This window comes from Andrographis paniculata, unplaced genomic scaffold (genome assembly GCF_009805555.1).
Source record: "Andrographis paniculata isolate CXL003 unplaced genomic scaffold, ASM980555v1 Contig82END, whole genome shotgun sequence".
NCBI lineage: Eukaryota > Viridiplantae > Streptophyta > Magnoliopsida > Lamiales > Acanthaceae > Andrographis > Andrographis paniculata.
Window position 1 is genome coordinate 4,197,372 of NW_026137620.1, and position 72,089 is coordinate 4,269,460.

The 72,089-nt window shown below is 35.5% G+C and overlaps 2 protein-coding genes across 2 annotated transcripts; both read right to left on the reverse strand.

Annotated features, from left to right (window-relative positions):
* Nucleotides 1–20,812: 20,812 nt before the first annotated feature.
* Nucleotides 20,813–24,188, reverse strand: LOC127241292 (protein SIEVE ELEMENT OCCLUSION B-like). The gene is made up of 7 exons (XM_051260259.1): nt 23,516–24,188; nt 23,230–23,382; nt 22,671–23,128; nt 22,486–22,595; nt 22,266–22,408; nt 21,710–22,183; nt 20,813–21,633 (listed from the first exon to the last, which is right to left on the reverse strand). The coding sequence occupies exons 1-7, from the start codon at nt 23,834–23,836 to the stop codon at nt 21,004–21,006; spliced, it is 2,289 nt and encodes a 762-aa protein (XP_051116216.1). The 5' UTR covers nt 23,837–24,188; the 3' UTR covers nt 20,813–21,003.
* Nucleotides 24,189–24,602: 414 nt separating this feature from the next.
* On the reverse strand, nt 24,603–31,553 carry LOC127241293 (protein PIN-LIKES 7-like). The gene is made up of 10 exons (XM_051260260.1): nt 31,356–31,553; nt 30,900–31,271; nt 30,707–30,786; nt 27,861–27,985; nt 26,826–26,947; nt 25,832–26,128; nt 25,606–25,706; nt 25,454–25,506; nt 25,205–25,390; nt 24,603–25,093 (listed from the first exon to the last, which is right to left on the reverse strand). The coding sequence occupies exons 2-10, from the start codon at nt 31,032–31,034 to the stop codon at nt 24,969–24,971; spliced, it is 1,224 nt and encodes a 407-aa protein (XP_051116217.1). The 5' UTR covers nt 31,035–31,271; nt 31,356–31,553; the 3' UTR covers nt 24,603–24,968.
* Between the last annotated feature and the right edge of the window lie 40,536 nt (nt 31,554–72,089).

A 72,089-nucleotide genomic window follows, 5' to 3' on the forward strand; every position in this document is an offset into this window, starting at 1 on the left:
ATGAAAGTCTTGCTCAAATAATAAATTGTCATTTCCTTTCTATCATCTCCATCTTGAGCTAGTAAGCAACTGACCACTTCATAGGTATTTGCCAAATAAAGTTTGAGGGGCCGACCTTCCATGGGAGGTATCAATACAGGTGGTTGAGCCAATGTTTGCTTTATAGCCTCTAAAGTTGTCTGTTGGTCTGGTCCCCACTCAAAGCGCTTCTTCCTGCCTTCAATAATTTAGTGATTGGTCTTACCTTGCCAGCAACATTGGAAATGAACCGCCTGAGATAATTTACCTTCCCCAACAGACTTTGAATTTCCTTAACCGTCTTGGGCGGTCGGCTGGCAAGAATTGCCTTGGCTTTATTAGCATCTATCTCAATGCCCCTTTCATGAACCAAGAATCCCAAGAAACTCCCGGCTGATATACCGAAAGCACACTTAGTCGGGTTCATTTTCAATTTGTACTTCTTCATCCGACTGAAAGCATCTTTAAGATCCCTCAAATGTTTCTCAAAACTAGAAGATTTGACAATAATATCATCAATATATACTTCTATAGACTTACCAATGAGATCATGAAAAATTGAGTTCATGGCTCTTTGATAAGTTGCCCCAGCATTCTTCAAACCAAAAGGCATAACTGTCCACTCATAAATACCTAATGCTCCTGGATATCTAAATGTTGTCTTGTAAATTTCTTCCTCTGCCAAAAAGATTTGGTTATATCCATTTTTCTTAACCACTGGTACAATATTGACCAACCAATCTGCATAACGGCAAGGTTGGATGAAACCTACTTTAAGAAGCTTCTGAATTTCTTCTTTGATCTGAGGCATCAAGTCAGGACTCATGCGTCTTGGAGATTGCTTACAAGGCTTGAAATCTTTTTTAATGGGTAATCGATGTTCTATCAGACTTCGCTCCAGACCAGGCATTTCTGAATAATCCCAAGCTAAACAATCAATGTTGTTTCTTATAACCTCGAGCATCAATGTTTGTTACTCTTCAGATAAATAACCACTCATCCTGATTATTTTTTGAACCAGGTCGGTTCCTAAGTTGAAATCCAGTAAAGGATCTTGTGCTGAGAAAGCTGGCTCTGTTTTCTCTAATAAATCAGGCCAACCAAATTGCTTCTCTTTTTGGAAATGAACATCATGTATCTTTTTATTTTTTTCTACTTTTTTCAAAAGCTGGTCTAAATAATACTGATTAATAAGTATTCTACAATCTTGTAAATTTGTTTCTTCCATTACAATATATTATAAAAATGAGGTTTGGCTTACTCAAGAGCCATATAGTACAACTGTTCTTTTAAAAGAACATTGAATTCTGGCCGATGAATTTAAAACCCTTCTTTGGGTATTCATTAGCCATAAAAAAACTGAGACATTGGAGGTACATGACCAAAATAAAAAACTGATTCTTCAACTTGTTCTGATGCTCCAAAAGGATTGTCGTTTGCTTTCATTTTGAAGACCTGATTGCCTTCCCAGAACATCAATTGTTGATGCAGTGTTGATGGCACACATTTAGATGCATGAATCCAATTCGTCCAAGCAGTATTGAATATGTGGTATCTGCACCCACTACGAAGAAAATAGAAAAAATCTTTTTTGGACCGACTTCAATTGAGGCGACCATCATGCCTTCTGGTCTGGTCGGCTGCCCTGTAAAACTAGTCATCTCAAAATCCACAGGAAATAGATCGTGAATTCCCTTTCCTAACTTCTTGAGAGTCTTTAATGGCATTACATTGAAGACGTCCCCGTTATCTATGAAAACCTTTGTGATTGGTTTCCCACAAATATGAGCATTAACATACAGAGGCTTTAAATGAGATGTTGCGCCTTCTGGAATAGGAGGGAAGACTATTGGAGGAACCTCTGACTGAAAATCAGGATCTGAAATCTTTGCCCATTCTGGCTCCTCTATATAATCATCCACCAGACTTGCCCACAAAGGCTCTTCCTCAACCCAATTAATTTCTGTCATTCGGCAGGGGATACGTGACCCTAGTCGAGATTTGACAGACTTTGAAACATTCTCTAGAATTTCATCTCTGACTTCAATTTCGGGTTAAACAGCCAAAGATTCCAAATGAAATTCCTCTAGAGATGGGTTAATGTTAATCTTCTCGCAATACTGACATCTGAAACCCTCAACTCTTTCATCAGAAAAGCCTTTACCCTTTTTTTGCAAGGACCGACCTCCCCCATTGTAATTAATTGTGTCTCGTATGCTGGTCGGCTGCTTTGACGAGGCAACCCCAATGAGCAGACCTTCCTCTGCCTCATTCAACTGCTCAAACGAAACGACCCTAATGGATCGACCTCTTTCAGTATACTTAGCAGCGCCTCAGCTGTCGTTCGGTTGCTTTGATGAGGCGCCCCATATGTACCGACCTCATTCCGAAGAATTGTTAGTGCCTTGCATACTTGGTTGCCTCGAGGAAGCGACCTTGTCTCTATATCTCGCAGCGTACCTGCGCTTGGCATTCCGAATCTGAGTACGATTCATGCCTGGGAAGCGAGGATCCACATCAATTGGTAAAGGTTTCTTATTTCGAGTCCATTTGCTTCCGACAAAACCTGTCCTCCTAGTTGGGTGGTCCTGGACCAACGCTTGCTCCTTTAATTCCACATCAATTGGTTATCCCATTTTTCAGCCACTGTTTTCTCACAGACCTTGAGTTTCTCCTCTGGTCGGCCACTGTTTGATAAATTCCCTTTTTCTGATCTGGAACTTGCTTGTATATTAACCATTGCTGTGGTTACTTTTGGAAATGGCTGTTGCTCTACCCCCAAAGTAATGTATTTGAGCCGACCTGCCTTAATAGCCTTTTGGATCTCATTTCGAAAATAAGTGCATTGACTTGTATTATGTGTGAAAGAGTTATGCCACTTACAGTACAGCCTCCCTTTGATTTCTTCCTTAGTAACCAACCTTTGCCCTTTTGGAATTCGGATCTGGCCATCAGTCAGTAAAATATCAAAGATTTCGTCAGCTTTCGAACCGTCGAACGTCGGTTGATCCCTTCCTTCAGTTCCTGGCATTGGCTTCAATTTGGAACACACATAAGGTTTTCAAGAGATGATTTCGGCTGCCATCTCTTCTGTCTGATCAAAATCAAAGTCGCATGCCTCTGTTCCCATACTAGCCATATGTTGACCTTTATTACGCCTGAAATTCTGATCCCTTTCCCTGAAAAGAGACTCTAAACGTCCAGCCTTGGATGCAAGACTTGGTAAATCCTCAACATCATGTGCAGTGAGCGCATCTCTTAGGCGACCATGCATATTTCGGACCACTAAATTGGTCATCTTTTTTCATTGATTATTGTAGGGCATCGTCCTTTCATCAATCGCACTCTTTCAATAAACTGTGAAGCTGATTCTTCTGGATATTGTTTCATTTCCAATAAATCAGTCAAAGCAACCGTTGGCAAGGGATTGAAAAATCTGGCATGAAATGCTATCTCTAAACCTTTCCAAGTTTGTATTTGCCCAGGTGGCAGACTTAAAACCATGAAAAAGCTGTCCTAGTTAGAGACAATCCAAACAGTTGTAATTTGTAAAAAGGATTGTTACCAATTTCCCCTAACTGTGCTGTGAAACGCCCCCCATGCTCTATAGTAGAGGATCCATCCTCTTCCAGAAAAAGCATGAAAATCTGGTGACCTGTAATTCCTTGGGAAAGGATATTCATTAATAATTCTTTTTGGAAAAGGTATTTGATAAGCAGGTCGGTTGGCCATCTGAGGATTTAGACCAAACTGAACCCTCAATACGTAAGCAATTTCATCACCCAAACGAAAATGTTGATGATCAGGAATATCAATGGGATTTTGCACAGGAATGAGAATAGGATCCTGCACATGTCCCCCTGGCTTTTCCTCCCTTGCAATGTTCGGCTGCATATTCTCAACCCTTGGCCCCAAAGGAATATTAGTTGGAAAAGTCAGAGGAGTCTTTCCCCTATCTGTTCGGTTGAACGTTGTGGCGCTTGGAAGTGTGTTGTGCACATATGATGGCCCTGCAAAATTTGCTTGCATTCTTGATGGTGACACCCCTGGCGGTGTCTGGGTGGGTTGAAGAGTGACCCTTGATAATGTTTGATCTAACATGTTCTGCATAAGATTTTGTTGCTCGCGCAACATGTTCTGCATAACCGAAGTTTGCTGATTGTTCAATTGTTGAACATAAGACAACCAATCGGTAGGTGGTTGGAGAATCTCCCCTGAATTTGGCATGACAGGTGGTGAAATATTTTCTCCCACCGGTGCTGATGATGATTGAGGTTGTGAGCCTGTCATATTGATCTTTCTGATGATTCGGCCGGACCTCAGTTGTATGAAATTTTCTGATGATGTAGGATCAGCAATCTTGCCTTTCTCCCACTATGGTCGCCAATTTGTTGATGTATTTTTTCAACAAACAAAAAGTAAAATCCGAAAATAGGAATTTATCTTCGAACTTGATTAATTGGTGCCTGATTAGGAATCTCTAAACACTGTACGGATACATAAATAAAAACTAGAAAATAAAAGACTGGAATTTAAAGTGGTGATCCCCGAATCTCTTGACTTTGCTGTCGTTTGAAGATGATTGAAGATGCCTTGTCAGTTGCAAATTTTAATCCTTAAATACTCTTAAAAAACGGTACTGGAAACCGTCGTCCGAACGGTTACAACGCCTTTTTTTCAACCGTCTGTTAACCCTTCTCCTGCTGACACGTGCCCTCAACCGACCAAATTATCATTCTCACTCACTCTCAACAGTATCCGACTCTTTGGACCGACCGCAGACCTTCCGCCTTTTTGGCCCGAACGCAGCTCTTCCGCCCTGTTGGTCTGACCGCAAACCTTCCGTCCTTTTTGGACCGACTGCAATCCTTACGCCTTGTTAGTCCGACTGCAAACCTTCCGCCCTTTTTGGTCCAGCCACAAAACCTCCCGACTTGCAGACCACCCGACTTGTTTGGCTTAGCCGCAGACCTCCCGACTTACAGACCATCCGACTTGTTGGTCCAGCCGCAAACCTCCCGACTTACAGACCATCCGACCTGCGGATCCTCCGACCTGCGGACTTTCCGATCTACAGACCTTCTGACCTGCGGACTTTCCGACCTGCGGACTTTCCGACCTGCGGACTTTTCGACCCGTGGACCTTCCAACCTGCGGACTTTCCGACCCGCGGACCTTCCGACCTACGGACTTTTTCCGACCTGCGGACCTTCCGACCCGCTATTTCCTTAAAAATACATCTACTTTACCTGAGTTCCCCGCAATGTCCCTCGACTAGTTCGATCACCTCAATTGTTAGGCCCATTTTTTCTTTTACCTTAGGCTTTTAACTTAATTCTAAATTTCATACGTAACAGACCCCTTTTAAAGGTCCTGCTACTGTTAACAGACCCATTAGACTCTACACCAATCCTTAACCCAATGTAATAGGCCCATTCTCGAAAAACCCTACACATTGATTTTTTTTTACTCGACAAACATATAAAATGAAAGGTCAAATGAAGAATATAAACTCAAAGTATTTTCAGTTTTGAACCCTATCCACACCCATCTTCTCAATGCATCTGTCAATAGAACGTAAATAGTTTATGTACCAAAATCAAATATGTTTCTTAGTTAAATGATAATCAAATAAAAAACATTCACGCAATCCTTCATCATAAATTTATAGCTTTCCCCAGTATCCAGATCGATACATACACCAATCTCCACCAATCCTATAGAACAAATTACACCTAACTAGTTCGAACAATTTGTCAAACACCTTAACTGCAAACCTTCAAAACCAAATATTTCCATCGGAAGAATAGGGCAAAATGACACAAATAAGTAGTCAATAACATCAATCGATGATCTAAAACAAATAAGTAGTAAAATTTTTGAACTGAAATAGTTGTGACGTGATATAAATAAATATTGATATGATATTTTGAATGTAAAACTAATTTTTATAGTATAATATAAAAAATAAAAAATAAGTGTTTAATTTGTTATTTTTATGAAAAAATTTTGATGTGAATAATATAAATCTAACCAAATCCTTCGAACAAACGCACCCTTAAAAAGATACGTAGGACAAACAAACATTTAATCAAAATATCGCACTCCATGAGTGAAGAGACGACTGGCGTAGGATGTGGGCAAGCGGCGCACGCAGTGAAGTGAATTCGTGCAGCAACGTCGGTCCTAGTGGCTCGGTACGCTATTGGAAAGGAAGTTTTATAGTAGATTTAGATATTAGATTTAGAAGTTAAATTGGAATTAAATAATAATGCTGTGATAGATTAATAAAATTATATTTAATTTAAATTATATTATTATCTAAAATACTAATATTTTTATAATTAATTTTTAATTTAAATTTAATTTAAGTATTTATTAGATTGTATTCAGTAAAAGTATTAGGGAAACACTATAAAAATATGAATAATGTATTTATAATTAAATTTTTTATAAATTATTGTTTTAATAAATATTTGTTGATATATTTTTAATTAAATTTTTTATATTTTTAATTTTTGCTTGTTTTTTTAATAAAAACAATAATTTTTATATTTTTGTTTAATCATACTTTTTTGTATTTAAATTTGTTATTTTAAAAATATTTTATATAGATCTTATATTTTTTATAGTTTATTTTATAATTAATAAAAAAATATTTTCACAAGAATATTTTTATTATTTTTATTTTTAATATTTTTAATTAAATTTTGTATTATAATTTTTATTAAAAAAAATAATTTTTAAAATTTTTGTAACGGTTGAATAGACATAACAAATATAAATAAGACGATATTTTTTAATAATTATAGTTACGGAAAAAATATTGCAACAAAAGTACAAAGAGTGAGTTGACCAATAAAAAAATCATTTGTTATATGAAAATATTTGATAAAAAAGTAGTTTTGTAATATAAATAGGCATTTGTTTTTTTATAGTGAAGATAGATTTATTTATTTGTTAATAATTAATATTAAAATGTTTTTGTTTATTAGTGCAATACCCCTTGAGTTAAAAAAAATTAGCTAAAATCATCTTATGTTTAAAAATAACTGCATTCAATATATTGAAATAAATTTTGTTTAGACCATTATGCCCTTAATATTTCATAAACCCTTTCAACCAAAATCTTCCCAATTTCTTTAAACCCCAAATTAAAAACCTCCCACCCATCGCACCAGCCTCGGTGCCCACCTGAGCCCAACATTGCATCTCAAGATCACATATTCTTCTCCATCGATTTGTCAGATTACATTTTCTTCTCCGTCGATTTGTCACTTCGCTTTCTTAACTGGAGTCTCATTTCACTAGTAAGAAATAATATGTGGACTTTGTTTTTAGTTGTTTGATTTTAGATTTTTTTTTTTTTTTTTTTTGAATAAGTGGTTTCTTATGCAATTTTCTTCTGAAAAATTGTTTTTTTCTTCTACAATTTTGGGTAGGATTTGGGTTTATTTTTTGCGATTTTGTGGGTTTGTGGCATTGATTGGATTTTATGTCGATTTATACAATTTTTGTGATTTTGTGGATTTGTGGGTATGAATTTGGTTTATTTTTGCCATTTTGTGGGTTTGTGATAAAAACCCAGGATCAATTATTTGTTTGGATTTTTTGCACTTTTGGCACCATATATGATTAAAATAAATAAATATTGGGTTTGTGCATATATAATTATTTGGATTGGTAGGTCGTTGTTCATTTAGTGGTTGTTTGTGTGTAAGTTCAAGAACAATTGGAAGAAATTATTTCATATGGGAGATTAATCTGCTATTAAAATAATATTCTTTAATCTGCATGCAAAAAGTGAACACAGCCAAATATGCATAAATATTTAGCATCTAAAATTTCATCTAATGAAAATTAGAACATAAAAAATTGGATAAGCGATAACCTCACGTTTGGTATAGAGAATGGAATTGCATAGAAATGAGAGTAGATAATAGAATTGGAGAAAAAGGGAATTGAGGATTAATTCTCTTGTTTGGTACAATAGAGAATTCAGTTGAGAAATATAAAAAAAAAATGAATTGATCGGACAAGAATAAATCTAAGAAAAGAGAGTTTTAGCAAGTGAGAATCATGAAAATATATTTATGGTGACTTTTTTTAAAATAAAAAATTATAAATTATATACCAAGTTTTGTAAGATCATATTTTAGTATAAATTTTTGTAAAAAATTAAATACTTGAATGATAAATTAAAAATAATTTTTGTAAAACTGAAATAATATAATATGAATAATTATAAAAATTAAATATTACAAAAAAGAATAAAAAAATAAAAATATATGTAGTGGAACGTCATTTCTCTCTGTTTCTCTAAATATAGGAGAGAAATGAAAATAGAGAAAGGAAAATGATTTATTTCTCAATTTTCATTTCTCTGATTCAAAAAACAGTAAAAATGAAAATATTTTTATTTCTCTGCTACCAATTCTCTGTACCAAACACACCCTAAAGTTAAGAACACAGAAGAAAATAACAATGGAGTAAAAACAAAACTAATAACCACAAGTCACTAGAAAATGACAATACCCGCCGGTTAGTTGGCCAATCGGGCCATGCAAGCCAAATCAAATTATCGAGCATCCATTGGATATCTATCCACACGGACATCCAACGGAAGATCAAACCATAACATCATTCTTTAAAGCACTCTCACTTTTTTCTTTGAAGTTACAAATCCTAGAAGCATGCTTGGTTCAGTATTCACAATTACAAGTATATGAGCAATCAATAGTGAAAAAGAAGATATAAGAACACGGTAAGGCCATCACTATTTTTAAAAAAATAAAAATAAAAATTGATAAATATTTTGCTTCCCAGCATCTCTGCAGATGTTATCCAATTGTCATGTAATTGGGACACATGACACTTATGTGTATATATATATATATGATATACTCTCACCGTCCAGTTAGAAAGTATATATATTTCTATTTTGGGACGTCCAATTACAAAATAAACATTTTATTAAATACCTCATTTTTTTTTCACAAATACCTTTTTTACTTTACACGTCGCATCATTACTTTTACTACTTTTAACTACCCACTATAATTAAAATACTATTATTTCTTAAACACCACACCAAAAGTATATGTTTACTTTTAACGACTAGTTTTACTCCATAGGATGTGCCAGGGGTTAAGCCCTGAAAATATTTTGCTTTTTTTTTTTTTTTTTTCATTTTATGGTTTGATTCAATACAAGAGTTTTTTAAGTTTAATCTTGTCGTTTCTTTTCGAAATCGAGTTTTACTAAACAAAAATACAACATTGGTATAAGAACTTTTGGTTATTTTGTAAAACTTGATCAATTTTACCTTCGACCTGTATTTTTTTTGCAAAAATGTAGTCCAAATTGTTTGATATTGTTATCGATCTTTAAACTCTCTAAAGGTTTTTAGGTGAAATCGAACAAATTTCATTTTAGTATGACAATGAACCAAAATTGATTTGTAAATTCTTAAAAGGATTTTTAATATGAAAGTTGGAGTATTTTTATTTTATTTTATTTTACCAAAGTTCATCCCCAAAATTTAAAATTTTTTAAAAAAATGTTTAGCCATTATAGTGGAAATTTTTTTTGTTTAGTAAAGATTTTTAACATTCCGAAGTGCTACGATCCTTTTCTTTATAGGACAGCCCTAGAATTATTTTCTTTTTAAAGGAAATATATTATTCTTTGAAAGCATTATTTGAAAATCGTTTGTTTGGTCTAAACATTTTTTTTAAGTTTGTTTGGTGAAAAAGAAAAGAAGCATTATTTACTTCTCGTTATTTAACTCTTTATTGAATGTTGTAGGAACTGAGAAATGTGGCTGCGGGCAAATACATATATTACATAAAGTTGTTTCCACAAAGGTTTGAAAATAGGTAGATGGTAAAAGGCTAGACCCTTACTTAAAAAAAAAAAAAAAAAACACTAAAAAATTGCTAGAAAGGTCAGTGATTGCGGTCTTTTGTGTTTTTCCTGTGATTAATATTATGCTGAAAGCAACTGATTGTATCTGTTTTGGATGTTGTTTTGTGTTTAATTACTAGTGAGATAGTCGCAGATTGTGGCTTATTATTTTTTTATGTGAAAATTATTTTAAAGTTGTTGATTGCATTAAAAAATAAATAAATCTAATTAGCTATAATATTTTTAACTACAAAATATTTTTGTAGTTAAAACATATGTCATTCAGCAATAAAAATTTATTTTATCGCTAAAATAGATTATGTACTACAAAATTAATTTTATTGCTAAAATTTTTTTGCTAGTAAATTCTATCTTCGTAGCAAAAAGGTTTTAGCTACAAAATTATTTTTCATAGTTAAAATCATTTGGCCAAAAAAATCATATATATTTTGTTACTAAAACTCTTTTGTTATGAATTTTAATTTTATAGAAAAAGAGCTTTAGCTACGAAATGAGTTTTTTCACAAAAATATTTTTGCTATGAATTATTATGTTTTGCTACGAAATTTAGCTACTGAAATTTAGTGTTGGTGCCAAATTTGTTCTTGTATGTAGTAGATTAAAAAACCTGTGTGTTTTATTCGCTCAATTTTATTTTTTGATGAAACGAGCGATAGTCATCTCCGCTCACAAGCGGTGACTCCATCGCCCATAAAAGCTAAGGCAAGAGAGGCAAGCGACAGCTTTCACCGCTCGCAAGCGGCAACCTCGACCGCTCGCAAGCAACAACCTCTAACGCTCAGGCCAGCGACCAGACACCCACCGCAGCAAAGTGACGGCAACTCAACTCAAAAATTACCTAAGTGTCCAAACTGCAGCGGTATAACCATTTCACCACCAGCCAGCACAAGCAAGCCCGCTTAACTGCGCTGATGCCCTTCAGTCATCAGGCAAGCGAAGAAGATCTGCGCCCTTACAAGCTCACGCAAGCGAAGCACCCTGGGAGTTATGGCCAGCAACTGCCTCAATAGAATAATCGTCACCAACTGCCTAACTGCCTAGCGGTTGAAACCACTTTGTAACTGCTTGTAACCGCTACTTCTACGTGCTATAAATAGGGCCAGATATCTGTATGTAAAATATACTTCGAGAGGAGTATACTAGCAATTACTTTCGTGCATTCTAGCTGTCTTCCTGTTTCCCGAGAGCTCCAACCCTGTAAGGGAGTTCTCTACAAGAATGGTCAAGGGAGTTGAGATTCCTCTTCTCTCTTGGCCACTACTTTACTGCTTACTTAGTTTAGTTTATCGCTTTGATTACAATTTTGTAGAACTAGAATTTTCAGCTTTGATAGTAAGTAATGAAATATCATTCATTCTTCATTATCACTTCTTCCACCCTTTTTTCACATTTATATAAACTCTAATTGTAAAAAATTCCACTTCGCTAGTTTAGAGCACAGAAAAATAGACTATCTAAGCCTTTTTTTTTTTTGTCACAAACACATTCAAGGTAGTTCAATGTAGTTAAGTACGTGGGAGCCTTGCCGACCTGCTTAACTACTGGTTTGAATTCAATTTTGATTAAAAAGAGGTAACAAAAGGGTAAAGCCACTAATAAGGCAGAATTCGGGATAATTAATGGGGCATAAACGGTGGTCTATTAGGTCACAGAAACTCCTAGTGACAATAGGGTTTCTTTCTTATAATGTTCTGATTTTGGGTGTCATTGAAGTCTTGTAAATCCCTTAAGGTCAAATACCAGTGATAAAAATTCTCTATAATCTGGTTTATATATTTACATTGTCTCATCTTCCCGCTTCCGTACTATACATATATGTCCGCTTCAACACCAACACCACTCGCTCATTTCACACAGGAAAACCTAGCCTTTAAGTAATGCATAATTCAGATACAACACCTCTCCTTCACCCCCTACCATTCAATCTATATACATATATGTTGTGCCATCTGCTCATGTCCCTCATCGCTCATCCATCACTGGCACCCTACCGCTTGCCTCCACTCCGCTCGCTACCGCTCACTCTTTACCGTTTTTCTTTACAACTTTTTGTAGATTAGGATTTTTACCCGCTGCAAAGCGGGTCCCTTTTACTGCATTTCTGCCACTTTCTTGAGGTCCGTACTCGATTTAAATTCGTGACTTAAAATCCCTCTCTTCGACCTGGAAACTCACCAGTCAAAGAATATAAATAATTATGATGACAATTTAGGGTTTACAACCACAAATTTTTACAATATCTAATTGCTTTCTATAATCCATTACATCTCAATCTTCGAATAAAATTCCCTGTATTTGATTATACACAAAAAAAAAAATGTTGTCAAAAGTCTAAAAATAATGAATTAGACTTAACCATTGATAAATTTCATAAGTCTTCAGATGAGGTTATACATATTAGGGGTAAATCACCCCATAGAAAGAGCAATGCAAATCAAAGTAACAATAGAAACTCTTATCAAATGATAAAAACAAGAAGGAAATTATAGGAAAGTCTAGACCTAAGTATAGAAACAAAGATAAGAGGTGTTTTGCATGCGGTGAAAATGGTCATTATGTAAAACAATGTAAAAAAAAAGGTCAATTGCAAGTGAAAGGATGAACCAAACTTCATTATAGAGTGGGAAGCGTGTTACCCTTATCGGAGTTATCCAAAGTTTGTTTTGGAGAAACTGTTACTATTACAAAACTTATATAAAAAATAGAACCCCTTTTGTGGCCTAGAATGTAATCTTCTTGAAACTGTGTGGTTATAAAAACTTGTTGATTTTTCAAACTTAAAGGTTTTCGGTTGTACTGCTTTCACCTATATAAAATATGATAAACTTGAACCTCGGACTGAAAATTATATATATTTTTTTGGTATATCCCAAAAGGTAAACAAATGTTGTAGATTATGATGTAGAAATTATTTGGGTTTTGAAGATATAATTACCATGATGTGACTTTTAATGTACATTATATGCCTTGTTTAAATAAAATCACTGATGATTTTATAATAGTCTAAATAAGATGGAGTCCAATAAAAATTCTATTAATTTTTTTTTTAATTAAAGAGTGCTGAAATAGTTTTTTTTACCTGAAAATGATACATTAAATCATATTCTAGCTGTTGTTTATGTGTTATGGCGGTCTTAATATGACATTTCTGAATGAAGTGGTTCAAATTTGTATGAATCTAGTCTTGATCGCTGTGTCAATGAAAGAATATTAAACGCCTTTCTAGATTAGATGATAATGACTTAGCTTCATATAAGTTGAGTGTGTTTGATTCTTGATGACAATGAACCAAGACTTTTAGTGAATATGTGAAATTGGAACATAAAAATAAATAATTTGCAAGATCAAATGAAATCTTTAAAGTGAATAGAACTTGTGAATTAGTCCTAAAGCCTAAACACTAAAAATGAGGATGAACATAATCTTAGGTTTAAAGCAAAATTAGTACCAAAAAATTTTCACCAAAAGGGGTCATTGATTATAATGAAATATTTTTCTTCCGTTGTAATATTTTCTACTGTTCGTGCTATGGTTGCTTTAGTAACTCATTTTGATTGAGAAATTAAATAAATTGATGTGAAAACAATATTTTTACATAGTGATTTTGATGAACATATTTACATGAAACAACCCGAGGGCGTTGTAGATAAAAAAGTCTGATTTTGTATGTTTACTTAAAAAATCTCTTTATGGTTTAAAACAATCATCATGACAATGAAACTTAAAGTTTGATGAGTGTATGAAGTTTTTAATTTTTAAGAGAAATGAATATGATCATTGTTTGTATTTTAAGACCGTTAGCAGCATACATGTATGTCCTTTGATTTATGTTGATAACATGTTGATTAGTCCAAATTTGAAAATTTTAGATCAAATGAACAAGTGTTTAAATAAAAAATTTATTTGTGATGCAAGAGTGATATTATGTATGCATATTAAAAGAGTTACACAACAAATCTATTTTTTGGGCATCCCTCAAATATTGAGAAAATTATAAAAAAGTTTAATATATTCAATTTAAAAGCTATTAATCTGCCACCTACTTCTAATTATTGGTTGAGTAAAAACCAGTGCCCCAAAATTGATTTTGATCTTGCATATGTGAAAAATGTGCTAGACCTGACACTGCATATGTTGTTTGTTGCTTGAGTAGATTTATGTCTAATTTCAAGGCTTGAACATTGGGTTGATTTGGAATGTTTGTTGCATTATTTATGTGGGTCAAATAACATGGGATTGATGTATAAACAATGTAATGAATGCACCAGTTAAAAGACTTTATGGATTCTAACTATGCTAATGAAATGTATAATAGAAAGTCTACTACTTCTTATGTGTTTACTTTGTGTGGTTCTTGTGTAAGTTGGAAGTCATAGTTTTGAAACCTATAGTTGCTCTGTCAACCACCGAATATAAATATATTGCAGTCATATAGTCGATTAAAAAAGCCTTATGACTTACAGGCTTGCTCACTGAGACTGGGTACCTGAAAGGTAAGGTACAAGTATTTTTCAATATTCAATTAGGTATTTAGTTGTGTAAAATTTGGTTTTTTTCACAATAGAACCAAGTATACTAATGTTAGATTCCAATTTATATGTGATATAGTTGCTAAAAGCCTTATAAGACTTGATAAATTTTTTTCCATTTCAAATCCGGATGGAAAGAGCACTAAGCCATTACCTGTTGCTAAATTTGAGTCTTCTTTGAAGATTATAAATTTTGATACGACTAATTAGGTTTTTATTTCTTGATTGAAATTGAGATGTGTTTATTGCTCTCTATTTTTTCACAAAAATACTAACTTTTTTTGTTGAGCATAGGTTGGCTTTAATGATCTCCCTAGGCACCCGATTAATCATGTCCCAAAGGTGGAGGTTTATTTAGTTGGCCCATGATTTGTTAATGAGTGGTCTATATATTTTTATCCAATCGAGTGTTGTTGACCTCGAAGTAGGTCCGGCCAGAGAAGCTCACTTCATAACTAAAAATAAACTCTAACTGTCCGATATAGGGGTGTGTTCTTAGCTATTTTACAACATTCTAGGTGTGTTTTCTACTATTTTCCGTCTTCAGTTCTTCAGATTAATATATTCCATAAGTCTTGTGTTTTTCGATTCTTCTTCTCTCATGCTGCTTCTTTTCTTTCTAGAAATGTGTGCGTTTGATTGGGGTTTTCCAACGAGTGTTAGCTGTAGATTGTGTAGGTGAGTGCGATATATTGATTAGTGGAAAATTTCTATAGAAATTGTATCATTTCACGTTAGATGGTTAGGGTTTATTCTCTAGTTCAAGTTAGGGCTTCTTGCGGTCGTTGTTGGCCTTTCCGAAGTTGAGACACTTTCCCCACAACCAATTTTACTGGATAGGATATGCTAGGGGCTGAGCCTCGAAAATCTGTTAATGTGTTATTTTGTATTTTTTGGTTAAACTCAATACAAGAGTTTTTAAGTTTAAAATTGTCGTTTTATATCAAAATCGAGTTTTACTAAATAAAAACACAACATAAATAGTGTCAATTGAAAGTTGGGCACATATCTCACAAAGGAACACCAAGTTACGTATTTAAGAGTGACTCCTAGCTTAAACAGAATGGAGAAAAGGGCTAGGTCATTCACCAATAAAATATAAGTATTCTCTATTTCATCTATTCTCAAGTTTTTTGGGGCTAAGAGGATAATGACTTTCCGATGAACATGTGATACTCGATCCATAATCAAGTTGGTCCATTAGATGTTTTGTTAAATTAAATATTTTAAAGTTATTATAAATACGTCAACTTCAAACCGATGTAGAATTTTGAATTCATATCTAATTTTTTTTTTTAAATTTATGTCATTATATAGGTTTCTAAGTTACCTTTCCAACACCGCAAACAGTGAGTCAATCCGAGTCTAAATTAAATAGTTATAGCCAAAAAAGTATTCAAAGGTCTTTTGTATGTTCAAATACGTTTTAAAAAAATGTCAATGCGTTTTTAACTCAACTTTTAAACATAAAATATTAATTTATCCCTTATATTTAACCTTTATTTCATTCTCAAATACTCCCAGGGAAACCCTAGTCATATAATAAGTAAGTTTCATACATTGTTCTTCTTTACTATTGAAATTCGATTTCTTAATATGTGTGCAATATTTTAAGTGATTTTGTTTATTTAAAGCATGGGCTTACTGTTTTAAAACCATATCCATATTCTTCCTGATTTAATCTTCATTTTGAAATATTATATGAGTTATTTGAAAGACAAATGAATTTTATATGATTTTCTAAAGTTATACACTTATTTTTTTGATGGAAAAATATTACAGAGTGCTCGATGGATTTTCTGTAACTTTTGGATGCTGTTTTCACACTTTTGTTTCATGAAAAATGTAGATATTTATGTTACCTTTAATTAGATACCAAGTTTGTTCAATTTGGATATCAAATGAATTTTATATAAATTTTTAAAGTTACATATCCTATTTCATTACGAAGTATCTGTTCAATATGGCTAACTTCTATTATATTCTTTCTGAAACTTCATTTTGTATTTTTGTTTAATTGGTCATATATATATATATATATGTGTGTGTGTGTGTCAGATTTCATTAGAGACCATGTTTGTTTCATTTGGGTATGAAATAGATTTTTAGTGATTTTTACCGTACAAGCGTTCTGTTTTTCTGAAGTGAATTGAGTATTTGAGTTAAGATGATATTATAAATGTAATTCAAATTAATAATTGCATTTTTGGTCTTTGAAATATAATTTAGAAACTTTTGCTTTGATTTGGCACTAGTTTCAGGTTTGAGCCAACAGTGAATTTATGGTGAATTTTATAAGATCTATGCTAAATTTGAGTAAGTTGATTTCTCGAATTTGATGATTAGGTGAAGTCTGACCAAACCAAGTCTCATGAGTCGGTGGTTGTTGAGTTGGTTAGCTTCCTCTAACTAAGGTAAGGGATTAAATTATTAACATTTGAAATGAACTAACCATTTAACTACGTTTCTTAGTTAAATAGGCCATTATAATTATATCTCCTTATGTGATATGTGGTGAACTTGCTATTAAGAATTGATAAAGTTTTGTAAGCCGTGGATTTTTCTAGACTTAGTCGTTGATTGAAAAGTCGATTATTAATTTGTGTATGTCGTGGATTTGGCTAGACTTAGTTGTTGATTGGTAAGTCAATTATTAATTTGTGTATGCCATGGATTTGGCTAGACTTAGCCGTTGATTGGTAAGTCGATTGATAAATTGTATAAGTCGTGGATTTGGCTAGATTTAGTTGTTGATTGACAAGTCAATTATCAATTGTATAAGTCGTGGATTTGGCTAGACTTAGCCTTTGATTGACAAGTCGATTGGTAAATTGTATAAGCGATGTATTTGGCTAGACTTAGCCGTTGATTAGCAAGTCGATAGCTAAATTGTCTACCGTGAGTTTTGCTAGACTTAGCCATTGATTGGAAAGTCAATTGTAAATTGTATGTCGTTGATTTGGCTAGACTTAGTCTTTGATTGGCAAGTTGATTGATAGATTGTATAAGCCGTGGATTTGGCTAGACTTAGTTGTTAATTGACTAGTCAATTATAAGTTGTATAAGTCATGGATTTGGCTAGACTTAGTCATTAATTGGCAAGTCGATTTATAAATTGTATAAGTCGTGGATTTGGCTAGACTTAGCCGTTGATTGGCAAGTCAATTGGTAAATTGTGTAAGTCGTGGATAACCATGGATTTAGCTAGATTTAGTCATTTTGGGAAATTAATTAATAATTGTGTGAGCCGTTGATTTGGCTGGATTTAGCGGTTACTTGGCAAGTTGGTTGATCAATTGAGTGAGCAGTGAATTTTGGATAGTTGTAGTTGTTGCTTGGCTAGCACTTATCGTTGGTAATTGATTTCATGCATTGTATATTTAATTCCTTACTCAACTATTGCTGATGTTACTACTTTCTTACATGTACAGTTGAAATCTAGACTTTCATCGACTTGATGCATCATAGGAATGAACTATTATTAAACATGCATGACCTTCTACAATTGTATTTTTTAAAGTAATTGTGGGAGTTGCTAAAATTATTTTACGACTTCTGCAAAAAAAAAATGTTTGTACTTATTTTTAGTATGCTTTAGCCTTGGCATCGAGATACAACACGTCCATATGTGTTGTTGTTTCAATGTCGGCCTGTGATATTCCCATAGAATTTTTGGGGTGTTACAGGACAATAAATTTAAGAATTGTCTGGACACTAACTTTACGGCATTGAAATTAGAAAAATATGTCTCTCCAACTACTTTAAAGGACTTGGATGCTATTTTGAAGACAAAAGACAAATGCTTAGAGATAAGATTTGGTGGTGAGAAAAAATCTTCAAACGAATTAATGTGTCATCAACAACTTTTTGTGGACATAGATTTTAACATGTTTTTTTAATTTTCATAAATTAAATATTTGGATAGATGAAATTTTATTCAAGAATATAATTCTTATGGTAAATTTGCATAAACCATTAGTTTATATGTAAAAAAGACAAGGATATAACGTGTTTCAGAATAGAAAACCCTTATATGAACTGAAGCAAACCCACGTTCATAATATAGTCAAATTCTGAGTACTTTAAGGAAAAAAAAAAAAAAAGAAAAATTGTTTGAAGTCCTCGTGAAGATTTTCTTTATGTGAGACAAAAAGGTCATGTTGACCGTCATGCTACGTGGTTGAAAAAATATTGTGATATATTATATGTATCATCGGATTAATCTATTGGTATATTTATTTAATAATTGCTTTAATGTAAAAATTCAATTTTTCACCGTATAAGTAAACACTTAGAAACAAGATTAAATTTGTAAGAAAATGAACAAATAGAGCTCAACTTCATCAAGTTGCACAATCAAGCCATTAGTACCTACAATACAACCTTAAAGTTAGAAGATTTTGGAAGACAAATATCTAAATTGGGAATTGTTGAAAGTTTAAATTTAAGAGAGTGAAAATAATAAACTCAGATAAAAAATATTGGTCGATAGAATTAAATAATTTAACTTCATGTCACTAATTTTGAGGTGTGGTCAAATTAAATGACGAAGATAGTGGTAGGTGAGTTAAATAAGTATTATTATATAGTCCCGTAAGTGATGGCCTGGTGTGAAGGTTGAATGTGTAACTGTGAAGTCATAGGTAGGGGTGGGCACGATTCGGATATTTGCAAATATGCAGGTATTTGATATCCGAACCGAACCGAACAAATATTCGAAACCGCGAACCGAAACTGAACTGAAAATTTCGGTTAACCGAATCTTCGGTTAACCGAAAATATTTGTACTATTTGCAAATATCCGAACCGAACCGAATTCAAACAAATATTGACAAATAAATCTACTTTTGGAATTGAAACACTCATAAACAACAACACAATATCAGTTCAATTAAAAACAAATTAACATGAAACATAAAGTATATTTAAAAGTCAAATTACAATATTCACGAAAATAAATCTGCGTTTGCATCTTTTCACCGTCGAATTCCTGAAAAATAAGATAATAAAATAATTCTTTTTAGAAAAAATCAATAATAATGCACTGCAATTATAGTATAATAAAATTTATTTACTAAAAAAAACTGCACTGAGTAGAGATTCAAGCTTTTTTCAAACACATGAATTCCTGAAAAAAAAAATGATAATAATATAATATTTTTTTAAAAAAAAATCAATAAAACTAAGAAATAAGCTACAAGTATAAATAATATATTTATTTATCACAAGATGTTGAAAGCTCAATAATCTAAATTTTCTGGAATTAGTAACAAAAGTAATTTGTAATTGAAGCAACCTGTAAATTAAAATTAAAAGTGAATTTTCAAGAGTAATAATATTTATTTTTTTTACTGTACAGAAATAAAACCTGCATAAATAAAAATAAATTTATTTAGTGAGAAATAACGGAAAAAAATATAAATAATAGATAAGCTTCAATTAACACTCATTACCAATTTTGGATTCAAAATAAATAAGTTAGCATTTTAATTGTTAAAAAAAATAATAATAAAACCTGCACAATTATATTTATATTTTGGAAAAAAATTTTGAACAAAAAAAACGGTCTACTAAAAAACAATAAAAAACTCTGCACAATGTAAATAAAATGGAAAAGATTTTATAATCTTGAATCGACTATTTGTAGTTGTTACCTGAAAGATTTTGTAGTTGTATTGTGCGCGAAGAGTTGAAAACGATTGTCTGGATAGTTGCACACAAACTGCAGAAGAGGGGGTGAAGCCGTGCTGAGAGATGGAATAAAAAATCGCAGAAACAAGATGAAGCCGCCGCTGATTGGCTGAAAAATCGCAAGATGGTGAACAGGTGAAGTACCGCCGATGTCCAGGAGGTAGACGAAGAAATTAGGGTTGTGAAATCGCGTTTGAGATTTGGGAGATGGGGTTTGGCGGTTTGCACTAGGTTTAAACCGGGTCTGCACTGGGGGACTGGCTGTAATGTATATTATTAATGATAATTTATATAAATAAATTATAAATATATAATATAACATAATTAATTTATTATAAAATTATCCGGTTCGGTTAACCGAACCGAAAAAAAGGTTAGAAACCGAAACCGAACCGAACCGAACAAATACCAAATATGCAGTATTTGTATTCGAACCGAATTTGCTCGGTTAACCGAAAATTCGGTTCGATTCAGTTCGGTTCGACGGTTCTGCGGTTCGGTTCGGATATTTTGCCCACCCCTAGTCATAGGTTCAAATCCCCATACGCCTCAGGTCACTTGCCACCCTCGTCATAAAATAATAATAATAATAATAATAATAATAATGGTTATATAATGATCTATATTTGCTATGATAAAATGAGGGAAAAATAAGATCATATATATTAATTATTTGTTTACATATCTCCCATTCATGCATATTCAACATATCTCTCACATCATTTTATCAAACTCTAACTTTATTAACTGCAATATATATAAGAATAATAGCAGAAGAGAAGAAAATAGATATATTTATTGTACGTATTAATTAAGTAAGTAAATTATATATGTTGGTTCAATCATTGCAGCAGCTGTACATGACATAGTGCTCCATAATCTTGCCGCATTGGGAGCAGGCCACCCGCTCCGGGATGTATCCCGTCTGTCCCGGCAAGATGAGGTGGTTGCAGTGGTGCTCCGGGTGTGCCCTCCGGATCTCCTCCTCCACCACCGCCACAAACTTGTCGGGATGATCCACATTGTACCCCCACGCCGTGTAATTATCCAAAACAGGCAGCACCACGTCGCCCTTCCCCTTCGCCATCTCGTAGTTCCCCCGGCTGAACACTGCCCACCCTTCCTTGCTGCTATCGAAGGTCAGCATGTCCATGATCTCCCGCATTATCCGGTCGTCATCCACACTCATTCCGATGTGCTTCTTCGAGTTCCACATGCTCCAGAGGCGGACCCAAAAGTACCACACGTAGTCGTAGTACTCCGCCAGGGGGAAGATGTGGCTCAGCTTCTCCCGATTGATCACTTCGTGGCATCGCCGCACTTTGTCGCGGGGATTGCGTTTGCCGACGTACAGCATTTCCAGGGGGACATGCAGCGCGCTGGCTGCTGCTCGTGCCGACAGGGTGAACTTCCGAATCCAGTCGATGTCCTCGCCGCCGTATAGGCAGATCACTCTGTTCCCCCTTGTCTGCAATGCAATGTTATGTCACTCGTGATCAACTTTAATCACCATCTTATATCTATGTTTGATTGTTTGTTTTTACCCATTCGGGAATGCGCGGATCGATGGCGTCGGCTAGGAGATCGATGTTCCAAGTATGGTCGTCCCATAGGGCGCGCTCGCGGGCTTTCGTGAAGGGGAAGGCGTGGCCTCCCCAAATCCACATCATTGGCAAAGCATTGAGGTTGGAGGGTTTCCCTTGCGGATCTAAGACGACGAGCATAGGCATATGGGTGAAGTTCCAAACCTCTTTGAAGTATCGAATGGCCACCGGCTCAACCAAGGAAGGGCGAGTCACCGAGTACCAAGGCATGTTGTTGTTTCTTAGATCGTAGAAAACGTTGTCTTGCAATGGCGCCGTCGTTGGATCCACGACAGGAAGCCAGAGAACCTCGTACTCGTGTCGCATTGCGTGTTGGTTGTAAATCATGTGCAGGACATTTATCTCTTCGTGAGGAACATCAAGGTCTGTGATCAACAGCAAGATGTACTTGGACCTTAGTGCCTCGAGGCGTTCCTGCAGTAACCCCGGACATGGAGAATTCAATAGATAGATCGAAAAATGAAAGAAAGTCAAAAGATGAGATTTTCGAGCCGACATTTGTCCTCTTGGAACCATCGTAGAGTGGCATTTGGTCTTCAGTTGTGCGAATCATAGCCCGGAGTACTTTCATGTTGTCGATATGCGATGTTTCGATGAGCCTTTTGAATGCGATGTACGCATCCTCCGACTTCTTCTTGTCTGCACAAAAACAGCGAGGGATCAGATCGATACACATTACTATTTTCTCTCGTCGAAATTAAAACAAAACTACTCACCAACTAAGCCCAAGCAAATTGCCAGCTGCTTTTTCAGGTGTGCCGATATAACCTCTAGCTTATGAGTTAGGCTTAATATCTCCCATGACTCGGCAGTCGCCGACATGTATCTGATTCAACATAGTAAGCTGAACACATATACTTGGGAAAGCAGAAACAGAGATTGAGCAGGATAAGAAACTTACTCGTGACCGGAGCTGCCGACGAGGTTCAAGAGCAGGGAAAAACTTGCCATAAGACTTCTTATGATCCAGTAAACGGCAGTCGGAATGTGAGCGGTTGCAGCTGTAATTTCGGGCGAATCGTGGGTGATGTAAGCGGAGGGAAGCTCTTTGAACTTGACGATGAATCGAGTTACATTGAGTGCAGTGTTCAAGAGGATGACAACTGCCTCCAACTTGTGCTTCAATTCCGCGGCGGCATTGTCCATCGTATGGGGCAGATCCTTGAGTGTGGCGATGTTCTTGGCGAGCGGATTCTCCATGCGCAAATGGTCGACGAGGCAGAACTCGCCGTAGTTGATGGCGAATGCTGCGAAGGTTATGCCAACCTTAACGTCCCATGAGTAGTTGGAGAGGGATCTGAGGAGGTTCATAGTTGCGGAATGTGCTTCCCCTCCTCCTTCGTTGCATTTGCAGATCATCTATCGTCGCAAAGAAGACACTAGTACTGTGTAAGTGTAAGAAGAAGCCAAACGGATCCTCCTAGTCCTACATATTTAGTTAGTTAGTTAGTTGGTTGTACCTCGGAAGAAATCCTATTGATGGGAAGTGCAAGAACTGCAACGATGTTTAAGTCGTGATCAGGAGTGGTGTAGCTGATATCGTCGTGAAATGACACAACCTTCTTCTTCCCCCCCGGTTGATGATCAAGATTGGCGTCTGAACGTGCACCGGCCTGCAGTGCAGTAACAAATTAATTAAGTAACAAGTATTCGATATATATCGAACAATATTGGAATGAAATGACACATCACATGGATATATATATATATATATATATATGTAGTATTAATTAATTAATTAATTACAGTTAGAGCATTATTATTATTGTCGTTGTCATGAGTAGACAAAGTGGGGCTTCCAAGGCGCAATATATCCTCAATAACAGCAAGCAGCGGCTTGACATTGAGATCATCGATCCCCGGCGCATGAGTGCCCAGAATTTGCTTAGTGAGTGCATTCTCATCCGATGAAAAAAAGCCTCCCCCTCCCCCTCCCCCTCCCCTACGCTTAAGCCCCTCTGCAATAATCTCTGCTGGCCTGCTGCTGCTGCGATCATGCTCCATCACAAAACTCCGACCTCTGCCTAAGGATGAAAGTGGCGCCGTCTCCCTCTCCCGCCCAGACATTGATTGAGAACCTACCTAGCTACCTACCTGATCAAGAGGATATCTATATATATATATATAGATATAGATATAGATATGTGTGTGTGTGTTTGTGTAATTGAATTTCAATTCAAGAACATGCAGTTTGAGGCAATGCAACGCAATGCTAAGGTATGCTGCTGTTTGAGTCGGGGCTCTTATATAGATCAGAAGAAGAGATTCACAAACAAGAAACATCGATCAGCGATCAACAGGTGAAATAAAATCCCAATGGAATAAAATCTAAGCTATTAAGCTAGGTAGATTCATGGGGGCTTGCTTCCATTGTGGTATAAACTCATGAATGGGGTTTGGAATTCATTTCTTGCTTGCCAAAGTAAGGTTATGTTTTTAAAATCCCTTTCTTGCCAGAGGAAGAATGTATGAATGAATGAATACATACATATATATATATATATGTATGTATTCATTCATTCATTCATTCCAAAGCCTGATGGTTCGTTTTAAGTTTCTTGATCCATCGATTACTTTATGACTGATGCTTGGCCAGCTGGCACGTCGTTTGTTGGTCGGGCAGAAAAGAGTACCAAGAAGTCAAGTCAAGTCCAAGAAAAAGATCATCTTTTCATACACTTAATTAATTAAAATCGTGGTCGTGTCTCTCAAGCATTAAGATATATTGTCCCAGAATATTAAATCAAAAGAGCAACCTCTGACAATATCCTACAACTGAAATTCTTGGGAAGAAGTTACGTATAAACAATTATTTGGTTGTTATAAATCAAACTGAACAAACAAATCATTCTCTCAGTACTGCTTCATACAATATTGGCAAATATAACTACAATTTCATTATTCATTAACTATTACCTCAATCTTGCTTAATGACGTACTTGAAGAAAAGTAAAGAGGAAAAAAAAAAAAAAAAACAGTTTCTAATATAATCGAAGCTTGACGTTCCACTTTCTTTAATCGTCGAAGCTAACGCAGGTAAAGTAGGTTTGAAAAAATATTAAAATTGAAAAAAAGAGTAATAAGATACATGGTAATTAAGAATGGATGGAGTGATGGTGGTAATTCCATTTTGGTGGGTGGGTGGGTGGGTTTAAATGAAAAGGTGGGGTGAGGGATGGGAGAAGGTTTAATTAAATTGTTAGGACAAGATCCACATGAAAACAGTGGACCAACCAGTGAGGGCAAAGGCTGCAACCAAGTAAGTCCAAAGAAACATCACTGAGCATTCTTCCTGTGCTATATCGAAGAGCTGTGCCATGGTACCTACAAAATGTTTGATTCATTCATTTGTCGAATATAATTATTTCTTTTTAATATAACTCTTTCAAAAAATAAAAATAAAAATAAATGAGAGAGAGAGAGAGAGAAGGGTACCGATGGCCATAGCAGGTGGGAGAGTGAACTGAATCATGAGAACAAAATGGTAGAGAGGATCAGCAGGAAGAAACCCTAAATATGAAGCAGCTTTGACGATGCCAATTCCAGCTGCAGGAAGCATTATATACCTCACACAGATCACTGCAATTATTGTTGACGCTTTCACTCTTCTCTTGCTCATCCCTATATTGTGTAGTGTCCATGCAAATTAGCTTTCCAAGAAAAAGAAACAAATTAAAAACGTACCTTGTATTAGGTTGCCTCCAAGGATCAATGTAACCGATGGGATCGCTCCATCCCTGCATAGTATACACAAACACAAATAATTCCAACAATGGAAGTTTAATATATATAGCTGTTGAAAAACTTTAAAGGATTTAATTACATTAGGTACATACCCAAGCAATGTAATGGAATCATCAATCACTCTGAGAGGGGCTCCGCTGCCTATAATAAGGTTTCGAAGCCATGAAACTGCCCCAACTATGAATCCCAAAATCTAAACAATAATATATAGAAACATGCAATGTGTCAGCCAATTATTAATTAATTCTTGATCTTGTACTGGTCTCTTCTGTTATCTATATCATTATTATATACATAGAATTGATTATTAAAACATACAGCAGCAAGGATTGGAGGTGCCCTTAGCTCTTTCCACAATTGCTTCAAAATTCCCAATATTGTTTGTTTCCATGGTGCAGATGATCCCAGAGCTGGTTGGTGTTGATGTTGTTCTCCACCAGCTTTGAGGAGATAAGTTTTGACATTACCCTCTAAATCGTCCTTGTTGGGCTCCTTGCAGGCTAATAATGGTGGCTCCTCCTCGCTATGACTATGACCCGACGATGACTTGCCGTAGCTCTCACCGGCGCTCCGCATCAAGTAGTAAGTATATGTCCATATGTAGAATGCTCCAAGCTGCATGCGTGCATGAATATATATATATATATATATCATTCTTTCTTGCCATTTCAAAATTGAATGGATCCCAACATATATGTTTTTATTATATAAATTTAAGTAACGAAGAATATATTGCATGCAATTGAAAGTGGATTCCATGCATATAGAACAATCCATCTCACTTATAGTCATACATTGTTTAATTGATTGATGGAAAGTACTTTTGTGTAAAATTTTAAAATACAGTTAATTTTCAAACCAGAAAAATAATACTGATAATTTCTTGTTTTTGTTGTATTAATTAAAGTCAATGCAATTTAGCATGTACGTATTGTTAGTTGTGCACTGCACAGTGAAGGGGGGTGTAAATGTAATACTGTACTCAGTTGTACATAATTTGTCTTTATTTTTTATTTCGTCGGTTTTATATAATTTGTTATTTTCTTTTTTGGAAATATAATTATATATTTTAATCGTATTTTAAAATGTATACTTTATAGTTTTTAAAATCTTTCATTAAATTATTTAGTTATTTTAATTTTAATTTATAATTATTTTTACTAATATATTTTTTAATTATTTACTAATTATATTTTACCTCTGTAATGTCTAATTAACACACTCAAATTACGTAGGACAGTAGTTAATTACTTTACTCCATAGTGAAAGAAAGAAAGAAAAGAAGGAGAGAGAGATGGATACAAGTACTTACAGCCATGGAGAAGGAAGCATAGGACAGGCCAACTGTCTTGCATACAGTCTTGTCCCCAAATGGGCTGCCATCCTCTTTGCAGATTGCTGGAATTATGATAAGCATAATATTTCCCAGATTTCCTATAATATAATATAATATAAAATTAAAACCAAATAACATACTAATGTCTTTCATTCCATCAAAGAATCATTTGATTAATAACACGATATTTAAGGTAAGAATATTTAATTAGTTAATAATAATTGATTATGATATTATTTTTTTATATAATTAATAATATTTATAGTTTAAAAGTAAATTTAATATATATGATTAAAAAGATTAAAATATATGTTTAAATATTTATAAATAATATAGCAATTAAAAATATATATAATATGGATATTATTTCGTAGAGAATAAAATTTTTTATAATACAAATAAATAAAAAAATATTTTTGTTTATTTATAATTAACATAAATCAATTTTATAAAAGATGTGTAGTTTTAAATATAAATAAAAATATTTATTTTTTTAGAAGAGAGATAGAAACAAAGAAGTTTTGAGTGGGTCTACGCCATTTATGATACTATATGTTATTTAATTAATTAAGTTGATTTATATTTGTTAAATATATTTAGATTTAATAATTTTTACAAAAAAAATAGAAATTTATCAATTGTTACGGGACAGACAAAAATGAAAATAGCGTCAATTGTGGTGGGACGGAGGGAATACTTACATACACAAAATAATACTCTCTCCGTTCCACATAATTTGTCCCTATTTTCTATTTTCGTCCGTCTCACATAACTTGTCTTTTCTATTTTTGGAAATATAATTATGTATTTTAATCGCATTTTAAATTTTAAATTTTATAATTTTTTTAATTTTAATTAAACTATTTATTTATTTTAATCTTAATTTATAATTATTTTTACTAATACACTTTTTAATTACTTACTAATTATACTTTACCTAAATTCCCGTGTTTACAGTAATACACCCATGTTACATGGGAACGGAGGGAGTAATACTAATAAATAAATTACCAGAGGCGGACATAGCCATGACGAGGTTTTGGAGATAAGGCTCAAGTCTAAGTAATTTAGCTGCTATCCATCCAAGTATCCCTCCAACCACAAATGTCATTCCAATGTTTACTGGCATGAACCACCTATATGCAAATGCAAATGCAAATGCAAATGCAAATTCAAATGCAAATGCAATTCTCAACACCATATTAATTACACACTTTATATTCAAATAAATAAATAACATTAACAGTGGGAAACAACAAAACAAAACAATCACACGCACATGGAGATATATCCACATTTAATAGAAACATTCATTTAAAATTAATAGTATTAGATTAAATTAAACCATAGCTAACTAATATATAATGATACTGTCCCATCAACCCACTGTCAGATAATTCCATTCCATATATATATACCCTTGAAAGTGAAATCTGGTTGCACTATAATTTATTTACACCCTCCGTTCACACATAGAAAGAAAGTAAATATTTATTTAAAAAATAATAATATTTTAATTATAATTCACAGTTAAAAATAATGTAATAATATTTTTATCTTTGTTTTGTAGTGTAAAAGTAACAATGTGATGTAAAATAATGATATTTGTGAAAAAAAAATTAATAAAATATTTACTTTGTAATTTTACATTTCAAAATAAAAATATGTATACTTTCTAACTGCACACAGACGGAGGGACTATTAGTTTAAATATGTACATTACTTTGTAGTATTATTTGTTTTTATATATAAAAAGGTTATGTTTAAACAGCATTTGGTTGTTGTTTTGGGAGTATCTTGGGAAGTTACTGATACTTTCTTTCTAAGTCAAACTCATTCTTTCTTAATATATTAAACGTTCTAATATTATATAAAATATAGTTATATAAATATATTTTCATATATTTTACATCACTATAAATAATTTTATATTAATAGTAAATAAATATTTTATATAAAATTTTATTTTATGCAATTAATTAAAACATATATTATTTATATATTTTAAAATTTAAATTGAATTTATATTCTATCAAATCATATAAATTACTCTCTCCGTCTCACTTTTCATGTCTATTTTTTTTTGTCCGTCTCATTTATTTTGTTATTTTCTTTTTTTGAAAAATAATTGTACACTTTAATCTTATTTTTAAAAATTTAATTTATAATTTTTTTAATTTTAATTATATTAATCAATTATTTTAATTTTAATTTATAATTATTTTTATCGTACTATAATTATTTTTACTAATTATTTATTAATTATACTTTTTTTTTAATTTTTATGTCATAGACGTAGGGAGTAATATTTGACTGAGTATCACTATCAGTACCACTCCAATAATGAATGGTGCTGCTGCTACTTTCAACGCATCACATGCTCTGCCTTTATTATTATGCTTTCATCAAAATGACCAGCTGTAGCTTTATACAATCAAGCCTAACTATTTAAATTATTGTTTTTATTTTAATTTAGTATGATATTTAAATCAATATTTTATTTTAAATTATTTTTAAATCACAACTAAACAAGTTATATAATCCCATCATTTCAATTTATAATCAAATATGTATGTGTTTTTTTGAATATATATTTTTTCTTTATATAATAATTAAACTATATGCTACATATTATTTACAAACTAAATAATTATTTATGTTACAAATATCTATAATAAATTTTAAATAGGATGGTAAATTTGATTGTTAATATTCAAAATTATAATTAATTATATATTTGAAAATTTAATTTGAATTTTTAGCTTTTTAAACAACTATATATTCCATGTGCTTTCGTAAGAATGATACTATTTTTTATTTTGTTCGTCCAAAAATAAGGATACTATTTTTTAATTTAATAATTGTACTACATACCTATAATAATTAATACTTTTGCAATTTTCAATATATTACACAAATATCATTATTTTTATATCACACAATCTGATACGAGATACTAATATTTTTTATTTTGTCTTTTTTACTATAGACCAATATAATACTAATATTCTAAAATCTACATCCAAAATATAAATATTTATCTTCTTCCGGAGTTAGTAATAAAAGTTACAAACTAAGCCAAATATTAAACCCAAGTAAAAAAAAAAATACAAATTACCAATTAAAATTAAAAAATAATAATAATAATAAGTCTGATCGTTGGTGTTTATGTGTTCACTTTGTATTTTTAGATGAATGTGTTTTTTTATAAGTATAGAGAATAAGCCAAACATAAATTGGGTGAATAAACTCTATAAATTTCATTAAATTATTTTACAATAATAAAAGCATACCAATTTTAAGAATATGAAATTAAAATTGAACTTTATAACTAATTCAGTAATAATAAAGGTTTCTTAATAGCTTCAATCCAAACTAAATAATCAATATTAAAATTAAAATGTGTGAACAATGGATTATGAGAGTTTATTAGTAGATCTTCAACCTTTTTTCTTTTGCAAGAAAAATAATATATTTTTATTAAAAATTATCCAAGGTGAATAATGTTTATTTTTGTTTAAAATGTTAAAGGAAAAAACTAATAGTACTCTAAAAAAATATTAAATATAATATCTTTTATTGGAAACAAAATTTTCCTTAAAATAAACAATAGAAAAATAAAATTGTCTACAGCAAGGTTGTTTTTTTTTTATTATTTATTTATTTATCATTATTATTAGTATTTTCTATAAAAATATATATTAATGTAAAATATGATAATTAAAAAATAAGTTGGATACAAAAATCAAAAGACAAATACTAGGAAAACATGAGTAAAAGAAGAAAGAAAAAGCCTTAACCTGTGCAAGAAAGCATGTATAATAATAAATAAATAAATAAATAATAAAGGTACGGACCAAGAGATGATTTCTTGAATGGTAACAGTCTTGGCCAGACTTGAAAACACAAGCGACGGAGAGAACACAACAAACACTATCTGCAGTACCATTTATTCATAATAATAATAATAATATATATATCAAGATTAATTTGTTGATAACTAAAATTAAATTAAATTAAATTAAATCAATTTAAAATTAATCTAATTACCTTGTTCAATGAATGGCGGGCGTGGGGAGGTAGCAGCTTCAGATAGTCAGTAGCCATCAAAGCTCCCAATGCGCTTATTATGAGCACCTGCAGTATCGGCATTGATGACACCTCCAACAGCCCCAAAACTCCCATTCTCTCCTCTCTCAAACACGCCCGTGTTGCTGCGATGATGATGATGATGATGATGATTTATTTATATATATATCTATAAGACCAACGTCGTCGTCGTCGTCGTCATCGTCATCGTCATCGTCATCGTCCTCGTGCGTACTGAAAAATATTGTATTCTATATATATATAAATATTAACAGTGGAATTATTGGAGCAGATCAGATCGGAGCAGATGGGACAACGAATCGATTACCCCAGCTGAGACAGACACAGACACAGATTCAGGGTTTTTGATTTTATCATATATAATTAAATAAAGGATCGGATCGAGGTTTGATCTACCTGCTGGAAAATCATGATGATGATTGGCAGAAATTAAATTAAATCAAAGTAAATGAAACACGGAACAGAGACGACCTTAATGAAAGCAAAGGAAAAGACGACAATGTCTATGCTTATAAATAAATACTAATACTAATAGCTTTGGCAGTACGTATGAAATGTTTGTGTGTATGTATATATATATATAAATAAAGGGTGGTGGCATGGAAGGTTCTGGGAAGCAAAAGATAGCGGAGGCAGAGGAATACAATACAATTCAATTAATTGAATACATCCAAATTGGTGACGATGAATATTAGTTCGCAGCTAATTAATAACTATAACTTGATAAATACGTATCTGACACGAAATACGCCTCGAAAATGACACTATTAAATTCAAATATTATCGACTCTAGCTAATAATAGACCAAATTGGATTTGTTCGCCTCAACAAAATTATTATTTTGTAAATTAAAACTAATTTCAATTTGTAAACTTCAAAATTAAATTCTCTGTGAGTATTCATTTGGTCAGACACATTTTAAAAAAAATAAATAATAAAAAAAAGTTCTTTTATACTCCCTCTGTTCCGGATAATTTGACCGCATTATTGTAAACACATAAATTTAGGAGGGGTATAATTAGTAAATAATTAAAAATGTATTAGTAAAAATAATTATTGTATAATAAAAATAATTATAGATTAAGATTAAAATAATTGATTAGTATAATTAAAATTAAAAATTAAATTTTTAAAAATAAGATTAAAGTGTATAATTATTTTCTAAAAAAAAAGTGACAAAATAAATGGAACAGGCGAAAATAGAAAAGTAGACATGAAAAGTGGGACGGAGGGAGTAATAAAAAAATAACATTTTTTACTTTACAAAAAATAGAATATATATATATTTTTTTTATGAAAAAAAAAAGAACATAAATTTATACGAAAAAAGAAATATTTTTTTTTCTTGATTTCCTTTTCATTATCCCGGGTGCATCCATCCATTCATCATCTTATATATATATATATACACACACTAGTACCCGCAGTGCGCTACGTCGCACGGGTGTGATATAATATAATGAGGTTGTTGTAGACAAAAAAATTGTGTTATATTCTTATAAACACAAAATTTATACAAATTATATTTAATTTAAATATATGCGGGTCCTATTCTCTATTTGGATCGTTCGATTCTCTTCCCGGGTCGATCCATTTTTCCAACTTGGATTTGGATGGCTTCTTTAATCTGAAGGGATTTTGGTTTTCGGTTTGACTTTGCCGGCTTTTGGAGGGTTTTGATATCCGTGTTGGCGATTTTGATCGTCGACTTTGGATTGATGCCTCATTTGGATGATCCCGCGGAATTTGACATTTGCTTTGTCTTTGAGGAGGTGGATTTGATGCTCTATAACGCTTTTGGTAGCGTGTCCCCTTGACTTTTGGATCGAAGAGGGCCTGGTTTGCGCCTTTTGTGAAGAACGCGACGAACATCTTGAAGCTTTGGGAGTGACTTTGGAGGCTCTTCCTTGGCTTTCATGGATTTCTCGATGGCTTTGAGAGCTTTGATCCTTCCTCCGGCTCGGACATACGACGAAGAACGTTAACTCCATCGATTCGTCAACCAATATTGGATCATTTGTCCAAATCAGTGACTTTTCGACGAAGAACGCTTCGAAGGACACGAAGAACAATGAAGAACATTGCAGAGAATCTAGAGAGAGTTACCCTTGCGCGAGTCTTCAAATGAACTTCGGTGTCTAATGAATTGGCCAAGGCTCCTATTTATAGGGGAGGGTGGCCTTGGCTTCCTTTTCGGATGGTGCCACGTGGATGGAAAGATTTTATAATCTTTCATTTTCCATCGGATGCCGTTTTCCATTCTTGACGGATTTGATTGTGCACCTTCCTTTCTCGCCAAAATCTTTAAATTATTACCTTTTTTGGAAGATATTAATTTATAAACTTCATTTATTGACAAGATCTTTATATCATTGCCTTGTTTGGAAGATATTAATTTATATACTTCTTTTATTAACAAGATTAATTTATTTTGCTGCCAAATTTATTATGGCTCTATTTATGCACGTAATATTTGTACGATATCTTCCATTTTAAGCAGATTTTTGCATTAATGGTTGATATTTATTGTACAAAAATTAACATATGTGCATAATTAAATACGATATATTTATATCATTGGAATTTTATTTTCTTCCAAAATATATGATGTTTAATTTAATTTAGACATTTAATTTTTAATGTCTACAGTTGTATGCTTAAGGATCAATTGCTCCTTTGTTGTGAGCAGAGTGAATCTAAAAAAAGGAGCAATTGATCCTTAAGCATTCAAAACTTGTCATATGATTTAACATGAGTGGAGCCGTCTAGGCATAATCAACTTTATTCACTCAGCAGGGACTATTTTTTTGAATAAGGAAACTTTAACTGAAGGTGCGGAAAATCATTTCTTTTTTTTCATAGCTCATTACATTTCGCAATGGGTCACAGAATTTCAAACAAACATTGTGTCTGCTCGTGACCTTGTTTGATTTTCAACGCACCTAAGCCTTTTATACCCCTTTAATAATAGGTCATCCCCACTTCGCTTGCTTCGCTTCTCATACCATTAAGAACTTCCCTTGTCAGTGTCATTTATTTTGAGCAAAGTCGATAGAAAAAAGTTCGCTTACCCTACTGAGTATGGGAAACTTGTAACGAAGGGGGCATTAACCTTTTCAAGTCATATCGGATACTTGGTTTAACTCAACATTGATACTATTGAATAAGGTAAATGAAAATTATTAAGTTCGATGCTCGCAAGTTGTCTAACCCTACTCTAAAACATATCATAAGTCTAACGCAGCGATGTATTAAAAGAATTTTAAGTAACAACACATGCTTGCAATTAAAATAGGCACACAGTTTTGAAGGTTTCGACTTGTTACCAAAAATTCTTTGTGTCATTGATCATTAAAAATTTCTGTACATACCTTGCCATCCTTTGCAAAATTATGTACAAGATGGGGGCAAGGATCCTGAATCATTTCTTCCTGAGATTCAAGGATCCACTTCCTATCTGAGGAAGATGCTTGACAAACTGCCGCACTAGCTCCTCGAGTCGTTGTTGGCTTCGAGCTGAGTCAAGCTGTTGCTCCATTAAAATCGCATTCTGCTGGGTGGCTATTGCAAGAGCCTTTAATATGTCGCTTTGTCCTCTTTCGAGGCTCTCCAAGGCCCTACCCAGGTTTGTAGCTTGAGCTTCCAGGCTTCCAACACGTGACTCTAGTGCGGCTAGCACGGAGCTCTCGAAAGCCAAGTGGCTGGCCACGTTCTCAGCATGGTTATCGATTAGTGATTGTGTTAGAACATACTGGCTCAGTAGTGCCGCATCGAGGTCATCCAGTCATTTTTCAACTGATTCAAATGTCGCGAGAGGAGCATATGTGTTGGCCTCCGTGGGTGCTGGTGACTATTGCTCGGATGCGAAACTGATATCCACCGGCTCCGGGGTGACATTCCTGAGAAAAATTAGCTGCCTCGCTGCCTCATGTGCTCGATCTGCAACTTTCTTTGCTTTGAAATCTTGCCTAAAGCGTAGCTGGAGCTGGGTCTGTAGCTTCCACCACTTGAGCAGTTTGGCCAGCACCTTCAACTTCCCTTTCCTGTTCCACTCACGTTGTCGCTCTTGTTTCAATTTCTGCATTTCTGCGAGCAACCGAGCTTACCGCTCCTTGAATTTTGTTTCCTCTCCATCCTCCTCTTTATCGATGATGGTTTTGTCAGATTTCGTTGAGGAAGGAGTCGGAGCTTTTACAGGTGTGGATGTCTCCATTGACATCTTAGGACTATATGGCATAGGTTCTTGTTCCATTGCCCCCAGAGTTGTTGACTCTTTTGTTTTGGGAGACACCTGCAAAATAGGCAGCGATGTTATGACTGCCTCAATGCTGTCGGTTTCATCAGCAGTTTCAGCGGTTGTGGCAGCGGGGACCTCGGGGCTTGATCTTTAAATGACTCCACGGTTACGTCTATATCACCGATGGTTTCTTCGGTGATCACGCTCTCCCGCTTCTTCTCTGATCCAACAGCAGTAGGCTTCTTTCCCTCTGGCTGGTTAACGGGAGTGGCCTCATTGCCAAGATCTCCAGCAACAGTTGGCTCATCTAACCCCTGCTGGTTGAAGTGGACAGGTTCATCGCTAGTTGGGCTGATTTGGTGGAGTGGCGTCGCTCTTCGTGGCTGCTCCTCTGGCGAGGGTTGCTCGGGCTGGTCGGTGGGCTCTCTAATCATGATCCATTTTCTTAAGCGAGAGAGAGGAATCTTGTCCGGGTTGACCTGCTTCTACACCGCCTTCCTTTTTTCCCTTCTCCTTCCTCTTCGGCTTCCGAGGGGGACTCTTATTCTTCTTTGCGGCCATCTTCACCTCGGTTTTTTAATAGCCGGCTCATAAGCGGGGTCTTCTTTGCGCTTGGTCCTTTCCTCGCCAGCGGTTTTCTCGAGGGTTGTTCCTCCCTTATTGCTCTGGGCCTACTCCTCGCCGAATAAACTCATCTCCACTTCCCGAGTGAAGCGAATAGCGGCCTCAGCTTCCTCGGGAGTCTCCTTGGAGATAGTTCGTTCCGAGTTGAGTTCAACAGCGGCCCCTTCTGGTTCAGATGCCACTTCTCTTCCTCTCATTTTTCTGGCAAGCGGACAATCTCTTCCTCAACTACTTTAATCTTCTTTTTCAGCGGGGGGAGAGGAGTTGTCGCTTTTTCCTTTCTCTTCTTTTCGTTGGGGATTAGGCTAAACCCCTTGGACTCCAACCAGCTTTATTTGCATCTCAGGGGCTGGAGTGGGTAGATCGACGTCTGCGCATCTGCATAGCTCTGTAATCAGGGTCCCGTGACCCAGCGTTCTGTCCATCTTCGCACCCAAATGTCTATATAGATTATTGCGCCCATGTCGATGTCAGTCTTTTCTTCCAAGATTAAACACAACGCGAGCAGAAATTCGGGTCTGATGTCAGTGCTGTGAGAGGTTATCATGACCCTACTTAGTGACCACTTGACCCATTACTTCTTATCATCGTCCACCGACCTAAACTTTAGGTTTCTCTTGTCATATTCTGGTGTGGTGGCGAAGGTCTTGTACAACGACTGCAACTCGAGTAAGCCGCAGTGCTCTGTGGTGTTAAATTTGTCTTCTATCTCTTGGGTTGGGTAGCAGAACGGCCACCCCAGGACCCGGTTGATTTGCCATGCCGAACAGTTCACCAAATTTCCTCGAACATAGATATTCCTGGGACTCTCGGCTTGGCTCAAGTTAGTGTAGAATTCCCTCACCAACGGTACATTTATTGGATCCTTGGGATTTTGAATCAACCAAGTTAGGCCTCGCTCCTTTATCCCATCAACGAGCGAGCCTGAGATCTTCTCAGCATCGAATCCTCTCTTATAGAGGATTTCCATGGCCTTTGTCATTTCGTAGGCCGCCGCCGCTTCCAGGCTAGCAAAATGAACTGTTTCATATTGCTTGGAAGCGAGCATTGTATTAGCAGCCTTAGTGGCGTCCTTTCTTGTAATTTTCTCTGCTCGGTAGGCCTTCATCTTTTCACCGATGGCTTGACGAACGAACTCCTGCTCGATTTCTTCTCTCTGGAAATCCTTGAGCCTTATGTAGCACAACCACTAGTCGCTCACCGAATACCTCTGCTCAATTTTATCAGTGTATTCAAATCAAAGGTAGTCCTCCAGGAACACTGGGATACACAGCGACGGATAATCCTATCAAAGCCGATGTTGAACAAATAAGGTTTATCCCAAAAATAGTCTTTTGCGAAGCTGAGAAGACGCTTCTTTTCCTTAAAAACATATGAGTGGGAAACTGTTCTATGACTAAGAAATTCGATAGGTTTGCAAACCATGGCTCCTTACCCTGCAAAAGAACAATTTCTTGTCAAGAAAAGAATAATTTATACTTGGGGACTTGTTCTTCGGTTGTCAAAGCCTGCTGACATGGTTATCAACAAAATTCTCTTTCCCATTTCGGTCCTTGATCTTAATATCAAATTCTTGGAGCAACAAAACCCAAAGAATCAAATGGGCCTTGGTCTCCTTCTTCTCTATATAATATTTTATCGATGCATGGTTAGTATGAACAATGGTGTTGCTCCCGATAAGATATTGCCTAAACTTGTCGAAAGTGAAGACAATAGCTAACAACTCTTTCTCACTTGTAGTGTAATTCCTTTGAGCGGAGTCCAACTTCTACTGGCATAATAAATGACATTAAGCTTGAACGCAAGCTTCTATCCTAGCACAACACCGACGACATAATCACTTGCGTCCGTTATCAGTTCGAATGGCTCGCTCCACACTGGTGCCGAATTGATGGAAGCGGTGGGGAGTTTCTCCTTTAAAATCAGGAAAGTCTCCTCACACTTGCTTGACCACTCAAATTTAGTATCCTTGCACAGTAGCGCGGTGAATGGTTGAGTGATTTTGCTGAAGTCCTTGATGAAGTGACGGTAAAAACCAACATGGCCAAGGAAACTTCTAACTCCCTTCTCATTCGAGGGCACTGACATTCTTTCGATTACACTTACTTTTGATATGTCCACCTCAATTCCGGCGAGCAAGATCTTATGGCCAATAACAATTCCTTCATTTACCATTTAATGGCACTTCTCCCAAGTTCAGCACGAGATCTGTCTTAAAACAATGGAGAAACATTCTATCCAAATTATTCAGGCATTTGAAAAATGTCTTGCCATAAAAACTTCGATACAAGAGTCCGGGAGATCACTAAAAATGTGGTACATGCATCACTTGAAGGTTGCTGGGGCGTTGCAGAGCCCGGATGACATCATTCGATAAGAGAATGTACCATATGGACAAGTAAAAGTAGTTTTCTCACAATCCTTTGATTTGATGGGAATTTGGTGGTAGCCTGAGTAGCCATCGAGGAAACAGTAGTATTCATGACCTGCAAGCTTCTCAAGACATTGATCAAGAGACGGAAGCGGGAAATGATCTTTCTTCGTCGCTGTATTCAACCTTCTATAATCGATATAGACTCTCCATCCTGTGATTGGTCTTATCATGAAGACCTCCCCATCATCGCTTGTCTACTTGACAAAGCCTTCTTTCTTGGGGACCACCTGGGTTGGGCTCACCCACTGGTTGTCACTAATATGATAGATTATACCTGCATAAAAAAGCTTCATTACCGCGTTCTTTACAACTTCTTGCATATTCTTGTTGAGGCGTCACGCTGAGGCTGTCTGCATGGTTTCGCTTCAGCTTCCAGTTAGATATGGTGCATACACACCGCTGGGCTGATTCTTTGATGTCTAAGATCTTCCATGAAAACGCCGTCTTCCTTCTCTTGAGAACGGATAAGTGTTGAGCCTCTTGGTTTGGCACGAGTGGGGCAGAGATTATCAGCGGGTAAGTCTCCTCCGGCCCAAAAAATACATATTTGAAGTGCTATGGTAGTTTCTTTAATTCTTCCCTTTTATTGGATTCGTTTCTGGTTCTCACTTTGTTTGCTTTATAGACTTAGTGGGAACAAATGAGTTGTCACTCCGCTTATCCGAGTCCTCAAGTTTTTACAGTATAAGCGAATCCTTCTCTGAAATTTCCTCAAGAAATTCTAAAGTTAAACTAGTCTCACGAGAAGTTAATTCATTCAATTCATCAATAATATCACAGTTTTCTTCCTGAGGTTGTCGTAATGCATTGTTCATTGAAAACGTGACTTTGTCGCCACCAATGCTTAGTGTGATTTTTCCTTGCATGATATTGATATTAGCTTGAGCGGTGGCCAGGAAAGATCTTCCCAATAAAATTGGAATTTTTTCGCGACCTTCCCTCAGTTCCATGATAATAAAATCTACATAGAAGATAAATTTGTTTACTTGCACCAATACATCGTGAATAATCCATTTCGGGAGTCTTATTGATTTATCTGCAAGTTGAATTACAATTCCACAAGGCTCAAGCTTATAAAGCCCTAATTTACAAAAAAAAACAAAAAAGACATAAGGTTGATACTAGCTCCTAAGTCACATAATGCCTTAATTGGTTTCAGATTTCCTATAGTACAAATAATGATAAAACTCCCAGGATCACTAAGTTTCTTTGGTAGCTCCTCATTGAACATAGCACTGCACACACCCTCCAGCTACACTGTTAAATCCACTTCAGGCATTTGTCACTTTCTACTGATTATATCTTTTATAAATTTAGCGTATTGTAGAATTTGCAGCAAAGCATCAACAAATGAAATAGTGACAATAAGATTATGGAAAGTGTGCACAAACATTTCAAAATCCTTGGAAGTGTCCTTTCTCCCGAACCTAGCTGGAAAGCAGGCCCTAGCTATCGCTAGGGATAACTTCTTTTTTTTACTAAGATGGTATCCGAGCAGCTTGTGTCGCTCGTGGCTCAGTTGGACGAATTTCCTCGTTTGGCATTTGGTTAATATCATCCTGTACAGGTAATGTATTTAAAACAAAAGGGGAGGAATAGAGATTAGTACCTTTCAGGCAGTGGCGGAGAAGATATTCGCTTCCCTTTCCTAGTTTCTATAGCCTTCGCTTGATTCGAGATAGTCTCAACTATCCCGGGCAACGTTCCATTCTTGCTTCAGCTTCAGTGCCTCAGCTATCTGCCTTACCTGCGTTTTTAACATTTTGATCGAGGCAGATGTATTTCTTTGGAACTCCTAGTTTTCCAGTTCAGTATTTCTCTATAGTTTTTCCAGACTCAGCGGCTGATTAGTCGCTTTGGGAGGCTAGGAAAAAACAGGTGCCTGCTATGAAAAGTGGGGGTGTCTGAAAGTATTTCTTTTGCAGATAATATCCCCCTTGATAGTATTTTTACGCAGTGAATTGTTGTGGCTGATGAAATTTTTGTTGAGGGCGTGGACCGACAGGCCTTTGGGGTTGCCATGGAGAAGACCTCCGCTGGGTTCTGAGTCTGCTCAGCTGAGCTCTCAGCAACCTATGGGCTAGAGTGGTCTACATAAGCGCACTTCTTGTTGACCAAGACATCATTTATTACCTTTTTTTTTATTACCATTGAGATCCTGCTTCACGAGCTTAACCAACTCTTTAACCTGGACAAACAAGTTGTCTATCCTTGCATTCTGTGAAACAGTAGCAGGAACCTGTTAAAGACCCCTTGATGGCTTTGACATGCTTGTCTCTATCCAACTAGTCTGATTGGCGGCCATCATTTCAATCAATGCCCTCGCTTCAGAAGCGCACCGCCCCATCAGCGACCTACCCGCCGCTGCATCCGGAGACATCCTTAACTTTGGAGAAATCCGTGAATTTAAAATTTGGAGCCTCATGAAGTCATAAATCTCATAGTGAGGGCAGTTATGGAGCATCTGCTTGTAGTGGCTCCAAGCTTTGCGCAGAGTCTCATTACCAACCATCTTGAAACTCAGGACTTCATTCATTTGACTGATGGTTTTGGAAATAAGATGGTATTTTCTCACGAAGGCCTGGCGCTGCTTCCTTGAATGTTCCAGGAACTGGATAGAGGTTATCAAATCACTTCCTGGTTTCTCCTGGTAAAGAAAATGGAAATAGAATTAGTTTGGCAGCGTCCTCCATGATGCCATGCGATTTCGAGGTGGCAACGATCTTGTTGAGGTTCTGAAGATGCTCATACGGGCTTTCATTGAGCAGCCCATAAAACTGGCTCTAATTGGCCAGGCTTACTAGGCTAGCTTCACCTCATAATTGCCAGAGGCTCTGGGTGTAGAACTTGTAATTAAGGTATTATTCAGAAAAGACTGATACTGAACGCCCATCGGGACTTCAACAAGTGGGCGATCAGCAGCCCTGTGTCCCTAAAATTGCCTCTGGATGGGCTCAATAGTAGGTGGATGGGGAGCGATGGCAACGGGAGTCGCAGCGGAGCGAGCGGGCATGAGTCGCTTGGGCAGCCATAAACGCGGCCTGTGCAGCTTGAGCCTGCTCGACCTGAGCGAGATGCACTTGCATTCCAGCTATTCCCTACTGAATGCTAGTCAGAGTCCTAACGAGTTGCTTTTCAGTAGCCGTCAGGAAATGGGGATTAGTAGAGGGCTGGACTATAGTGGGGATCTAGAGTGGCACTTCCTGTGACGATGCAGATGTGGCAGAGTTAGACGAAGTCCCAACAACAGTCTGGAAAGCTGGAACAACAATGGCAGAAGCAACGGCATCTCCGTTGTTGGAAATTATCCTTTCTCTAGTGATTTCTCAGAACAGATGCTCTGTGTGCGAGAGGAAGAAGTATGACTGGTTTCACAATGAAAACACTTAGGACCCTCGAATTTAAGATTTCCACATCAAAAAGAAAGTTAGTACAACGATAGAAATTGAAGTAATTACAAAATACAAAATATAAGGTAAATTATGGAGCATCACTAGATTAATTCAAGACTTAATTCTTGAGTTTAACATCCCCGGAAACGGCGCCAAATTATGATACATTGTGATTTGATGATATTCAAAATTATAGTAGAGAATTTCGTATGAATTTCTTGGATGGAATATGTATTTATAGACATGTTCATATATGAAAGGTGAAAATGAAGTTGTAGACCCTACATCACTCTATCACGATTGTTTATACTCTTTAACTAGTGAGTTTACAGGTCAAACACAGTGATTTTAAGTCACGAAATTCAAATAAAGAATTGAAATACTGGTGACATACAGGGAAAAACGGTAAGATGGCTCATTTGTGAGCGAACCAGAGTAACTAAGGCAGAAAGTAAAGGAAAACAAGTAAAGCTGAGTGATTTAGAGTGTATGCAGTGGAGGCAGTGCGCGAGTGATTAATGCAACAAGAGCGTTTGTGAGCAGAGGCGAGGATTATAATTATAATGTATGATAATAGGTGAGCGGTGGGGGCGCTCAGAATATGTTGTGTCTGATCTGTATGTTAAAAGATGGCAAGATTCTCATGGATGAAGTGAACAAATGAAGAATGTGAATTAGCAAAACATATACTTATAAGACATAACGACATAAAAAGTAAGTGTAACTACATAAAAACTATTAAAACAGAAAACGACTTTGATGGTACTTGACCTTAAGGGATTTACAACAAGACTTTAATGACGCCCAGAATCAGAACATTATACGTAAGAAAATCTACTGTCACTAAAATTTCTGTGGCCTAATAAATTCACGCCTATGCCTAGTAAATTATCCCGATCTCTGTCTCATTAGTGGTTTTATCCTTGTGTTATATGATATATCTTTGAATAATATTGATGTCATGATTGATGATGGGTATTAGATATTGATTGTTTTTTTGGGTAAACTGATTTTTTAGTCCCGTAACTGGACCCCCTTATCATTTTAGTCCTGTAAGTGGAGCCTGTCGCAAACTAGTCCCATAAGTGAAAAATTTTTGCTGTTTTAGTCTCCGGCACCGGAGACGCCCGCATGGCTCGCCGGAGGTGACGTGTCCGCCAGGTGTCCCGCTAGGTCAGCGACACCTGGCGGACACGTGGATTTATTTTTATTTCATTTATTTTTTTAATTTTTTTAATTATTTTAACTGGACCAAATAAAAAAAATAAAAAAATACAAATAAAATTAAAAATAAATTAAAAATAAATTTAAAAAATGAAAAAAAAAAATCCACGTGTCCGCCAGGTGTCGTTGACCTGGCGGGACACCTGGCAGACACGTCACCTCCGGCGAGCCACGCGGGCGTCTCCGGCGCCGGAGGACTAAAACAACAAAAATTCTTCACTTATGGGACTAGTTTACGACAGGCTCCATTTATGGGACTAAAATGATAAAGAAGTCCAGTTATGAGACTAAAAAAACAGTTTACCCTTGTTTTTTTATATTCGTTAACTAGTTCGTTTGAGCATTTTTCACAAGCGTGGACTGTCAGTCAAAATGATTATTTGTTTCTTAATCAATTGTAGAATAATGAAAATATGGTCGATCCACAAAGACTGCGATTGTATTTCTTTGGTTGATTATTTATTTAAAATAGGGGCTTTTCAATCAAGAATTAGAATAACTATCCTAAGAAAATTTAATTAAACCAATTAAAGTCAAGCAACCAAGAAAAGAATTCAAAATGAGTTATCAAGAAATAAACATTTCTAGTCCAAGGATCGGATGAAAAGTTAGATAATGGATCTGATCATCGAATTAAATAATATATTCAATCAATTAATAAATTAGTTATAGGTGTTTGATACGATTGAACAACCAATTTTTTCTAACTTTGTCGGTGGCAACGGTACGACTAATTAACCACTCTCTAATTGAAAGAATTAAACTAGGTACTACCATAGTAAAAAACTCCAATTGAAAATAGCGCGAGAAAAAGCTAATTCAAATAATTAATCAATTACGAAATATTTCTTATTCGATCATGCAATTTCTAGGCTAAGCGTGTTAACCTATTTACTACTTCATCAGATAAATACACAATTAAGGATGCAATTATTCAATTAGCACACAATCAATAGACAGACTTAAAACTTGGCCACAATAATAAATCACATCTAATGATTGTAAATATAGAACATATAAATTGCACAAATACCAATTAATTGAAAAATTCAATTAAAACCAAAACCATCTCACAAATCCATAATCCAAGAATTCAATCAAACCTTAGACAAACTAAGAAATTAGCTACTAAACATGACTAGAAATTGAAAACAAATAAATTCTACTTGAAAGAAGATAAAGAAGAGTTGCACAACCGTCATGATCGCTCCAGCCATCGTGCACGTTCTGGCTTTCTTGCCAAGATGATTCTTTGATTTTTTTTTCTCATTTTTTTGATAAAAACGCTATGCAGCCCCCCCTCCGAATAGGGTTTGAATTTTTTTTTTTTAATTTTTTTCTTCAGAATTTTTTACTTGTATGAAATTCCAATTTTATTCTTCAAGTTTTGGCTTATCCAAACTCTCTCTAGGCATAGGCATGCTTAAATCTAAGCAATAATCTGAAATTTTTCCAAATATCTCCCATTTATTCCATTCCTAACACAAAATCAAATTCGACCAAAAATTAGTAGGAACAACTCAAATTTATAGTGAATACACGCAATTAACGTACAAAAAGTTAGATGAACAATAAGTTCATCAATCCCCCAACACCTAGACTATGCTTGCCTTCAAGCATGTTACAAAATGTGCATAAAACTAACCTTCAAGTCCGGATCATGCCAAATTCAACCAACCTCACAAGGGAAAAGTGTATGCACTCAACACTCCAATAAAACAAGAGGCTAATTATCACTCGACTTGCATAATAGAAAATGATTAGTCCATAGACTTGCATAGAAATCAAGTCTCCTTGATTATTATAAGAATCAAATGCAAAAATCAAAGGGTCTTTTCAAGGGTTGTAACGGGGCTTTTGGTTGGGATAGGAAAAAAGCATATAACGGCTAAGTATCAACAATACATATTAAGTTCATCATATAGCATATGCATTTTCGATTTCATATTCAAAATGAAGTGCCTCAATCTAAACCAAGAACTACTCTCTCAGAAATACAAACACTCCCCAAACATCAAACCATCTATGTTTTTACTATATATATTATTATTTATTTTGTTTTTTGGGTGCACGATTTTTTTTGGGCACCTATTGTTTTGTGTTTTTTTTATGCAACTCTTTTTTTTTTTCTTTTTTTGGTGCACTTTTTAAATAAATATATATTTTTGCTAGTCAATCGAAATAATTTTTACCAATAAGCAAAACAAATTTGATTTTCAACATTTCTTCCTTTGTTTAAACCTTCATAATGTCTAATAGCAATAACTATAAGTGACGAACTCAAAATGCATTATCAACAACAGGTTCAAATAATCGGCTATAGAATATGGGGTTAAATATTTTTCAACGAAAAGAGGGTGAAAGGCTCGGGGGTTCACTAGATGATAGATGAGGGGTAGGAAATATATTGGCCAAGTGAGGTAATCCTATTGTGCCCTTATCATATTAATTGTTAGTTTAAATGGGTATTGAGAGAATAAAATCTACCGTGAAACCGAGTCGAGGATGGATCATCTTTCCAAAAAATTAGTTACGCCCCGGTAGCGCTTCTGGTGGCTGGCATTCTAACTCAAAGATAAAATAATTTCCATCTCCAATGAGAGTGACACCTCTGATTGTTGGAGCTCTGACGAACAAAGCGAGAAAGGAACTGAGCTGGGGAGCTTGCCAGAAAGCTAGAAAAGAGGAGAGAAGGATGAGAGTTGTTGGTGTGTTTAGAATGAATGGGGGAGACCCTTTATATAGGTGTCTCCACTCGGCCAATATGGCAGGGGATCAATTAAGATCATAATTACGACCTTAATTATCGATGTAATTTATTCTAAATTCAAACCCTCTCTTTGAAGCAGTCATAATTGATTCTAATAACAAACTTTCCGTTTGTGATGGTCGTAACTTATTCTAATTTCAAACCTTCCATTTGAAACGGTTGTAATTTATTCTAATTTTAAACCTTTCGTTTGAGATTATAATAAATCCATCCAATGGATAATATTTTATCCAAATAATACTGCGACTTAGGCCATATACACGAGTTTAATTTAGGGCTGCACAATTTGGTTTGTCTCGAGACAGAAAAAATAGCCTATATATCAACCAAGCCCTATATACAATAAATAAATAATACATTGGCCCGTCGCATTTCACTCATCAATTAATCGGTTGCATAAATAACCAATTATCCAACATTAATCACATCGACTATTTGAATCGTGTTCAACATGCATAACTATGCAAGTTCTAGCAATGAAATCCAAAAGCAATATTCACACCATCAAAGAATAAAACTCATTTAAGATGAATTCTTATATAGGCTCAAAACTCACATAGGTATTCAAACTAGTCGAACATGGCACAATCTAATCTAAATTCATCGGCAAATCAACAAAAATCCCGGTGCAAGCAACAATGCACATAAAAGTCTATCTACACATAGGCAACATGCAAATGGCATTAAACCTCCCCCCTCCCCCCCCTCCACACCTAAACTAAACATAGTCCTCAATGTAAAACAAAGAGAAAAATAAAGCACATAAAAGGAGGGGAAACGATACTGCCTTGAATCACGGTACGGGAGGATGCACACTTTTATTGAGGAGATTGGCAGGACATGGACCTCAAAACAAGTCCGAGGTCATGTCGTAAGGCTCAAAGTTTAACCTCTATGGAGTCAAGGCGGGCATAAACATCACGATCATGTGAGGTTTATGAATACATAGCAGGTTTGAGCACTAGCAAAATGTTCATCCTCTTTAGAATGGCCGTATCCAAAGGTTCCATCACACAAGCAACATGCAAAGACAAAGAATTGAGATTATCATCAGAAACCGAATCAATGAGGCCTAAGTTCAACGTCAATAAAGTAATGTAGGAGCCCAAGACAAGATGTCGAGTAGGCGATCCTAAGACAGACTCAAATTGAGTAGGCAGCCAATACCCAAGGTTGACCTTTTTTTTTTTTTTTTTTATTTGACATGCACCACAAAAAGAACAACTCAACTTTACTCACTACATTAGATGTATCTTTTCTACCGGAAAAATTGTAAGCTAAGAAGCGATGAATGTATTTAAATTCAAGACTCTTAAGCTTGCTTGGTTTTGACTCCCTAGGGTTATAAATTGTAGAATCGATAGCTTATGATCGGCAATAGAATGGTGAAATTCTTGACCCATCAAACGGAATCGAATAACGTTAGGAGTATGCACAGTAAACTCAGAAGGAAGTTTAAATTCAAATGTTGAAAAAATTTCAATGTTAATTAAGTGATAGGAGAAAAATCTAAGGACAACAAAGAACTCCACCAGATATGAGCGAAATAAGTCCTAACGTCCTTAAGTATATCCAAACTAAGTAAAGTAGGACTATGCAATTTCTTGCAAGGAATTATCTTACGATGACAACTAGAAGCACGAGACTATCGATCCTTATCAAAAGAATTAGAAAAGCTAATTCTTCATATGCTTCATTCCAAATTCAAGTCTCATAAAAATTTTAGGGTATTTGTATAATGAGTTTGAAAACTTTTTGTCTTGCCAGTACATTCAATTCAGACTAGATCATATCTTTCTGTTTTGTCTAACTTTTTTTTTTTTTTTTCTGATATTCACCAATTGATCTACTTTTAGGATCCTCGTTATTATCCATTGAATCAAGTGCTACATTATATGCAAAATTATTATCTATAATTATGTCTTTTCGCTTCCAATGCTTTCTAGTAGTACTATAATTTATTGAATTTTTAATAATTTCATTCTCTTTAGAGGAATTTTATCATCGTCAATTTCTTTAGAAAGTTTATTATGATCAACTTCTTCAGGAATTTGAACCATGTTACTATTCATTTCGTGAGAATTTTGATTGACATTCAATAAATCCTTAACCATTTCATTTGTTTCTCTTGTTTCGAGGATTTTTATCTTTGGAACCTACATGTATGCCACGCTTCAGGTATGCATTTAATTCATTAGCACTTTGCATTTTCCTTTCAGATAAAATATTTTAGCTGATGTCTTCTTTGCAGCTATAGGTGATTTGGTACCCTATTGACATCGCAAAAAACATCAGGTAACTGATTTACTATACCCTGCAACTGTACAATTCGTTGTACTTTTAATTCATTTTAGATATTACGAGGATCAAGAAAATTGAAAGTTACTTTCCAAATAATTTTCTTTTTCAATTGTACATTTTCTATCCCTGAAGTCAGGATATGTGACTCGTTAAAATGTCAATTACAAAATCAAGCCATAAACAAATTACTAGTTAATGGTTCAAGATATTTAGTAATAGATGATAATTCATACCCGAAATATATCCCCAATCACCATTGGAGGCCCATTTTTGTGCGGTGGACTACTGGCGTATAAACTGCGCACCCAAATGTTCGCAAATATAAAATATTGGACTTTTCATTGTACACTTATTGTACTAGGGAGTAGCTATGATAGCTTGTCGGCCTTAATCTTATTAGTATTGCTACATGTAAAAGTGCATGCCCCCAAGCATATACGGAAAATTTAGATTTCATCAACATAGGTCTTGCAATCAATTGTAGTATGTTTATAAGTGATTCAACGATATCATTTTGAGTATGTACATATGATACATGAGGCTCAATATTAATTCCAATAAACATGCAATAATCATCAAATATTTTTGATAAATATTCATCAGCATTATGAAGACAATTTTTTTTTATTGGGTGATCTAAAAATTGTGCTCGTAATTCAAATATTGAGCATGCAACCCCGTAAATGCCAAATTGCGGGTAGAGAATACATACATGTGACCATCGAATAGATGAATTACTAAGCACCATAAAATATTTGTATGGTTTGCATGGTGAATCTATTGGCCCGCACATATCACTGTGAATCATTCTAAAAATACAGGGTGTTCAGTCTCCACTTTTACTGGTGATGGTCTAGTTATTAACTTCCATTTTTAGCAAACAACACATTTTATCTCATTTGTATTTAATACTCATTGATTTTTCAAAGTATGACAATGAATATTTTCAATAATTCGTCTCATCATAATATTATCGGGATGTCCAAGCTGATCATATAGCAAACAATAAAATATGTAGAGTTCTATCCCAGCAAATATGTTTCAATTGAATTCAAATTTGTGTATTATAAGTCGGAAAACAATGAAGACAATTTTTCGGTACATAATTTATCCATCGATGAATTTTGTAATCAATAAAATTCTTTGTCTCATTTGACGTCTCAATATGATATCCATTTATGCCAATATTACTAAAACTTAGAAAATTTCTTTGAGATTTGCTAAAAAATAGTGCATTTAGAATGTCAAGTTTTACTCTTTTTGGAAAAATACTATTGCTCTTCTCGAACCCTCATTCAATTTCACACTACCATCTATGGTATTAACATGAATTTTTCTGAACTTCGGGTTGGTGAAATATTTCCTATATTTCATGATAGTGTGCATTGATGCACGCACTATATATAAAACAAAAATTGTCTTCGGTGTTAGTAATTATAGTACGTTCAGAATTCATATTCATTTCTTGTGAAAGAAATATCAAAAAATAAAGATATAAGTAATTTTTTTAAAAAAAAATTCACAGCTTTTATATTAATACAAAATATGAAAGAAAAAATAATTACATATAAGGGATACCATACATATATTATCACATTGCACTATCAGAATTATCAAAATATAAATTATTGGAAATTTTAAAATATGCACATTCATGATACAAAATATATGATATTGAGGGTTTTCAAAATATGCACCTTTAAGGTGCTTAATATACACCATTGGGAATTTTTAAAATATGAACCATCAAGATTCTTAAAATATATAAACCGTTGGGGTTATAGAAATTGTACCTTCATGGTACATAAGAATCACACATCTAATTGTCTGTTAATAATCAAATTATCATTACTATTAGCATTAATTTCAGATAAATTTATTTATTGGCTTCTTCAGATGTCTTTTTTTTTATCATGACCAGCGGAGAAATTCAAACATTTATGTTAGTTACAATTGTATTAAAATAAATAATTAAATAAATATCTTAAAATTTTGGCATAACTTCCGTAGCACTTTGATATCCACTTATTGTACAAAACTTCAAAATAAAATTTATTTCAAAAACATTTTTTTGCAAATATTTTGAATAACTCAAAAAATACACAAAAAAATATTATTTTTATATTAGCACATCCTCGATAGAACCTGGTGATATAAAATATTATGTAATATATACATATATCAATAAGATCATAAAGTATTATATATATAATATAAAAAGTATATGCAATATATATACAAAATATGTAATATATGTATATATCTAGAGAGAGAAATGAAGGGGATAGAAAATGGAATAAAAGCATCTCCTTTATTAATTTGCATGAAGCAACATATTTATACGTATTACTAGGGGCGAATTTTAGGCGACTCTGGGATCCTCTTCTCAGCCCGACGGGGCTATTTTCGTCTGTTTCCCTCCGCCGTGGTCGCTGTCCGGTGTTCTCCTCTCCGGCGCCGGACCCCTTCTCCAACTAAAGTTCTGTTCTGGTTTGTTTTGGTATCTCAGACTGGTGGCCCGCTGTTCGTCGTGAAGCTAGGGCTGGCACTGGTCGGCGCTCCGGTGTCTTCTCCAGCTGGTGACTTGGCCGATTCCGACCGGTTCTGGCCGCTTGACGCTCCCTGGAGCTTGTGGAAGGTTCCTTCGTTGCTAGTGGATGCTCTCTTGGCTATCTGGTGTCTTCTTCCTTCTCTTGTGAGTTTCTCTCGTCCTTCAATTCAATTGATTTGTGGTAGGGTGAAAACTTTTTCGTTACCTGGTTACTTACAAATATTGGTTTGGAGTGCATCTATCCTTCGGTGAAGTGTTCTTGTGAAGCTCTCTATTATCATTCCCCTGGTTTATTTCCAGTGGGGTGATTCTCATCCCTGCTGTTCAGATGGATAAACCAGAGACTACATTTCCCCCTCAAGTTGTTTCAAATGCCTTATACCAAATCTGGCTACTATAAGTCGATAAGGATTGGGGATATGGGCTCCTCAGATACTTTTATCCCCGAAACCTGGGTTTTAAAGCCATTGAAGAAATTTTCATGACATGGCCTGCTCCTGTAGAGGTTTTTCCAGATTCCAGGGGCTGAACGGTTTTCAAATTTGGTAGCAATAAGGATCTACTCTCAATGTTTAAGGGTTGCCCTTACATGAAATATGGATGTTCACGCATGTTAAAGACTATGCCACGTTGGTTTTTCTTATATGATGATTCAATTTTCAAATCTTCCCCGGTGTGGGCTCGTCTCTATGGCCTTCCTCTAGAATTTTGGACTGCGGAAGGGCTTAGTAGGATTTTTTTATGGATTGGAACCCCTATTGCCTTGGATAAAATCACTTGTAATAGGCACAACCTCTTATACGCTTAGGTTTTTGTTGAAGTCGATGTTACCACAACCCTTGTTGATAAAATGGAAGTTTGGATTGAGAAAGGAAGATCCTGCAGTTCGGAGGACCAAAGGAAAGCTCGTCTCCAATCAATTGTTGTTTCCCGTCGCAGGCCACAACTCTATAAGAAACCTTCTCGCCCTCCTCCCTCGATGATTCGGCCCCTACTCAGAAGCATCCTCTACCTACTGGAGGGCTGCAAACCTCTAACAGATTTAGCTCCCTGGAAGAACCTCATGTTGGTGAATCATAAGATATTCCATATTTGACACAAACTTATCCCATCCTTGAATGTGCAAATGAATTCCTGGCCCTTGCACCTGCTCCTGTCGAAAATAGGGATACCCTAGAATCCTTCATTCCAGAAACTAATCGTAGTGAATTAGATGCCAATCTCCTTGCCTAGGGCTATGAATTTATGGCCGGTGTTGTACCCTCGACGGTCTCTGTATCTATTCCAAGAACCACAACACACCAGCTGGACTTGCACCATAAATCATCTTTTACCCAGGAACCTACTAGAGGTGATATGGAGCCCCATTTCTCCAAATCTGCTTGCCTTCTAACGAATGTTGCCTCTTCAGCTCGATTCAACTTACCTCCAATAATGTGGATGGAACTATCTTCGCTTAAACAACCTTTGTGCCCCCCTTTCCTAATTCAATTACTAGCCCTCCAATTCCAGAGAATATGAGACTACAGCAGTCCCCTTCTGGGAATTCCCCTTCAGAGGATCCCCTAGCCCCTGACCCAAAATTAGCTACTGAAAAAAAAAACCATCGTGCATCAGGGCAAGAAAACTAAAAAATCAATCCACGGTAAACCTCCAGTTTTTTCTCCTAGAAAGCAGCTCAGGATTCAAATCTGTCGACACCGTAGGGGACAACCCTCAAACACCAAATGAAGGTTGGTGTATGGAATATAAGAGGCTTTCACCAATCCCCAAAATAAAATGAGTTGGGGAAACTTATCAAGGACCTCTTCGTCCATCTCTTTGGAGTGTTTATGTAGGGAGGGTTATTTCATTGATTTTCTTAGAAATTTTGGGAAAAAATAATAAGATGGTCATCTTGATTATCAAAATAAGAAATATATATATAAGCAATACAAAATAAACTCAAATATAAATAATCTAATCTATGAATATGATCAAATCTAGATATAAATCTACTAAATTTAAAATTGAATATTTAAAATATCTCAACATCCCCCCTCAAACTCAAGATAGGGCAGCAGAGTCCAACTTGAGTTTGTCTAAGAGTAATCGAAAACGGCCTGGAAGTACTCTTTTAGTCATGCTTCATATTGTCATTCCAACATTGCTTAAGTTTTTTGATGCGGTGGATGCAACGACTCCTTTGGCGGCGGTGGTTAGTGCACAGCTTTCAACACAGCGTTGGATGTCTTGGTCTTGTAGGAAGCCATTGGTTGTTGAAAGTTCGTCGAAAAGAAAGATAAAAGCTAAAGAGGTCCCACTGGGCGTGCCAAAAGTTTGTGGATAAAAAATTGTATTATTTTTAATAAAAACAAAATTTGTACAAATTATATTTGATTAGGATTTAAAGCGGGCCCTATTCTCTAAATGATAACTTTGATTCTCCTTCCGGGTCGATTTGTTTCCCAATTTGGTTTACGATAGCTTCTTTGATCCGAAGAGATTTTGTCTTTGGTTTGATTTTTCCAAACTTTTGAGGGCTTTGGTCTTCATCCAGACGATTTGATCGTCGGCTTTAGATTTGTTGTCCTCTTTGGACGATCCGAGACTTTGATTTTTGATTTGGTTTTGCTGCCTTTTAAAGAGCTTTGGTCTCCGTGCAGGCGATTTGATTATCGGCTTTGGATTTGATGTCTTCTTTAGACGATCCGAGACTTTGATCTTTGCATTGGCTTTGCGGCTTTTGGGGGAGTTTGGTCTGGGCTATTTGATCATAGGCTTTGGATTTGATGTCTTATTCAGACGATCCGCAGCTTTGATCTTCGGTTTGGCTTTGCCACCTTTTGGAGGGCTTTGGTCTCCGGGTTGTCAATTTGATCATCGGATTTAGATTTAATGTCTTCTCTAAAAGATACATACATTACACTAAAGTGACAAAAACTAACATAACATAACATAACAACCGACAAGAAATAATTGAATTTAGATCAAGGATTTCAACTCAACTGTGTATACGGATCAACACGAATCTAGCATGATAATAAATAGGTTAACATGAATCTGACAAAATAATAAATTGATCGGGTTATAGTAGAGTGATTTAACATATTTAAAGTATTCAACACGACAGAAATCGACTAATTGTTAGATCTATTTTTATATACAAATATTAAATTCAATAATTTGGAAAAAGTATGAAATGTACCCTTTTTATATACATAATGATCAATTTTATCCCGTAGGTTTTGCAGTAGCATTTTATTTTCTACATATTCTTAAAAATCGTATTTTTCATACATTGAACCGTGCATGATCCTCACATTCTACTCAATCCTTCTCGATTTGACCCTCTCTAGCATCTTGCATGTATGCATCCAAACCTTGTAGGTTTACTGGTTGTCATCTTTAATATTTTATAATACATTTTCTTTATCTAAGATAATTTATAATTTTATATTAATTAAAAATATTACAATAGTTAATCCATAATATTTTTAATAGTATTATTTAATAAATCTAATTTCTTTACGATCATTTATAATTTATAAATAAACATAGTTATATAATTTCCTAATAACTTATATTAAATCTATCTCATATCTTTTATAAATAATTTGCTTAATTATTACAAAATATGATGATGTATTTTTTAAATAACATATGATAATTAAAATTTTGTAATAGTATAATTTTGGAAATTTAATATTAAATTAAATACTAATAAAACTAGAGATATTAATAATTTCATAGAATACGATTAAATTTTTAAATTTTAATAATTAGTTACTAATTTTTACTATATTACAAAAATTTAAAAAGTATAAAACAATAATTTTAATAATAATTTAAATTTTAATATTTAAACATTACATTCTAATTATTGTTAATTAATTTAAATATTAAACTACACATATTATGGTATGTTTAGTTGTGATTTTAAACCGAAATAAAGACTATTTATTTAGTATTGTTTCCAATATAATTACATTATTTTTTCTCTTTAAATATTACATTAGAAACTATTTAAACAAAAGTTAAAAGTAACATTTTATTTGAAATTACTTTAAATGACAACAAAAATTATTTATTAAACAATAAAATTAGTTTTTAACTAATAAAACAAAACATATTAATCATGTTTTTTGCGCATACGAAGTTCACACACTCTCTGGGTTTTACAAAACAAATGGCATAATGTACAGATGGTTTCATATGGCATTTTTCTCAAAAGACATAGTAAACTGAGCTGCAAAGGACGGCTTGCTTTAGTTCCTAAATCATTGTTGTATACGAAAATTCGTGCATAACGAATTTCATGATGACTTGATGAAATCGAATGACGAACTGTCAAGGGTTCTCTAGGATACTCCGGAAAGCTCCAAGTGATCTTTTTGTGTATGTGAAAATAAACCTCAGCATGAAATTAGTTGATGACAATGAAAATAAAAAAAAAAGTTTAAAAATAAAATTTCATTGAATTGAAAAAGAAAGGTGCAAGCGGAATATAAAGAAAAGCTTTGAAGAAAGCTAATAAACTTGCGGAAAAGTAAATTGCAAGGAAAGTAAAATGCTGAAAAATAAAGATAAAAAATTGGAAATTTGATGTGGTCGAAAACCCTTTCTTCTTCAACATATTGCTCCTTTTATTGCTTTACTTAAGTGTAGGATCCATTCTCATGTAATTCATTCAATTAATTCACTTTAGTAATAGTTGATACCTTTCAACTCCTTCAATTAACCCCTTTCTCCATTGATGGCGATAACTCCCTTCTTAATTATCTGCCTTTAATTCGTAATGGAAGTAACCTCCGTCTTAATCATTCGTCATTAATTTCCTTTAGGTAAATCTCGAGCTACTTTTAATTTCTCCTCCCCCTCATATTTTTTCCGCAACTATCCCCATATTCTAAACTTCTACAGATCAGTGATTTTGTTTCCCACAACCACCTGGGCTTCCTTTTCCGCCGGGCCTAATTGCTCAAGTTGTTGCTTCCTGGGCCACCATCCCGAAAATATTATCTTTCATCTGTCTGGGTTGTAATCTCTTTCTTAGGCCAATCCCACATAGGCCTCATTACAATTTTTCCGAGCCTAAATATAGTCCCTTTCCAAAAATGAGATAAAAATTTAATCTTAATTCATCCTATTTTTAGAGAAGATATGACATGACCTACTGCTGCCGCACTGCCCAAGGCTTAGAGAAAACATTCTCTCATTTCACTCTCAAGTCCTCTCAACTCCCCCACATCTTCACTCATAAACTTCCCACTCTCTCATAAAACAACTTAGTCTAGGGTTCCTGCGAGGATATCTCATTGTGCTCTCTCTCTCCCAACTTCCTCTCCAACCTTCTTCAATCATTCATGGCTTCTATTAATCACCATCGTCCGGAGGAAACTCTCTATTCCAATGTTTTGCCCCTTGTTCATCTGTTTTTTCGCAGCCTCTAGGTAGCCATTCGCCGATCCCGGTAATGGACGATCCACCCTTTCCTCAAAGGCTTCTCCTAGGGGCAACAAAGGAGTTCTTCAGTTGGTAAAGGATGATGTCGCTGACACTACCCAGAAGAACTTCATTCTTGCGGAAGGTAACCTTTTGGTCACCCAACCATGGTTGAAAATTGATGTTTTCCCTTCAAGGTTTTTGCATATCCCTAGTAACTCCATTAATTTAGCACCTGGGTAGATAAACTAGAGCCTTATTTCGGCCGTAGCTGGAAGGACTTCAGAATCCATGACATGATCTCCCTTGGTGGCCACCAATTTTCCCGAAATAGTGACCTTATTAGGGCTTTGCTCTGCTTTTTGGATTCTAGGTTGAATGCATTTGTTTTCCCCTTTGGTACTCTAAGCCCCAATTTCTTAGACGTCACTTTAACTTTAGGGCTGTCTGTGAAAGGCTTTGAATCCCCACTTATGACTTTCGAGATGACTGCTCTTCTGGAGTTTCCCGGGCCTTATAATAACACGACGACTTCTAATCAATTCATGACTTAAAACACCCTAAGTGGTGATGTCGAGCCCTCTTGAAATAATGTCTTATTATTTTTCTGGTTCAATAAATATATTTTTTTTCTTTTCTTATTATGTGGTAGTTAGAGAAGTTGAGCCAATCTTGCATACCATTATGTCCAGACAAGAGACAGACTTGACCTCCTACTTCACAAGATTTCTTTATCGGTGCATAAATAACCTGTTTGGCAAGATGACCAAGTCCCCCAATAAGGATCCTCATGTGGTTGGCCCTCTGTGATTTCTAGACTTGTGGGGGAGGCTTTATTTTCCCAATTTCACGAATCTGCAAGTAAAGTCCAGTCTATCACATCCTTATTCCTCTTTGGAAAATTTACTTTTCTCTCACTCGCTGCCCATCGGTAATTGTCATTTCATTTATCACTCTTTTTTACACGCCTCTCCGAGACCTAATGAATTTTTCAGCCCTCTATCCAAGAGCGGATGCGGTCCCTTATGGTTCCTCTGGTTGAGGGATGACAATGTTGCTACAAGTTCCCGTTCCAATATTTGTTGGAATAAATATTTTGCAGCTCGGCCCTCGATCATTGGTTGTTCTTCCATGTTGTGCTAAATCTTTTTTGTACCGAGCCCTATCAGCCCCAATTTCTGGCTCGGAAGTCTGGCCTCACCCAAGACATCCCCTATGTTGGTTATCTGTTTACCGCCCACCGAAGTCCGTTCTAACATCTCTTCCGCTGACCTGCCACGGTGGTGTTCCTACATGCTAGAAATGGAAGTCTTCATATACTTCACCCACCAACTTCAACCCATAGTCACACCAGTCTTTAATGAATAGTGGAATGATATCGGTATCCGCTTACTGCCACAGAAACCGATTGCTTATTTGATAAAATTGGTAGACAAACGATCCAATGACGAGGTAACTCTCCCTTCGATGACACTAAAATTGTGTCTGTGGCTATAAATTAATATCTTTCTTTTTCTTTTTTTTTTTTCATTTTCAGCCCGCCACTTCTGCTTCCACATCATTTGGCCATCGTTTTTTACGCGACTTACTACATTGGATACCACTACTCATTCGCCATCCACAACAACTACTAAAAGGCCTGTAGAGGTCTCTCCTCCGCGCCAGGTACAACACCGTTTTTTTTTTTTTTTTTTTCTTGAAGGCATCTTCTTTACTCCTATAGACACCCTAAAAAAGCCAATTCCAGAGTCTTCCAGAGCTACCTACCGGCTTAAGTCCCCCTGGAGAATATAGATAAATATTTTTCCATCGCTTCTGCTGTTGAATTCCGTAGGCTTTGTTTGGCCCTAAGAACCCCTTGGAATACTGGCAAGTTTACAGTCTAACCTACAAACCCTTAAGTTTACCCAAAATATCCCTACTTAACATGATCCAGAAGTTCAAAATCGGTGACCCAAAGCGTTTCTCGATTTTCGAGACCCTGGTAAATTGAGTGGGAGATATGGCAGACTAATCCAAACTCCTCACACTCTTTGGGATGATAACCAATAAAAGATGGACCGTTTATCCACTCTGGAACAATAAAAAAGTATGCACATCTCCACATTTACCAAGGAACGCCACATATTCGCTGAAGAGGAATTAGAAATTAAAGCCATTTGGGTGGAGTGGGAGTTCCTTTGTAATAAAGTGGAAAGGATACAACAAAGCCCGAAAGAAATTTCTTCCCACATCTCTCAGCTGGATCATAGCTTGTCCGACCATACTGCTCTTCAGACTGACCTATTTAAAAAATGCAAAAAAGCTGGATGAACCTAGATAAAACAACTCGTTGGCTGGATGAACTACAAGAAGATTGGGATGAAATTTTCGTTATTTGGACATCACTGCAAACCATTGATGGGGCTGAACCTTCCGACATGATAGGTCCTTCCACTGACCCGGCTGCTAACTCCGCCAACTTGATTGTCTCTATTCTGAGTGAGCTGCAATCTGCTCTTCTGGAAGACCCTCCTACTGATCCTCCCGCTCTAGTCCTGCATGAGCCAACTAACCCCCCAATTACAAACATCAAATAAACAACTCCACATGCTCCTACTCCGATCACACATTCCACCAATGTTGATGATTCGTTTGTGACAACCCCTGAAGCTTTAGCCACTGAACCACTTCTCAACATCCATCTTTCTCCACTAAATAATAAGATTTTTTTCAGCTTGGTAAAACATGGTGTTTTGTTTTTTCCCTGGATAAATTTTTCTTTTTGACTATATTTGAATCTGACGGGTATGTCCTTTAAGTTATATACTCCTTTCTATCAGCTCCACTATATTATATGCATCATTTAATAACTTGGCCGAAATTACATATGGCCTCCGGGTAACCATTTACTAAGTCTAATATCCTTTGCATATTCTAGGAAAATCACCTTAAGCACCAAATCCCCTTTCTGAAATGATGTAGGCCGAAGATACTTGTTGAATTCCTTCTCCGTCTATTTCTTCTACATCCGGAGATACTCCTAATTTTGAAGTCTTTCTTCAAGTACGAAATCAAATTCTTGCAATAAAGCGGTGTCATTTTCTTCCATTGACAACAAGTTGAGCTTGCGTATTGGTAATGACGGCACTGTAATCTCTATGGGTAGGAATGCATTGTCCCCGTAGGTTAGCTGGAAAAGGGTGCTTTTAGTCACTGATGATTTTGCATTACGTTTAGTCCAAAAAACTTTCTCTAAGGTCTCATGCCATCCCTACGGGTTTTCTTTCAACAATTTTTTTATCATAGCAATCAACACGTTATTTGTAGCCTCTGCTTATTCATTTGCATGTAAATTATAGGACGTGAAATGCAAAATCTTAACCCCAAATTGGGAAGCAAAAGCCTTCAACCGACCGCTATTAAAGACCATTCCTTGATTAGTGGTAATTGACTGTGGAATTCCACATCGATTAATTGAGTTGTTTTTAATAAACTTGATCACGTGGTTCTGGCGGACATTAACCAATGATGTTGCCTCCACCCATTACGTAAGATAGTTCATGGCCACCAAGATGAATGAGTGACCCTTTGATGATGGTAGATATATATTTCCAATTATATCCATGGCCTAAGAATAGAAAGGCAACGAAATCAGTGAGGTTTCATACCCTGCCTGGTTATTAGTGGCAATTGCAACGAAATCCACAAATCTTTCAACTACGGACTGACAATGACTACTCCAGTACCGGTGGATCCTCCTATACTGAATCCATCAAATAGAACTTGCTATGGTTTTAACCCAATATAAGCTCATGTAGCTTCTTTTGGATGAACCATCCCCGGTTGTTCTACCAAAAAATCCGTTACCGCCTACCTTGTGATGACTCGGAGAGGTTCGTACATAAAAGTAAAGAAGACCAACTTCATAGCCCATTTCACAAGACGGCCTCAGAGAACAGGTCTGTTCAACAAGTGTCTCAACAAATACACCTTGCACAACACCTTCGTCTCTATTGGCATAAGATAGTATTTTAGCTTGGTGCGTGCATGGTAGAGTCACATGTACAACTTTTTTATAGGAGAATATAAAAATTCCGTCTCATTCAAAGTTTTTTTAAATAATAAACTATCCTTTCATGCTACTCGGCAACATCTTGGGCCATTAATCACCCAATGGTATTCTCTGTCGCTGCAATGTGTAATATTAATTCTTTGATTGAAATAGGGGACATGAGCATTGGTGGGGATGTTAGGACTTCCTTGATTTGATCCAAGGACTTCTGCTGCAACTCACCCCACTCAAGTATATCCTTGTTTCCTCTTAATAATGCTGAGAACACCTTCATTTTTCTGGCATCATTGACAATGGACCTCTATAGGAAATTAATTCTTCTCATAAGGCTCTGCAACTTCTTAATGTTCCAGGGCAGACTAAGCATCTAGATGGCTTTTGCTATATTGGCGTTAACCTCGATCCCCTTCTAATGGACTAAGAATCCAAGTTTCCCCGCTCGAACTCTAAACGCACATTTGGCCGAATTTATCTTCAGCTCATGCTGCCGCATTCTCAAGAAAGATTCTCGCAAATCCAACACATGCTACTCAAATGATCTAGACTTGACCGCGATATCATCTATATATACTTCCATGCAGCTCCCAATTACATCGTGGAACATTGCGTTCATCGCCCGTTTGTAAGTGGCACTAGCGTTCTTGAGACCAAAGGACATCATAATCCATTCAAATATACCAATGGCTTCTGGACAGCAGAATGTTGTCGTGTGGATATCCTTTTTAGCAATATAAATATGATTATACCCAGAATGCCTATCCGTAAATGACAAAACTTGATATCCGGCCGTGACATCTACCAACATATCATCCGCTAACATCACATATTCATCCATAGGTGTGGCCAGATTTAAGTTGTTAAAACCTATACATACCTTTAATTTTTCATTTTTCTTAATTACTAGTACAATATTTGTTATCCACTCCGAATACCTACAAGTGCTGAAAAAAATTGGCTTTTAAGAGCTTCACCACTTTCTTTTTTATTCTTTGAAGCAGGTCTCGGCTAAATCGCTTTGGGGGTTGTTTTTGGGGACGACAGGAAGACTTGGTAGGAAATCAATGTTCCACCAATTCTCGTGGTAGCCCGAGCATCTCATGGTACTCCGAAGCGAAGTAATCTCGGAACTTCCGAATCAGTGCAATCATTTGTTCCTTGTGCTTTTGGGCTAACAAGGTGTTGATCTTGGTTACCCTAGGCTTCTCTTCACTCCTCAAGTTGGCATCCTCCAATGGGTCTTGAGCCTCGAATGGGGGAACCCTCATCTGAATTGATGGAATCAATATTTTATCCGAAGGACTGTTGTCGGAGAATGGTGTTTCTCCAAGGATTGATTGTCCCCTAATGGATTCCACCATTTTTTTCTCTCCTGGTAGGACAGCTTTCGCAATCGCTTCTCCCATATGCCGACGAATTGGTAGTTGTCAGTCATCACTTTCCTCCGTAAAATCTGGTCGTGGATTGGCCTTTATACGAATCTTGAACCCTTGGGTAGTAAGATTGCACTGCTCCCATTCTTGAGAACCCTAGGTTATCATGGACAATGGGTACACCTTAGGAAAGTACTATATTGCCTCCAAAGCATAGACCTCCATCAACGGATTAACTTTTGCTTCTACTTCATCCACCTTGTCACCGTTCCAAAACATTTTTTTTTGGTAAAGGGTGGAAGTACACACTGGGAAGTGTATATCTTGTCGCATCCCAGAATGGCGGAATAGGTTGGTTTCTCCTCAATTCCAAAAAATATCATTATATCCTTTCTTCTCCCATTGGTAACGCCCGCCGCTACAATTTCAGCTGCTCGGTGGGCATTACCTATAAAATCTATCATCCTCATCCCATTGGGATCAATTAATTCCTAGTCTACCCAATTTTCCTCAATATGGATAACATCATGATGTTAACGGAAGCTCCACAATCAATCAACAATGACACGACCACACTTACACTATACTATTAACACCAATTCACATATAAGTAAACGATAAACATGCTATAATTCCTCTTAATTACTTACATATATAACAACACGTTAACCTGCTATAAATTTTTTTCTCAGTAAACATAACATAACTCAACAGTAACCTGTTAACATTCACCAAAACAATCTCAAACTATATTAAAAGCTACACAATCGACATACTCTTTATAAAAACACCATACAACTTTTAAAACAGATGTAGCTCAATCACAAATTCAATTTCGCGATCTGGTGGTAGCCCTGGAAGATCATCTGGAAATATCTCAGGATATTCTCGTACTACTGGCACATCACCAACAGTAGGACACTGTTTTCCCTCGACACCCATTACGCTTATCAAAGAGCCTTCACAACCACTTTCCAGTAATCTTTAAGCCTTAAATAGCTGATATTATAGGAAATTTGAAACGCTTCTTCACCATCACACTGAAATACAATACTCTTTTTCTGACAGTCGATTGTAGCACTATATTTCGATATCCAATCCATACCCAATATCACATCATAATCATTCATGTCCAACACGATCAAATCAGCATATAATTCTGTACCTTCTATAGGAATAACACATCCTCGCTGGATCTGATTCGTTTGTTTTGTATCACCAGAAAGAATCATCACATCGAATTTAGCCTCAGTTAAGTTAGGTGTTCTACCCAGTTTTCTCACATAATCAGTGGATGCAAAAGAATGTGTAGCCCCAGAATAAAATAACACATAAGTTGAAGTACCGAAGATAGAAAGCTTACCGGTGACAATTGGATTTTCTTCTGCATCTTTCTTTGTCATCGTAACAACTCGCGTTGGTACTCTCCCTCGGTCCTTTTGTGCTCTCGGACACATACTGGTCCTTTCGGTTTGTCACGACAAATCCCAAAATATGATTTACCACAATTTCGACACAGAGGTCGTGGTGGTGGTGGATGCGGTAGTGGTACTCCTCTTTGCTCCACCCTGGGACGTTTATCTGGTCATCCTTGTTCAAGTCTCTGTCCTTGTCGGGGTTGGAATGGTCGTGATGATTGAGTTTGCCATGCCCCTTTTCTATTATTTCCACCCCACTGTGGTGTTTGCCGCTGCTGAAAATGACTTCTCATCTCTTGTGCATGTTTTATTCGAATCTCAGCTTGTTCAGCAGTCATTCCTTGAGTTCCCGCCATACTCACATCTCTATAAAGCTCAGGCCTCAAGCCTTCAAGAAATCTCTCCACTTTTAATGCTTCAGTATTGACCATGTGTTCCGCAAACCTAGATAACTGCTCAAATTTACAGAGGTAGTCTGTAACAGTCATGGTTCCCTAGTTCAACTTTATGAATTCATTCATCTTCATGATTTTGATTGGAGCAGTGAAGTATTTATTTTTGAAAATCTCCTTGAACCTCTCCCAGGTCATTACAGCAACATCTTCGGTACTTTTGATAGTGTCCCACCAGTGTCCCGCACTACCACGTAACATGAAGGAAGCACACAAAACCTTCTCTGTATCTAGAATTCTTCTATATTGGAACATATTGTTTAAGTTCTCAACTAGTCTTCAGCAACCAAAGAATCGGTAGCATCTTCAAAGATTGGTGGATTCAGTTTACGGAATCTCTCGGACACCAACTCAACAGGCTCTGTTCACAGTTGTGGTTGATTCACATCAGTACGTTGGTTGTTCGCATTTCTTTGTTCAATAAGCTGTTGAATTTGTTGCGTATGGCATTCAACTAAGTCTTTCAGCCGAGCTATAACAGCATCCCGATCAACACCAGCAATCGGTGTTGTCTGCTCAGGCGTTCTTTCCATACCACTACTTTCACCCTGTTCTCTCACCATATCTATTCAACAATACCACTTGTCCTGCACCACATGGCCAATATAATTCATAGTACATATAATGTAGGAACAAGAAATAACTTGACTTTAGCCTATTAAACATGTACCTGATTCGTTTCACATTCGTATTATTCACAGTTTACCATATATAAGATAATTAAAACTGCTTCTATCTAAACTTTAAACACAGACCTAAACTCACAAGTACCATGACTACGGCACATGTATTGTACCTCAATACATATGTACGATCACACATGCTCACGAGCACACACTGCTGCAGTCAGCGGCTCAATGGCGGCGATCAAACCATAGCATTTTAGTAACAGTAGCATTATGTAGAAGTACGGTAGTAGGAATCATTTTACCACATATCATATTCATTAAGTTTGAAACACAGAAGAGCACGTAACATGGAAACCAATCGCCATTCATTATAAAATCATTTAAGAACCAGCAATTCATTATCAAGTAAAGTCTAAAGTTAATATAATTCATGATACACAAATATAAACAAAATTTAAATAAACACTTACTGGGTGTAGCCGGGCTCTCTCAAATTCTGAGCTCGTGTACATAGACAGTCTACAGGAAGCTAACCGTGCTCTGATACCACTCTGATACGACCACACTTACACTATACTACTAACGCCAATTCACATATAAGTAAACGATAAACATGCTATAATATCTCTTAATTACTTATATATATAACAACTTGTTAACCTTCTATAAATTTTTGTCTCAGCAAAACATAACATAACTCAAAAGTAACCTGTTAAAATTCACCAAAACGATCTCAAACCATATCAAAAACTACACAATGGACATACTCTTTAAAAACACCATACAATTTCTAAAACAGACGTAATATAGAACAACGGAAGCAAAACAAGCCACGGTCCTGCCCGCAGGTCGTCATCTATGTACACGGTAACTCAAAATGCCTGTAAGAGCGCCACGGCTACTCCAGTCTGACCATCAAGTCATATATCATCAAGATTACCTACAATGCATAAACTGTGTGAGTAATAAATCTCCGTAAGTAGAAATTATGCATGATGTGAAGTTTATCTCAAAATTCTCAATATGCAGAATGTGCTCTCGTTTGAAATGACCAATTTATTTATGAAATACTCTCCAGGGCCCCTAGACACACTGCTATACACCGGAAGGAGCTCAATATCCACATATTCAAATCAAACGGTGGCCTACACCAGGTAGCCTACACCGGGTTTCCACGCAAGGTTTCCCCGGGTCGTTTCTTCCCAGGTCGTCTATTCCGAATCCATTGTTTAAGCATTGTATGTAAAGTCACAATAGATGGTGGCCTACACCAGGTAGCCTACAGTAGGTTTCCCCAGGTCGCTTCTTCCCAGGTTGCATCTCCTACCCTCGGTGTATAATCCGCGGTCTAACATAGTAAAACTATCTTATTCTACTTCAATGCATGATATGCATGCTTAATGAAAATGCAATGCAACATATTTCTCAATATACAGATATTATTGAACTCACTGGTTCAAACCACATCAATTTTGGATCTCACAGACTCTTTCAACATCAAATATAGAGTTCACAGGCTCAACCATATCACATACAGAGTTCATAGGCTGAAACCAATTTATATACGGAGCTCGCACGCTCAAATCACATAATCACAAAATATTAATTACATATTAGAGTTTTCTGATATTCACATATTATCAATCAAACATAAATAACTCACAAAATAATATATTTATCATTGTAGTTGCAAATGAATCTACTTACCTGAAATTCGCCAAAAACGTCAATAACCCTAACTCTTAAAGCCCTTTTCACTATTCTAGTATCGTATCTAACAATAATTAATTACAAATATTACCCCAATTTACTAAATAATTATTTCTACTCAAAACTTCATCTACTTAGTAAAATAGCAATAATTCGTGAACACAAAAAAATACCTGAACTAGGCTTTTAACAAATTTGGTGTAAAAGTTTGTTTTTTTTCTTCTTCGCGTATCCCTCTGCCTTTCTCCCTCTCTTCTGCAATTGATATGGAAAAGGATTTGGTTGAGGTGAGGGGTGGGGATTATTACCCCGCCCCACTTCCTTAATTAATAATCTTTTTTATTTATTATTATTATTATTATTGTATTATTATTATTATTATTATTATTATTATTTTATTTATTTATTTATTTAATTATTCTATTTATTTTACTTTTTATTTAATTACTACAATTAATTTTCAAGTGATCTATATTTAAGTTACACCACTAATATCTAAATAATTTACCCAACCTATTTGTATCCTACTAGAATCTCAGATAAATTATGACAATATTTTCTTATTAATAAACAGGTAAAACATATACCAATTCAATAGTAAAATAAATAACCTAACATCACCAGTGACACATAAATAATATAAAGTGCACTCAAAGTATGAATTATACTCAACTAATTATAAATTAACACATAAATAATATAAACAGAACCTATAATTAAAAAATTAATACTCAAGTAAACTAATGTATGCAACTGATGAAGTATATTTAAACTACCACAAATTAACATATAGGTAATTTACCAGCACCTAAAATATGAAATATATCTTGGCCAAGGAGTAGTGAGAACCTCGGGTTTCACAAACAATTTGCTTATTGTCCTCCAATCTCAAGCAATATTGAGGAAAAACGGCTTTAGGTGATGAGTAGATTCCTCAGTTGGTTTATTGAAAACCATATAGTCTTTTGCTTAATTTTCAATGGTTTTTCCACATAGCCCACAAAATAGGGCTAGAATTGTCCATCATGACATACACGGTAGATATTGTGGCTTGACTGGGGTACCATTAACTTTCTTGGCAGAATTCCTATTATGTTGATTGTGAAATCCTTGCGAAACTTCATCGCCCTCTCAAAATCTTTGTTAGTCAAAATAACTATAAAGATACCTTCAGACATGTCATCTTCTTCCACAAGTGCATCCCCTAGCGGATCACCTAATTAATCCTCGACTAGGCTACTGCCAGAGGAGTCCTCTGGGAAGTTTCTTCCAAGTTTGCCATGCATGGAGCCTCCCTCCTAAATTCATCTGGACCGTCATTCCTGTCTGACATATCGGTGGTTCCGCAACTCCTACTGAGGCAGATTACTATGCCTTCCATCGGGGTCCGCACGACTTGCTTTGTCATGGATAGTTGTCTATTGATCAGCGATCCATTTTACCTGATGTCGTTGCTGCATCCACCATATCTCATATCAAACGAGGGGTTTTTTTTGAATTTTTTTCTAATTCAACATTCATCTACCATCTACCCAGGGCTACTTCGGGCGCCTGTTAGGGTGCAGATTAATCATCACCTAATCCACAAAAGTGACCTGCAAGACTCTGCTATCTTTATAAAAGTTGACTTTCTGCTATAGTTTTATGTGGTGAAACTCTATCCCAAACCGAAATTCTTCTGTTTGGTGTAGAAATTTTTCTCGACAAACAGAACTCATCTCCGAGCCTCTCGAACACACTATATCTAGGCAGTTTCCATCTCGACCTTTATATCTCTTTGATCTATCGAGACATAATTGATCTGGCCATACACATACAACATTAATTGGAGCTTGAAATGGATCCGTATCAACCTTTATATATGGCTTATCTTTCAGCTTTAATCGCCCTTCCCTGATAGTTTTATGTGGTAAAAGTTTATCCCAAACCAAAATTCTTCTATTCGGTGTAGAAATTCTTCTCGATGGACCAACCTCATGTCCGAGCCTCTCGAACACACTACATCTGGGCAATTTCTATCTCGGCCTTTATCATCTTGATCTATCGAGACGTAATTGATCTGGTCGTACACCTACCACGTGAATTGAAACTGGAAATGGATCCGTATCAACCTTCATATCTATCTTATCTTCCAGCTTGAATCGCCTTTACCTGATAGCCCATCGTATTACATTCTAGAAGGCTATACAGTTTCCGACTTGGTGGCCATATATACCTTACCACTTCCAAATTGTCTTGGCCTTCAACTTTTTATCTGGAAGAAAATTCTACCATTTCTTCAAATTTATGTGGTTGTCCCACAATAAATACTCAAAGATCTATTCAGTGTTAGTAATGTCAAATGAGTATTTCTGCCATGGATTAGCCTTTTTCTGCCGGAATTGCTGCGGAGTTGGACAAGTGTATGTCTTCCCTTGCACGATGTGCAAGGAAAGTTTCCTCCATTTTGTCCTCAAAGTTAGGATCTTCCTACACCTATACAGAATGAGCACTTGCACGGTATCTCTGACTCTGGGCAACTAGTGCGTCTTTGAGGATCTGCTCTTCCTTGACAGTCTTCAATAACCGCCTTATGTGCTGGTATCCTTGCAAGGCTAATTTCTTACAGAGAGCCGAATGCATATTGTCAATAGCAATGTTGACCACCTGGGATGCGGACCTCGCATCTTCTTTCTGCCCGCCGGAATCTCTCAAGAAACTTCTCGACTGGGTTCTGGGCATATGAACCCCAAGGAATTCCGTAGTATGACGGGGGGAAGATAAGGTTCCTGATTCCATGGATTCTAGTTTCCTCATGGCCCGGATGAGAACATTGGTGGAATGTTTCCTCCTGGGCCATGGTACTCTGCCGTTGGCTAAACAGGACATCCAGCCCTTCAAGCAGGTTGGCTGGGTTAATCGATACAGCCAACAGAAAATCCAATTCCTCCTTAAGGCAGCACATTTACCGATGTATCCGTTGCTGGTCCATCCCACCGAAGGATAGATATCTGTCTATATTGAAATTGAGAAAAAACTGAATTTGTTACTAAGGTGGCTGATATGATAAGGCTTCGGTGGCTTTGTTCAACGATATCTTTTCTTTTCTAGCTTTCTCATCTCTTAACCAAACCATTTCATTATGGATGGTCGGACGAATCACGCCGTCTAAATATTTAGGCAGTAATAGGGCAGAATCATGCATAGATGATTGAACCTCCTCCCTGATCTGCTCTCGGATGCTACTTGCGGACGCCAAAAAGGCCGTTAACTCACCTTCACTTCCACCAAGAGTTGACGTATTTCCAGTAATAGGATCAGTGTCATGAGGCATGATATCTTGACCACCACTTCCGACGATGTTGACTCTTGGCGGTATGATGGGTGGCAACTGTCGATTTTGCCGTTCTATTCACGAAAAGTGAAACACAAAATGATTGTGATTGTACTGGGCGTGCAAATTTATTATATACGGAAATTTTTATATACCAAGTCTCACGAAGGCTTGATGAAACCTGTCGGAGAACTTTCAAGGGTTCCTTAGCGTACTCTTGAAATCCTCTAGGTGATCTTTTTGTGTTTGCAGTAATCGACCTCAGCAGGAAATCAACTGATCGGAATGAAAAAAAAAAGGCTTAAAAATAATATTTCAATTAACTAAAAAGGAGAGATACATATGGAACATAAAGAAAAGCTGTAAAGAAAGCTAATAAATTGTGGAAAAGTAAATTACAAGGAATGTAAAATATTGGAAAATAAAGATAAAAAAGCTGAAAATTAAAATTTGGATTAATCGAAGAACCTTTCTTCTTCAACGTCTTACTCCTTTTATAACTTGACTTGAGTGTAGGTTTTCTCCACATGTAACTCCTTCATTCAACTCATTTTGTTAATAGTCGATCCCTTTCAACTTCTTCAATTAACCCATTTACTCGTTGATGGCTACAACTCTCTTCTTAATTATTTGTCTTCAATCATTGATGGAAGTAACCTCCGCCTTAATCATTCGTCATTAATTTTTCTTAGGTAATTCCCGAGCTGCTTTTAATTGCTTCTCTCCTCTCATATTTCTTCCACATTTGTTCTCATCCTCCAAACTTCCACAGATCAGCAGTTTTTTCCCGAAACCACCTAGGCTTTCTCTTCCGCCAGACCCAATTGTTCAGGTTGCTGCTTCTTGGGCCACCATTGCTAAATTGTTGTATTTTCTCTCCCTGGTTTGTCATTTCTTTCTTGGGCCAGTTCCCCTTGGGCCTCATTACAATTTTCCCTACACCGACAATAATAAATATAATTAATGAAATGATCAATAAAATCACCTAAAATATATATATATTTCAGAACATCGTATTAATCTTCTATTTCTATAATAAATGAAAATAGAAATTGAATGGAACTTATTTGTATAGAAAATTTCAATTCATGTAATATATTTTATAAATATATATTGAAAACATGAATATTTATAGATTATTAGTCTATATATTTTAATTCTTTTATTATCATTAATTTATTTGACACTAAAGGTATAAATTATAATTGGCCTTACAATCTTTTTAACTCAAATATAGTTATATGAATTTTTAAATGGTAAAATTGTCAATAACTCGCTTTTGGTTTCGAAACTCTCAACATAAATTCCTCATTTACTTCAAAAATTGGATGACGTTCTCTTATAATTTAAAAAAATATTGCATGAAACCCCTCTGTAGTTTCAAAACTCAGCGTAAATCCATACTTTACTTAAATTGTATGACTTCATTATACTTTAAAAAATATTGCATGAAATCCCCGTCATGCAAAACATATAGATAGAAAATCATCTTCTCATCACACAAGGAAAGTTTCATGGTGGTGGGGTTTCATCCAACAATTTTTAAAATATAAGGGAGTGTCATGCAATTTTTAATGTATAGAAAGATTTCACGCTGAATTTTGAAACCATAGGGGAGTTATGAGCAATTTTACTATTTTTCAATAGCAAGTCAAAATAAGCACGGCCAAATCTATTTAGTTTTAGATAAAAAAAAAAAAGCACTTATCGTCTAAATAATGTATTTTTTTCAATTGAAGGAATTGTACTTACAAAAATACATCGAGATTTAGTGTGCCGGCCAAGCCCTCATTAAGATTAAGATGTGGTTACCATGGGTTGTTAAACACTTGGCTCTACGCCTAATAAAAATTTCAAAACAACTATTCGCCAGAGAAAAAAAAAAGGAAAGAAAATATCAAAACCAATCGATGACCAAAACAGATCAAAAATAGTAAAGCCCAAAAACTATAGATTGATAATCATAAAAAGTCTAAAAATTTGAACACTATAAAATCGTAGAAATATCTTTTGTCTCGTATAAAATCACTTATTGATTTATAATGTGAATGATAATATTATATATACATATATGTGTAGACAAAAAAAATTATGTTATTTTTAATAAACACAAAATTTGTACAAACTACATTTATTTTGGATTTAAAGCGGCTTCTATTATCTATTTGGATCATTGATTCTCTTCCCGGGTCGATTTACTTTTCAACTTAGATTTGGATGGCTTCTTTGATTCGAAGGAATTTAGTCTTCGGTTTGGTTTTGCCAGCTTTTGGAGGGCTTTGGTTTGCGTGTGGACGATTTTGATCGTCATCTTTGAATTTGATGTCTTCTTTGGACGATCTGAAGAAATTTGATCTTCGGTTGGCTTTGCTAGACTTTGGAGGGCTTTGGTCTCCGTGTTGCGAATTTGATCGTTAGCTTTGAATTTGGATTAACTTGAGGCGTTGATTTTTGCGTAGGAGGATTTGGTGCTCCATACCACTTTTAGTCACGTGTCCTATTGACTTTTGGATCGAAGAGGAGCAGACTTTATGCTTTGACGAAGAACGCAACGAACTCCTTGAAGCTTTGGGATAAACTTTGGAGGCTCTTCCTTGGCTTTGACATATTCTTCAATGGATTTTGGAATTTCGATCATTTATCTAGTTTAGGCATACGACAAAAAACGTTGACTACATTAATTTGTCAACCAATATTGGATCATTTGTCTAAATTGGAGACTTTTCGATGAAGAACACTTCGAAGGACACGAAGAATATGAAGAACATTACAAAGAGATAGTCCATGACTTACCCCTTTACTTGAATCCTTGATGTAACTTCGGTGTATTAAATGAATGGCCAAGACTCCTATTTATAGGGGAGGGGTGGCCTCGGCTTCCTTTTGGGATGATGCCATGTAGTGCGTAGTGATTGACCAATGGAAATATTTTATAATCCTTTATTTTTCATCAGATGTCGTTTTCCAGTTTTGAAGGATTTGATTGTGCGCTCTTCATTTCTCGTCAAGATCTTTATATCATTTCCTTTTTTCGGAAGATATTAATTTAAATATTTCCTTTATTGATGAGATTAATTTAGTTTTCTACCAAATTTATTATGACTAAATTTATGCACGTAATATTTGTACGATATCTTTCATTTTAAGCAGAGATTTTTGTATTAATGGTTGATATTTATTATACAAATATTAACATATATGCATAATTAAATATCATATATTTATTG

Bases quoted from the DNA above. Each gene is read 5' to 3' on its own strand.
- LOC127241292 (XM_051260259.1), bottom strand. From the start codon at position 23,836: ATGTCTGGGCGGGAGAGGGAGACGGCGCCACTTTCATCCTTAGGCAGA. The intron at 23,383-23,515 runs GTAATTAATTAA...ACTGCACTGCAG, and splicing joins ATAATAATAATGCTCTAACT to GCCGGTGCACGTTCAGACGC. The intron at 22,596-22,670 runs GTAAGTTTCTTA...ATGTTGAATCAG, and splicing joins GTCGGCAGCTCCGGTCACGA to ATACATGTCGGCGACTGCCG.
- LOC127241293 (XM_051260260.1), bottom strand. From the start codon at position 31,034: ATGGGAGTTTTGGGGCTGTTGGAGGTGTCATCAATGCCGATACTGCAG. The intron at 27,986-30,706 runs GTCCGTACCTTT...ATTTGCATATAG, and splicing joins ATTCAAGAAATCATCTCTTG to GTGGTTCATGCCAGTAAACA. The intron at 25,391-25,453 runs GTACGTTTTTAA...TACACAATATAG, and splicing joins TGGAGGCAACCTAATACAAG to GGATGAGCAAGAGAAGAGTG.